This window comes from Hemitrygon akajei, chromosome 29 (assembly GCF_048418815.1).
Source record: "Hemitrygon akajei chromosome 29, sHemAka1.3, whole genome shotgun sequence".
Classification (NCBI taxonomy): domain Eukaryota; kingdom Metazoa; phylum Chordata; class Chondrichthyes; order Myliobatiformes; family Dasyatidae; genus Hemitrygon; species Hemitrygon akajei.
The window spans coordinates 1,135,654-1,207,742 of record NC_133152.1 but is presented as its reverse complement, the minus strand read 5'-3'; the positions used below and the strand labels follow the sequence as shown (position 1 = coordinate 1,207,742).

Here is a 72,089-nt window from a genome sequence, read left to right as displayed (position 1 = left end):
AGTGTCTATTTAATATTTTATACTCAGTTCCAACTGGGTCTCCTGAATGTGTTATCTCCCTTGATGCGGAGAAAGCATTTGACCGTATAGAGTGGAACTACCTTTTTGCAGTCTTAGAAAAATTTGACCTCGGCCAAAGTTTCATCTCTTGGATCCAATTGCTGTACCTGTGTCCTACTGCTTCTGTTCTAACCAATTTTCAGAAATCCCAAGTATTTAATCTCAAACGTGGCACCCATCAGGGATGCCCCTTAAGTCCCTTTCTCTTTGATTTGGCTATAGAACCTCTGGCGGTAGCAAGGGGGTGTTGAGCATAAAGTTTCTCTCTATGCTGATGACTTATTACTCTTTCTCTCAAATCCGTCTACATCCTTACCTCTAATGTTTTCACTTCTTGACCAGTTTAGCCAGATCTCTGGCTATAAACTCAACTTACATAAGAGTGAACTTTTCCCAATTAATAAAGAAGCACAAGAACTAATATTTCATGATCTCCCTTTTAAAGTAGTCCATAATCAATTTACTTATCTTGGAATTACAGTCACAAGGAAGTTTAAAGATCTCTTTTGTGAAAACTTTGTCAATCTTTCATATGCTATAAAACAGAGTCTGGTACAATGGTCACCTCTATCTATGTCCTTGGTAGGTCGTATTAATGTTGTTAAAATGTATGTTCTCCCCAAATTTTTATACTTATTTCAATCTATCCCAATTTTTATTCCTAAATCTTTTTTTGATTCCTTAGACTCTATTATTTTGTCATATCTGTGGCAGAATAAGCGCTCTAGAATTAATAAAATCCACCTCCAAAAATCTAAAAAAGAGGGTGGCATGGCTTTACCTAACTTTCGCTTATATTACTGGGCAGCTAATATACATTGTGCTGCCTTCTGGTCTTTCTTCCACGGTCAACCCGAGTGCCCTAACTGGGTGGCAATGGAGTTGAGCTCCACTAAAGAATTATCTATATCTGCACTTCTTGGCTCTGCACTCCCTAGCAGTCTGCCCAGATCAATAGCTAATCCTCTGGTTAGACACACTTTGCGTATATGGGCTCAGTTCAGGAAATGCTATGGTTTCCAGGGGTTTTCCGTTTCTAGCCCTGTCGCACATAATCACCTTTTTTTACCTACTACGTACGATTCAGCATTCCATGTTTGGTACAGGAAGGGCATTAGACATTTTGAAGATCTCTTCATTGATAATCGCTTCGCTTCTTTTCAGCAGCTCTCCGTTAAGTTCAACCTGCCTAACGCTCACTTTTTCAGATATCTCCAAATTCGACACTTTACTGCTCCTTTAATTCCTAACTTTCCTGAAATGCCTGCAAAAAATGCTATGGACCTATTTCTTTCCATTAATCCACTAGGTAAAGGTTTAATTTCAATTATCCGAGATAAACTACGGGCCCCTGTGGATAAAATTAAAATGGCCTGGGAGCAGGATTTAAGTATCTCCTTATCCGAGGAGAGCTGGGACTCAGTTCTCAAATCGGTTAACTCAACCTCCCTTTGTGCTCGCCATTGCCTCTTACAGTTTAAGATTGTTCATAGAGCCCATATGTCTAAATCTAAACTATCTCGATTCTACCCTGGCATTAGTCCGCTCTGTGATAAATGCAAGAGGGGCATGGCCTCTCTCATCCATATGTACTGGTTCTGTCCTAGCTTGGAGAAATTCTGGAAAGATGTCTTCACTACATTATCGGGTATTCTGAATCAGCACCTAGAACCTAACCCCTTAATTGCTCTGTTCGGTTTTTGGGGCGAGACAGATTTATGTCTGGGTCCGACCCAATGCCGAGTACTATCCTTTGCCTCTCTCCTGGCGAGACGCTTGATCCTCCTTAGATGGAGAGATGTTGCCCCGCCCACTCATGCGCAATGGCTTAACGACATTATGGCCTGCTTGGACCTCGAAAAAATTCATTATTCAGTTCTTAATTCGGATCTAAAGTTCCATAAGGTCTGGGGACCTTTTATCGAGTACTTTCATAACCTTCCTCTTGACTAGGGTTTTTTTTTTCTTTTTTTTTCTTCTTTTCGGTCCCTTGCTTTCAGCTCCCTTTTTTTTCTGGTAGCAGGCATTATTATCCTCTGTTGCTAAGTGTATTCACAGTCTGGGAGTTTGACTGTCCGGACTTATACTGTTTATACCGTGTGGTGGTTGGTCTGGAGTTGTTGTTGTTTTTTTCTTGTGTTGTGGGGCTTGGGGAGGACACTAAGCTCACTTGTCTTTAATTTAGGCGCTTTTTTGTTAAATTCTCTTCCTTTGTAGCATATTGTTATTGTATGCTTAATCTTGCACTGTATTAATGCTCCTCATTGGAATTTGGGGTTTTTAATTTTGTAAAATGTTTTGAAAAACTAATAAAAAAAATTTTAAAAAAAAAGAATGTCCTTCCTCTTTTTCCCGATGTCATTTGTGCTGACATCTACCACTTCCGGCTGTTCACCTTCACCCTTGAGGATTCCCTGCAATCGGTCCATGATGTCCTGGATCCTAGCACCAGGGAGGCAACACACCATCCTTAAATCTCGCCTGTTGCCGCAGAAACCCCTTTCCGTACCTCTTACTATGGAGTTCCCTACTACCACAGCTCTTCCTGATGTCTGACTCCTCGGCTCTGCTTCTGCACCAATTTTTGGCTCGCAGACCTGTCCGCCTCTCAAACTGGCAGTATCTTTTGTCCTGACAGCTTCCAAGAAGGTGAACCTGTTTACGAGAGGTACATCCCTTGGGGTCTCCTGTACTTCAAGCATCCTTTCCTTCCTCATCGTCGCCCCCTTTCTCTCTTCCGGTATCCTCGGTGTTACGACCTCACTGTAGGTCCTGTCCAGAAAACCCTCATTTTCGTGGATAAACCTGAGGTCATCCAGTTCTTTCTTCAGTGCTGCATCATGCTCCTTCAGAAGCTGAATCTGGACACACTTTCCACAGCTGTAGCAGCCGGGGGCACCATCAGTGTCCCTGACCTACCACATCATGCACGTAGCACACTGAATCAGCTTAGCGGTCATGTCTTCACCCTCTGCAATTGTGCCTAGCATAGTCTCCTCGCCGAAGACTCTCGAGCCAAAGACTAGCACTTTTCACACCAAGCATTTCCCTCGACCAAGCTGCTTCCCGACCGTCATGATACATGTTGGTACCAATGACATAGGCAGGAAAAGGGATGAGGTCCTGAAGTGTGACTTCTGGGAACTAGGCAGGAGACTGAAGAACAGGACCTCAAGGGTGGCTTTCTCAGGATTGCTGCCAGTGCTACGTGATAGTGATGGTAAGAATTGGAGGAGATGGCAGTTGAATGCATGGCTGAGGAGTTGCTGCAGGGGGCAGGGTTTTAGATTTTTGGATCATTGGGATTTCTTTTTGGGAAGGTGGGACCTGTACAGATTGGATGGGTTGCAGCTGAACTTGAGGGGGAGCAATATCCTTGCAGGTAGGTTTGCTTGCATGGTTTGGGAGGGTTTAAACTAATTTGCAAGGGGGATGGGACCCAGAGCGATAGAGCAGTGAAAGAAGTGCATGGAGTAAAGCCAGATCTAACATATAGAGAGGCTTTGAGGAAAGAGAAGCAGAATAAAGGGTGTAAAGGTAGTAAGGTAGAAGGGCTAAAGTGTGTGTACTTCAATGCAAGAAGCATCAGGAACAAAGGTGATGAACTGAGAGCTAGGATACATACATGGAATTATGATGTAGTGGCCATTACGGAGACTTGGCTGGCACCAGGGCAGGAATGGATTCTCAATATTCCTGGATTTCAGTGCTTTAAAAGGGATAGAGAGGGGGAAAAGGGGAGGAGGGGTGGCATTACTGGTCAGGGATACTATTACAGCCGCAGAAAGGGTGGGTAATGTAGCAGGATCCTCTTTTGAGTCAGTATGGGTGGAAGTCAGAACAGGAAGGGAGCAGTTACTCTACTGGGGGTATTTTATAGGCCCCCTGGTAGCAGCAGAGATACCGAAGAGCAGATCGGGAGGCAGATTTTGGAAAGGTGCAAAAATAAGAGGGTTGTTATCATGGGTGACTTTAACTTCCCTAATATTGATTGGCACTTGATTAGTTCCAAGGGTTTAGATGGGGCGGAGTTTGTTAAGTGTGTCCAGGATGGATTCCTGTCACAGTCTATTGACAGGCTGACTAGGGGGAATGCCATACTAGATCTAGCATTAGGTAACGAACCAGGTCAAGTCACAGATCTGTCAGTGGGTGAGCATCTGGGGGACAGTGATCACCGCTCCCTGACCTTTAGCATTATCATGGGAAAGGATAGAATCAGAGAGGACAGGTAAATTTTTAATTGGGGAAGGGCAAATTATGAGGCTATAAGGATAGAACTTGTGGGTGTGCATTGGGATGAGGTTTTTACAGGGAAATGTACTATGGACATGTGGTCAATATTTAAGGATCTTTTGCAGAATGTTAGGGATAAATTTGTCCAGGTGAGGAAGATAAAAAATGGTAGGGTGAAGTGGAAGAAGGCAGCATACATGAGGATTAGGAAGCAAGAATCAGATGGGTCTATTGAGGAATATAGGGTAACAAAGAAGGAGCTTAAGGGGCTGAGAAGAGCAAGAAGGGGGCATGAGAAGGCCTTGGTGAGTGGAGTAAAAGAAAACCCCAATGCATTCTTCAACTATGTGAAGAACAAAAGGATGACAGGAGTGAAGGTAGGACCAATTAGAGATAAAAGTGGGAAGAGATGCCTGCAGGCTGTGGAAGTGAGTGAGGTCCTCAATGAATACTTCTCTTCGGTATTCACCAATGAGAGGGAACTTGATGACAGTGAGGACAATATGAGTGAGGTTGATGTTCTGGAGCATATTGATATTAAGGGAGAGGAGGTGTTAGAGTTATTAAAATACATTAGGATGGATAAGTCCCCAGGGCCTGATGGAATATTCCCCAGGCTGCTCCACGAGGCGAGGGAAGAGATTGCTGAGCCTCTGGCTAGGATCTTTATGTCCTCGTTGTCCACGGGAATGGTACCGGAGGATTGGAGGGAGGCGAATGTTGTCCCCTTGTTCAAAAAAGGTAGTAGGGATAGTCCAGGTAATTAGAGACCAGTGAGCCTTACATCTATGGTGGGAAAGCTGTTGGAAAAGATTCTTAGAGATAGGATCTATGGGCATTTAGAGAATCATGGTCTGATCAGAGACAGTCAGCATGGCTTTGTGAAGGGCAGATCATGCCTAACAAGCCTGATAGAGTTCTTTGAGGAGGTGACCAGGCATATAGATGAGGGTAGTGCAGTGGATGTGATCTACATGGAATTTAGTAAGGCATTTGACAAGGTTCCACATGGTAGGCTTATTGAGAAAGTCAGAAGGCATGGGATCCAGGGAAGTTTGGCCAGGTGGATTCAGAATTGGCTTGACTGCAGAAGACAGAGGGTTGTGGTGGAGGGAGTACATTCAGATTGGAGGGTTGTGACTAGTGGTGTACACACAAGGATCTGTTCTGGGACCTCTACTTTTCATGATTTTTATTAACGACCTGGATGTGGGGGTAGAAGGGTGGGTTGGCAAGTTTGCAGACAACACAAAAGTTGGTGGTGTTGTGGATCATGATGAGGATTGTCGAAGGTTGCAGAGAAACATTGATAGGATACAGAAGTGGGCTGAGAAGTGGCAGATGGAGTTCAACCCGGAGAAGCGTGAGGTGGTACACTTTGGAAGGACAAACTCCAAGGCAGAGTACAAAGTAAATGGCAGGATACTTGGGTGTGTGGAGGTGCAGATGGATTTGGGGGTACATGTCCACAGATCCCTGAAAGTTGCCTCACAGGTAGATAGGGTAGTTACGAAAGCTTATGCAGTGTTACTTTCATAAGTCGAGGGATAGAGTTTAAGAGACGCGATGTAATGATGCAGCTGTATAAAACTATAGTTAGGCCACACTTGGAGTACTGTGTCCAGTTCTGGTCGCCTCACTATAGGAAGGATGTGGAAGCATTGGAAAGGGTACAGAGGAGATTTACCAGGATGCTGCCTGATTTAGAGGGTATGGATTATGATCAGAGATTAAGGGAGCTAGGGCTTTACTCTTTGGAGAGAAGGGGGATGAGAGGAGACATGATAGAGGTGTACAAGATATTAAGAGGAATAGAGAGAGTGGACAGCCAGCGCCTCTTCCCCAGGGCACCACTGCTCAGTACAAGAGGACATGGCTTTAAGGTAAGGGGTGGGAAGTTCAAGGGGGATTTTAGAGGAAGGTTTTTCACTCAGAGAGTGGTTGGCGTGTGGAATGCACTGCCTGAATCAGTGGTGGAGGCAGATACACTAGTGAAGTTTAAGAGATGACTAGACAGGTATATGGAGGAATTTAAGGTGGGGGGTTATATGGGAGGCAGGGTTTGAGGGTCAGCACAACATTGTGGGCTGAAGAGCCTGTAATGTGCTGTACTATTCTATTCTATTAAACTGGATGCTAGATTTAAGGACTGGACAGCTAAAGAAATAACAGTTATTTGCAATATAATGAAAGAAGGAACACTTCAGTTTTGAAATGCTTAAAGAGAAACACTTATTAGAAAAACAAGACTGTTATTGGTATTTACAGATGTGACATTACGTTATTAGGATGGTTAATACTGTAACCAAGGCAAGTACATATTTGATAGAGCTATTTCGAAAAGCATATAATTCAGATAATGGTAGTAGAATCATTTCAAGTGTGTATAAGTGTTTGTCAAATCTTAAAATACATTTGACTTCATACATTAAAAGAAAATGGGAGAAGGAGGGAGGGATACATATCTGAGGAAGAATGGACAATAATATGGAGGTATCAATGGAAATGTACCAGTTCACAAATTGGAGGGAGTTTGGATGGAAAAACTTGATAAGATATTTTATTACATCCTTTCAGAAATCCCATTATGATAGTAACCTCCCTGTTTGCTGGAGAAATTGTAGATATCAAAATGTAAACCATTATCATATTTTCTGGGAATGCCCCGTTGTCAAAGACTATTTGAGTGGGATACACAGAGCCCTACAAGACATCTTTAAATGTGAAATACCCTTAGAAAGTAAGACCATATATTTTGTGTATATACCTCAAGAATGGTTGAAAAGAGATAAATATTTAATGAATATACTGCTGATGGCTGGTTAGAAGACCCTTACTAGGAAATGGTTATCACTGGAGAGCCCAACCTTAAATGCATGGATGGAAATTACAATGGATATTTACAAAATGGAGAAGATAACAGCATCTGTTAATCATAAGTTGGAACAATTTGATTCATAGTGGGGAAAATGGTTTAACTACATAACACCTTATAGGCCTAATTTTATTCCCACATTTGAATGAATATGTTGTAAAAAATGATCACTTCCTACTTGTACATAGTTTTCTCCTTTCGCTTGTTCTTTCTTTCCTCTCTTTTCTATGCAGCTGTAATCCGTGGCCTTACTGCGTTTCATCTCACTTCTATGGACCATCTCCATCTCTGAGTAAATACAGATGCAAAAAATCCATTTAAGATCTCCCCCATCTCTTTCTGCTCTATGTATTGATAATGACTTTGATCTTCAAAGTTCAAAGTAAATTTATTATCCAAGTACATATATGTCACCAGATACTACTGAGATGCATTTTCTTGCTGGATTTCACAGTAGAGTAATGAAGTACAATATAATCAATGAAAAACTGCACGTTAACCAAGAGTGACAAGCAACCAACGTGCAAGACAAAACTCTGCTAATAAAAAAAACTAATAAAATAATAAATAAATATGTAAATTAATAATACTGAAAATATGAAGAGGAATAATTTTGTCCTTCACTCTCTCTTTGCTCTTAATTTTTCCACAGAAGCCCTTGAGATTCTCCTTTATGTAGTCTGTTAGAGCCCTCCTGTGACAGAGAGCACTTGGTAAACACACACACAAACTCTCCAAATTTCACTTTTGAAGACCTCCCAATTGCTGCACACACCTTTACCAGAAAACAACCTATCCCAATTCATCTGTGCTAAATCCTTTCTTGCAACATCAAAACTTGCCTTTCTCCAATTTAGAATCTTAGCCCAAGAACCAGACCTATCTTCTCCATAGTTATCTTGAAACTAATGGCATTCTAATCACTAGCTCCAAAATGTCCCCTATACACTCTTTTGTCTCCTGCCATGTCTTGTTCCCTAATAGAAAATCTAGTATTACATTCTCTTTGGTTGGACCTCTATATGTTGTTTAAGAAAACTTTCCTGAGCACATTTTACAAACTCTATCCCACCCTGCCCTTTTACAGTATGGGAGTTCCATATGTGTTCCATATTCCATTTTTCATATGTGGAAAGTTAAGATCACTTACTTCACAAGTGTTCTTCACAAACTTTATCAGTATATTTGATGGATCACTGGAAACACAGTCATTGGTGAGAAAGAAGGCAGGACACCCCTGTGGTGCACCAGTGCTAAATGAGTAGGAAGTAAGGAGATGTGCTTGCCTCCGTTTAATGTGATGAAGAGCACTTGATAAACACACTCCTTGCACGCGCACATGTACTGGCCTAAAGTGACGGAAAGCACTTGGTGAACACACTCGTTACAAGCACATGTGCTTGCTTAATGTGACGGAAAGCACTTGGAAAAAACACACTCCTTATACATGCACATTCACTCACACACAAATATCACCTTATCATTCTGCTGTTATTGTGGTGAATGTTACTTCAATGTCTTCTCCTGTATACAGTATTCTCAAAATGAACCCACTGATTTCTCTCAGCATTGCTACATACATTCATTTGGTCAGACAGCAAAGTTTAATTTAATTTTATTCTTTATTTGTACTTGAATATAAGTGTGTGATTGTGTTGTGAGTTCTGCTGTTTCACTGCTCAGTCCTATACCAAGCTGATGGGCTAGCATTGACTTTATGGTGCCTTTCCCACCATACATGGCAGAATATTCCATTTCTTTCGTAATCGAGACGTGTATATGTGTACGTATATGTTGTTTCAAATACTGTATTTAAGATAGATGCTTCTGCTGATTTTGTAAGACGATTGTAACTACATTGTGGAGTTTATCATATTCTAATTTTGTGCAGTCCTAAATTAACTTTGTGAATAATTAAGGATGGTATGTCCTGATGCCTAATAAATAGAGCTCTTCACCCTCAGTAGTGGGGAGAGATCAGGGCTGTCAGGAGTCCTCACTGGACAAGAATAAGTATGGAGCTATTACTAAGTATTCTTGAAGTAAATTCATTTTGTAAATATTAGCAGTTTTCTTTTCACTATTTTCACCAATTTCTGTAAGTTTTTGATGTACCTAATAAACACCCTTACACTAAAGTGCCAAATGACTCCAGCCATTTTCTGTTTGGTCATAATCCATGTATCTAACACATACTGCCTTCTATCGGAGAGGAAGTTTATGATGATCCACCAACAGATTGGAGCTAGTACATTAAGCTTGGAGAGCTTCTCTTGCAGAAGCTCAGGGATAATGGTATTGAAGACAGAGATGAAATTAATAAAGTACCCTGCCATATGTGGCAGGGGAGGCGAGTTGCTGTAATTTGAAATCAAAAGCAATATTAACTGCATCAACTACAGATTTGTTGGCTCTGTAAGCCATCTGCAGTGGATCTAGAAAATTTTGAGTTATGGATTTGAGAAATTACATGACCAGCCTTTCAAAAGCCTTCATTATGAGTGCAAAGGGTTTGTAATCATTGAGTCCAATGATCTTTGTTTTTTTCTGGGGACTGGAATAATGACAGATGTCTTAAGCCATGCAGGATCATGACATAGTCTTTGAAAATAGGTCATAGGCAAACAGAGTCAGGGCCAGCAACTTTCTTGATATTTAGCTTCCTTGTCTCATTTTCCTGCTGTCATCCCCGCCAGTATCCCCCTCCAATCTACCTGGGCAAGCTCAGCTCTCATGCCTCTGTAATTCCCTTTATTCTATTGCAATTCTGACAGATGTGACTTATACTTCTCCCTCTCAAATTGCAGCATGAATTCAATCATCTTATGATCACTATGTTCAGACACTTGTTCCACTGCCTTTGACATCCGCTCCTCTTCCTCACAGATCCGTACTTCTGCCTGTACCATGCCTCACCTGTTCCTCATGCTTGCGTTTCCCCACTGCTGGAAGTGAACTGAGCCGAGGCCTTGCCGCCCGACACGGGTTGCCGATGATATCTCACAGCTTCAGAGAACACACTGCCTGCTCTACTGCCTTCTTGGCTGCCCACTTGTGCCCAGATGTGGTTGTAACATCTGCTTGCTTTACCAGGTCGTCATTGGAATCTCTCAAGCTTAATAAGGCTCTGCATTTAGCCACTTTGAATTCCTCCACAACAGATGACAGGGGAAGCTGCAGTTGTCAGGATCGAAAATAGAGGCCCATTGAAGAGAATCTTGGGGGAACTCCTAACCATCTCCGCAGGTGCTTGTTGCTTTTCCTCTCGATGCCCTCTACAGTTGTCATGGGGAACTCGTAGAGTGTGAAGAGCCAGAGTCAACCTGCGCAGCTGCTTTGAGTGTCAGATGGACTTGGACCCCAAGATCCCTCAGATCCTCCCACACTGCCAAGAGTCTTACCATTAATACTATATTCTGCCATCATATTTGACCTACCAAAATGAACTACTTCACACTTCCCTGGGTTGAACTCCATCTGTCACTTCTCAGCCCAGTGTTGCATCCTATCAATGTCCCGCTGTCTCTGACAGCCCTCCACACTATCCACAACACCTCCAACCATTGTGTCATCAGCAAACTTACTAACCCATCCCTCCACTTCCTCATCCAGGTCATTTATAAAAATCACAAAGAGTAAGGGTCCCAGAACAGATCCCTGAGGCATTCCACTAGTCACTGACCTCCATGCAGAATATGACCCGTCTACAACCACTCTTTGCCTTCTGTGAGCAAGCCAGTTCTGGATCCACAAAGCAATATCACCTTGGATCCCATACCTCCTTACTTTCTCTATAAGCCTTGCATGGGGTACCTTATCAAATGCCTTGCTGAAATCCATGTACACTACATCTACTGCTCTTCCTTCATCAATGTGTTTAGTCACATCCTCAAAAGATCCAATCAGGCTCATAAGGCATGACTTGCCCTTGACAAAGCCATGCTGACTACTCCTAATCATATTATACCTCTCCAAATATACATAAATCCTACCTCTCAGGATCTTCTCCATCAACTTACCAACCACTGAGGTAAGACTCACTGGTATATAATTTCCTGGGCTATCTCTACTCCCTTTCTTGAATGAAGGAACACCATCCGCAACCCTCCAATCCTCCAGACCTTTCCCCATCCCTATTGATGATGCAAAGATCATCGCCAGAGGCTCAGCAATCTCCTCCCTTGCTTCCCACAGTAGCCTGGGGTACATTTTGTCCAGTCTTGGCAACTTATCCAACTTAATGCTTTCAAAACGCTCCAGCACATCCTCTTTCTTAATATCTACATGCTCAAGCTTTTCAGTCTGCTGCACGTCATCACTGCAATCACTAAGATCCTTTTGTATAGTGAATACTGAAGTAAAGTATTCATTAAGTACCTTTGCTATTTCCTCTGGTTCCATACGCACTTTCCCACTGTCACACTTGATAGGTCCTATACTTTCACGTCTTCTAGATGTCTAACATTACCTAGATCTCTGAACCTTTTGTAAGCTTTTCTTTTCTTCTTGACTAGATTTATTGCAGTCTTTGTACATCACAGTTCCTGTACCCTACCATAACTTCCCTGTCTCATTGGAACATACCTATACAGAACTCTACACAAATATCCCCTGAATATTTGTCACATTTCTTCCATACTTTTCCCTGAGAACATCTGTTTCCGATTTAAGCCTCCAATTTCCTGCCTGATAGCCTCATAATTCCCCTTACTCCAATTAAACGCTTTTCTGACTTGTTTGTACCTATCTCTCTCCAATGCTACTGTAAAGGAGATAGAATTATGATCACTGTCTCCAAAATGCTCACCCACTGAGAGATCTGACACCTGACCAGGTTCATTTCCCAATACCAAATCAAGTACTGCCTCTCCTCTTGTAGGCTTATCTACATACTGTGTCAAGAAACCTTCCTGAACACACCTAACAAACTCCACCCTATCTAAACCCCTTACTCTAGGAAGATGCCAGTCGATATTTGGGAAATTAAAATCTTCCATCTCGACAACTCTGTTATTATTACACCTTTCCAGGATCTATTTCCCTATCTGCTCCTCGATATCCCTGTTACTATTGGGCGGCCTATAAAAAACACCCAGTAAAGCTATTGACCCCTTCCTGTTCCTAACCTCCACCCACAGAGACTCCATAGACAATCCCTCCATGGCATCCACTTTTCTGCAGCCGTGACACTATCTCTGATCAACAGTGCCACGCCCCCATTTCTTTTGCCTCCTTCCCTATCCTTTCTGAAACATCTAAAATACGGCACTTGAAGTAACCGCTCCTGTCCCTAAGCCATCCAAGTTTCTGTAATGGCCACCATATCGTATCTCCAAGTACTGATCCATGCTCTAAGCTCATCCACTTTGTTCACAACACTCCTTGCATTAAAATAGACACATCTCAAATCTTTGGACCGAGTCCATCCCTTCTCTATCACCTGCTTATCCTCCCTCTCACACTGTCTATAAGCTTTCTCTATTTGTGAGCCAGCTGCTTCTTCCCCAGTCTCTTCAGTTCAGTTTCCACCCCCCAACAATTCTAGTTTAAACTCTCCCCAGTAGCCTTAGCAAATCTCCCCGCCAGGATATTGGTACCCCTGGGATTCAAGTACAACCCGTCCTTTTCGTACAGGTCACACCTGCCCCAAAAGAGGTCCCAATGATCCAGAAATCTAAATCCCTGCCCTCCGCTCCAATCCCTCAGCCACACATTTATCCTCTATCTCATTCTATTCCCATTCTCACTGTCGCATTGCACAGGCTGCAATCCCGAGATTACTACCTTTGCAGTCCTGCTTCTCAACTTCCTTCCTAACTCCCTGTACTCTTTTTTCAGGACCTCTTCCCTTTTCCTACCTCTGTCATTGGTACCAATATGTACCACGACCTCTGGCTGTTCTCCCTCCCACTGCAGGGTATCTTGGATGCGATCTGAAACATCCCGGACCCTGGCACCTGGGAGGCAAACTACCATCCGAGTTTCTTTCCTGCATCCACAGAATCGCCTGTCTGACCTCCTAACTATAGAGTCCACTATCATTACTGCCTTCTTCTTCCTTTCCCTACCCTTTTGAGCCACAGGGCCAGACTCTGTGCCAGAGACACAGCCACTGTTGCTTCCCCAGCTAGGTTGTCTCCCCCAACAGTACTCAAACAGAAGTACTTATTGTCAAGGGGTACAGCTACAGGGTACTCTCTAGTACCTGACTCTTCCCCTTCCCCCCCCTGACTGTGACCCACTTGTACATCTCCCGGTGTGACCACCTGCCTATAACTCCTCTCTATCGCCTCTTCGCTCTCCGACCAGGCGGAGGTCATTGAGCTGCATCTCCAGTTCCCTAACTCAGTCCCTCAGGAGCTACACGTCATAGGAAGTCATTCCAGCCTGTGGCCATCAAACTTCACAACTCCTCCCTCAGAGTGTCAGACACCCTGAGCCAATAGGCTGGTCCTGGACTTATTTCCACTTGTCATAATTTACTTATTATTATTTAATTATTTATGGTTTTATATTGCTATATTTCTACACTATTCTTGGTTGGTGCAACTGTAACGAAACCCAATTTCCCTCGGGATCAATAAAGTATGTCTGTCTGTCTGTACAGGCTGGGAGACTTCAGGAACCCCCACATCTGACACCGAGTGCAGAAAACTGGTCTCTCACACATACTACCTCCTTCCCGCAATTAACACAGTTAAACCTACGTCACCTCGTCCCATCACCGCCTAAACCCATTGAGCCAAAGCCCTACCACTCTGCTACCTCTCACTACACTGCGCGCTGGATAGGGCGGTCTTCATTTTAAACCTTTCGCGCTCAACTGGCTGACGTCACACACCTGTGCAGTCTCGCCTCTCTTTAACCCCGAGTAGTAAAATCTCCCTTCACTCCAAAAAATCAGCCATTTACTCACAGCCTTCTTACTCTGAATCAAAAATCGTTGAAGATTCCTTCCCTTTTTAAACCTTTCATGCTTAACTGTTTTCTTGCCATATCCTTTGATGCCCTGACCAATCAGGAAGCGATCAACTTCCGCCTTAAATATACGCACGAACTTGGCCTCCACTGCAGTCTGTGGCAGAGTATTCCACAGATTTACTATAAGGATGATTGGGAAGCTTATAAAATTCAACAAAAGACAAATAAAAAAGTTATAAGAAGGGAAAAGATAAAATATGAGGGCAAACTGTCCAATAATATAAAGCAGGATACTAAAAGTTTTTCCAGTTATTTAAAGAATAAAAGGGAGTGAGAGTTGATATTGGACCACTGGAAAATGAAGCTGGTGAGGTAGTAATGAGGGACAAAGAAATGGCAGCTGAACTTAATAAGTTCTTTGCTTCAGTCTTTACTGTGAAAGACACCAGCTGTATGCCAGACATCATTAGTGTCAGGGAGCAGGAGTGACAGCCATTGCTATTACAAAGGAAAAAGTGTCAGGCAAACTCAAAGGTCTTAAGGTGGATAGATGGACCAGATGGACAACATCCCAGAGTCCAGTTGCTGAAGAAGTAACGGATGCATTAGTCATGATCTTTCAAGAATCACTTGATTCTGGCATAGTCTGGAGAACTATAAAATTGCAAATGTCACTCCACTCCTTAAGAAGGGAGGCAGACAAATGAGACAAAATTATAGGCCAGTTAGTCTAACCTCAGTGGTTGGGAAAGTGTTGGAGTCCATAATTAAGATTGAAGTTTCAGGATACTTGGAGACTAATGATAAAATAAGTCAAAGTCAACATGAATTCTATAAAGGGAAATGTTGCCTGACAAATCTGTTAGAATTATTCAAGGAAGTAACAAGTAGGGTGGACAAAGGAGAGGCAGTAGATGTAATTTACTTTGATTTTCAGAAGGCATCTGATAAGGTCCCTCACATGAGGCTTCTAACAAGATAAAATCAATGGTGTTACAGGAAATATACTGGCATGGATAGAGGAACAGCTGGCAGGCAGTAGGCAGCGAGTGAGAATAAAGGGGACCTTTTCTGGTTGACTGCCAATGACTAGTGGTGTTCCTCCAGGGTCAGTATTGGGACCACTGCCAATCATTCAGATAGTAGATTTGTGGTAAAGTTTGTGGATGATCCGAAGATATGTGGAGGAGTAGGTAGAGCAATGCTATTGCTACAGGACTTGGACAAATTGGAAGAATAAGCATAAAAAGTGGCAGATGGAATACAGTGCTGGGACATGTATGATAATGCATTTTGGTAAAATGAACAATAGTGCAGACTAATATCTAAATGGAGAGAAAATTCAAACATCAGAGGTGCAAAGGGACTTAGAAGTGCTCATGCAAGTCTCCAGAAGGTTAATACACAGGTTGAGTCTGTGTTAAAGAAGGCAAATGCAAAGTTAGCATTTGTTTCAGGGGGAAGAGAATATAAAAACAAGGAAATAGTGCTGAAGCTTTAGTCAGGCCACACTTGGATTATTGTCAATAGTTTTGGGCCCTTATCTCAGAACGGGTGTATTGTCATTGGAGAGAGTTCAGAGGAGGTTCATGAGGAATATTCTGGGAACAAGGTGGGGGGGGGGGGGGGTGGGAATTCACATATGAGGAGTATTTGGCTGCTTTGGGCCTATACCCACTGAAATTTAGAAGAATGCACGGGGATCTCATTGAAACCTACCAAATGGTGGAAGGATTAGATAAAGTGGATGTGGAGGGGATGTTTGCTGTAGTGGGGGTATCCAGAACTAGAGGGAACAGCCTCAAAATTGAGGGGCATCCTTTTAGTACAGAAGTAAGGGAGAATTTTTTTTAGCCAAAGGGTAGTGAATCTGTGGAATGCTGGATGGATTAGCTGTAGAAACTTACAATTTATCTCACATAAGTCCATTTGAAAAATCAATATAGAACTTTGGAATTTTGGGGAGTAAATCGACTAGTGAAACATTTTGAACCCTTGCTATTTACATTTCCGGACAGTAGAATGTACTCAAAGGTGCTGCTTGCTTTTAATTACATGTGGTGTATTGTGTCTGAATAAAACTGTTTCATTTTCATCCTCATCGATTTTTATTTCAAAAGCAAAATATTAACCCCAGCCATGCTCTAGAAGCCATGATTGGGACACTTATAGCTGTAAATTAGAGTCAGGACTAATAAAGGTGAGACATATACACCAAATAGCACAACTTTATAAAACAATTGTTAAGCCACAGTGGAATACTGTTTGTACACTCTAAGGAGGTCATTGAATGGAGAGAGTGAAAAGTGATTCACTAGGACGTTTGTCAGGATGAAGCACTTCATTTCTAGGAAGAGATGGGAAAGGCTAGGTTTGTTTTCCTTGGAGCAGAGGAGGGTGAGTGAGGAAGGAGTGAACCATGTTCAGGTAAATGGCTTAGTGCAGGTGAATTGTCAGTGTTAGCATGAACATGATGAGCCAAAAGACCTGCTTCTGTGCTCTATGAGAGCTGGAAGAGTCGGGGTGATGGGTTGAGGGGAGTATTTCTATAACTGGAGCAAAGTGTAAGAGTATGCTATCTCCTTTGTTTACATGAAGATATTTGGGTGTTGAAATTTTTGAATATAATTGAGCAAATCTAAGGAGACATCTCTTTCTCCCTTACTAGGGAGAGAGAGAGAACCTGTGGTATGTCGAATGCCGGGTGAACTATGTAGTCTTCGGGCTAACTGCAAGTCTGTGTCTTTGCTGTTGCTTCATTCATGCTTGAGTGTTCGGTGGTGGGGGCTGATGCTTTTTTTTGCAGGAGGGGGAGGGGGGATTGTTGCTTTCTGCCCCTTACGCTCAGGAGGGAGGGGAGCTGGGGGTACTTTGAGGTTCTAACATTTAACTGTCATTCATTCTTCGGGGCACTCCTCTGTTTTCGTGGATAGTTGTGAAGAAAAAGCATTTCAGGATATATATTGTATACATTTCTCTGACATTGAATGTACCTTTGAAACCTTTGGATAGAATTAGCAATGCAGTTTTGAAATGGAAATGTGCAATTCTTATCCAAAATAATCTAGAAGTGGTTATTTTGCCAAAACTTTTAAATAAAAAGCACTGAACAAACAAAGGTGTTCATATTGTATGCTGCTTGTCCTCAATGTGCTTCCTCTTGTCACTTGCATAAAATAACAGTGACTTTGAGCACTGGATAATTCACAGAAGCAGGTGAGCAAATGACCAGTGTCATTCATCTGAAATGAAGCCTGTAGAGTAGATAAATCCTAATTCATGGAATGCATGCTCCTCCTTTCTGTGGGAATGAATGAAAGATTGATTTAACCTCTGTATTCCTTCATTGGGTTTGACAGGCTTAGGGCTGTTCAGCAGGACTTGAAGCCCTCACTGAAATGCAAATCTATTTTTGTGATTCATTTTTTGAGACATGCCCATGTTTGACTACATGAAAATAATTGGCTTCAGTTCATCAGTGCTTCACTTCTTCCCCATCAAAATAATCTAACATTATTAAGAGAAAAAGGCTAGACTTGATGGCTCATTTTGTATCTGGTGATTTGAAGCAGTTAAATATGTGAGCAGATTATTTAAATGAAAGGTTCATGTCTTCTGAATTTGTGGTCATCTATTCATCTGGAAAGAGAAGGAAGCCAGAAAAAACACTGCTAACCTCATCTGATCCAACAATGTTGTGGTAACCTGATTTTGTTTGGAGCCACACTTGATCATTTATATTCAGCTTCAGCACAGTCCCACCAGAATTCATCTGGTAGTTGGCCCTAGTATTGCTGCTTGCAGCGAGGTCACAGAATCCAGCTTCCTTTTTGTTATTTTTCATAATGTTTATGCAAAGCTTCTCTGTAGTAACTACATTGTATGTGAAGAAATACCAGCCTGCTTTACAAGTGAGGAATGTCCCAGAATTAAGTTGAAAACAACCTCCTTCATTGGTGATATTTCTGTTGAAAATCACACGGTGTTTTGGATTGTGTTGAGTAGCAATGGTTCTGACAACAGAGAAAGCCGGTCTGTCTACACCCACTAGACCGCTACCCCTCCCTGATTGTCCTTTCTGTCCTTTTGGCCCAGGAGGCCCTGGTTCACCCCTTGGTCCCATTCGACCAACATATCCTCTGGGGCCATGAGCTCCTGGCAGTCCTGGGTCTCCTGGTTGCCCCTTCTTTCTTGGTTCACCAAGAATGTGACTGGCCATTCCTGAGGGAAAGAAGAGTGAGAGATGAGCAACATTGTTTTACAAATGTCTCTATTTATCATAGAGAGTATTTAGATGAAGAAACACTGAAATAGCCTGACATAGAAGACAGAGTGTTAGGATTAACACTTGATGACTACCATGGGAACAGAGGGCTATCAAACAGAATGGCAGCAGCATGAACAGTACGCTTGAGCACCAGTTAAGTGCAATCAGAAGCATTTTCTTTTGTGACCACTCATATCAGTTAGAACTGCAGACGTTTTGCAAGTTTTACTGGAACTGAACTGGAGGCCAGGGCCACTGAGCTCTAGAGTTACTGCTCCTTTATACTTATGTATTCACAGCACAGTAAGGTGCTCAGCTTTGAGGAGTAGAATCAAATTCCTGCAGCAGGTGGAGATTATTTGGCAGTCTTTAAAGCCACACCTAGTCACCTCTCCCACAACTCCACCACCCTTCAGAGTGGTTTGGATGAAGTCTGGATCAGCACAGATAGACACAGAATGAATAAAGGCCATAAATTTTCAACAAACTAATATAATCAACCACTAAGGAAAATGCCTACAACATGTCACTCAGTCAAAATGAAGTACAAAGATGTTTTACGTTGATTTTTAAAAATTAGTCCAAGAGTTTGGGAAACACCTTGGTTTAGCTTCCTGTCTCAAAAGTCACTTAAGCAGTCTTGTCAACAAAGTACACAAGGGCAACGAGAGAGGAAACAACTTCTAACAAGTTGGAGCTATTTCAAGGATGCCAAGGTCAGGGTCAGCCTGCCTCTATAAGGGTGAGAGGCAAAGATGGAAATATTAGGGGATCCTGCTTAATAAAGAATGCTTAAGGCTTTTTTTCAGGGAGAAGAAGAAGTATATACCCTTTAGAAAGAGTTGTGATCAAGCAATTTACAGAACAGTTTATAGGAGAAAAGATAAGAAAGAAATTAGGGGAGTAAGAGGACCCATGTCATGATCTTGGCAAATAGGAATAAGGAGAATTCTAAAATGTTTTATGAAGTATATCAGCAGCAGGAAGGTAGGTAAGAAGGAATAGATCTCTTCAATGACCAGAGAGGAGTGCATGGAGCCATTGAAGCTGAACAAGATCTTGGAGTCCTAGAGCAGTACAACGTGGATTTATACCCTTTGGCCCAATCCACGTCAGCCATGGCTCTACTCATCTAGTCCCAATCTCTTGTATTTGGCCTATATCCCTCTACGAACCACCAATACATGTACCTTTCCAAGTGCTTCTTAATATTAGGATTCACCAGAACATGAAGAATGTGTTAGAAATATTGGAGCACATTATAAATTTATAGTAATTATAAAGCACTGGATAAATCCCCAATGCCCAATGGAGGAGATTTCTAAGGCTCTGACTGATATTTTTGCATTTTCATTAGCCATGAGTGATGTACAAAAGACTGGAGGATAATGTTGCCTTCTTGTAGCACTTGTAGGAAGGGTAGCAGCTGTGAGTCTGGGAACTATAGAATGCTACACCAAACTGCTTGTCTGCAGTACTACCCACACTTTTAAGCAGATGTACATCCATCACCATGGCTAGAAGTGAGGCAGTAAGATAGATAGATAGAATAGTACAGCACATTACAGGCCCTTCAGCCCACAATGTTGTGTCGACCCTCAAACTCTGCCTCCCATATAACCCCCCACACCTTAAATTCCTCCATATACCTGTCTAGTAGTCTCTTAAACTTCACTAGTGTATCTGCCTCCACCACTGACTCAGGCAGTGCATTCCATGCACCAACCACTCTCTGAGTGAAAAACCTTCCTCTAAAATCCCCCTTGAACTTCCTACCCCTTACCTTAAAGCCATGTCCTCTTGTACTGAGCAGTGGTGCCCTGGGGAAGAGGCGCTGGCTGTCCACTCTCTCTATTCCTCTTAATATCTTGTACACCTCTATCAGGTCTCCTCTCATCCTCCTTCTCTCCAAAGAAGCCCTAGCTCCCTTAATCTCTGATCATAATCCATACTCTCTAAATCAGGCAGCATCCTGGTAAATCTCCTCTGTACCCTTTCCAATGCTTCCACATCCTTCCTATAGTGAGGCGACCAGAACTGGACACAGTACTCCAAGTGTGGCCTAACTAGAGTTTTATAGAGCTGCATCATTGCATCGTGTCTCTTAAACTCTATCCCTCGACTTATGAAAGTAACACCCCATAAGTTTTCTTAACTACCCTATCTACCTGTGAGGCAACTTTCAGGGATCTGTGGACATATACCCCTGGATCCCTCTGCTCCTCTACACTCCCAAGTATCCTGCCATTTACTTTGTACTCTGCCTTGGAGTTTGTCCTTCCAAAGTGTACCACCTCACACTTCTCTGGGTTGAACTCCATCTATCACTTCTCAGCCCACTTCTGCATCCTATCAATGTCTCTCTGCAATCTTCGACAATCCTCTACACTATCTACAACACCACCAACCTTTGTGTCATCTGCAAACTTGCCAACCCACCCTTCTACCCCCACATCCAGGTCGTTAATAAAAATCATGAAAAGTAGAGGTCCCAGAACAGATCCTTGTGGGACACCACTAGTCACAAAACTCCAATCTGAATGTACTGCCTCCACCACGACCCTCTGCCTTCTGCAGGCAAGCCAATTCTGAATCCACCTGGCCAAACTTCCCTGGATCCCATGCCTTCTGATTTTCTGAATAAGCCTACCATGTGGAACCTTGTCAAATGCTTTACTAAAATCCATGTAGATCATATCCACTGCACTACCCTCATCTATATGCCTGGTCACCTCCTCAAAGAACTCTATCAGGCTTGTTAGACACGATCTGCCCTTCACAAAGCCATGCTGACTGTCCCTGATCAGATCCTATCTCTGATCCTACCACAGACATAAGGCTCACTGGTCTATAATTACCCGGACTATCCCTACTACCTTTTTTGAACAAGGGGACAACATTTGCCTCCCTCCAATCCTCCAGTACCATTCCCGCAGACAATGAGGACATAAAGATCCTAGCCAGAGGCTCAGCAATCTCTTCCCTCGCCTCGTGGAGCAGCCTGGGGAATATTCCGTCAGGCCTTGGGGACTTATCCATCCTAATCTATTTTAACAACTCCAACACCTCCTCTCCCTTAATATCAACATGCTCCAGAACATCAACCTCACTCATTTTGTCCTCACCATCATCAAGTTCCCTCTCATTGGTGAATACCGAAGAGAAGTATTCATTGAGGACCTCATTCACTTCCATAGCCTGCAGGCACATCTTCCCACTTTTATGTCTAATCAGTCCTTCCTTCACTCCTGTCATCCTTTTGTTCTTCACATAATTGAAGAATGCCTTGGGGTTTTCCTTTACCCTACTCACCAAGGCCTTCTCATGCCCCCTTCTTGCTCTTCTCAGCCCCTTCTTAAGCTCCTTTCTTGCTAACCTATATTCCTCAATAGACCCATCTGACCCTTGCTTCCTAAACCTCATGTATGCTGCCTTCTTCCACCTGACTAGATTTTCCACCTCACTCATCAACCATGGTTCCTTCACCCTACCATTCTTTATCTTCCTCACCGGGACAAATTTATCCCTAACATCCTGCAAGAGATCCTTAAACATCGACCATCATGTCCATAGTACATTTCCCTGCAAAAACATCATCCCAATTCACACCCACAAGTTCTAGCCTTATAGCCTCATAATTTGCCCTTCCCCAATTAAAAATTTTCCTGTCCTCTCTGATTCTATCCTTTTCCATGATAATGCTAAAGGCCAGGGAGTGGTGATCACTGTCCCCCAGATGCTCACCCACTGACAGATCTGTGACCTGACCAGGTTCGTTACCTAATACTAGATCTAGTATGGATGCTGTCCAAGTTGCATGCCATCTTGGACAATGACTCCCATCCACTCCATAATGTACTGGTTAGGCACAGGAATACATTCAGCCAGAGACTCATTTCACCGAGATGCAACACTGAGCATCATAGGAAGTCATTCCTGCCTGTGGCCATCAAACTTGGCATGATTAGCTTATTATTATTTAATTATTTATGGTTTTATATTGCTATATTTCTTCACTATTCTTGGTTGGTGCGGCTGTAACAAAACCCAATTTCCCTCGGGATCAATAAAGTATGTCTGTCTGTCTGAAATTCCCATACTAGATTCCCGTACTCCAAGCCAGACTGAAATGCAGAAGGATGTGAACCCCTCTTACCAGCATTTTGTTAGCAAATGTGCAGTCGCTGTAGAACAAAATTGAGGATCTGATGGCAAGATTGCTGTATTGAAGGGAAATGAGAAATTGTTGTGTTCTATGTTTGAACGAGATGTGGCTAACTCCTTGCTCACCAGATACAGCAATCAGACCCAAGGCTTCTCATTTAACAGAATGGACCAAACTGCTGAATTGGAAAAGGTAAAAAGTGGAGGTGTGTGTTTAATAACAAATTCTCAGTGGTGTTCTGATGCAGCAGTTTTATCGAACTCATGTTCCCTGACCTTAAAAACATAATGGTAAAATGCCAACTGTTCTTTGTACCTAGGGAGTCTCCATAATCCAGTTTACGTACCACCAGCAGCTGACTATAATCAAGTAGTTGAGATTCTGCATGATGTCTGCAAGCAAGAAATAGTCCATCCCAAAACATTTCAAATTACAATCGGGGACTTCCACCAGGCTTGGTTGAAGAAAACTCTGCCTAATTATTATCAGCATATAATCTGTAGCACCAGACCACTTCTACTAAAACAAGGAATGCCTACTGTTCAATGTCCAGACCACATTTTGGTAAATCTGATCACTTGGCTGACCTTCTTCTACCTGCATGTAGGCAAAGGCTAAAGAGATGAGGACAACAAAGAGGTGGTCACAGGAGGCAGGGGAGCAACTTCAGTCAGTGGACTGGGCCGTCTTCAAGGACTCATTTGTGAATACACCGTGTTTGTCACAGACTTTATTAAAACAGCTGTAGATGAGTGTATCCTCACAAACTCTTTCACTCTTCCACAACCAGAAGCCCCATATGAACTGTAAGATCTACAATCTCCTGAAAGAGCATTCAAGTCTGGTGACCAAGAAAGTTACAAGATTTCCATGTATGAACTCCACAAAGCCAACTCATGGGTGAACAGGCAAATCCAGACTAAACAAATTAATGAAGGATGATCGGCAACTGTGGCAGAGCTTGAATACTATCACCTCTTATAAAAATAAATGAGATGACATAGGTGATAGCAGGGCTTTGCTTCCAGGTGAGCTCAATGCATTCTATGCTCGCTTTGACCATCGTAACATGGTCAAACTCCCATAACACCCGATGATCCTGTGGTTTCAGTCTCTGAGCTGGTGTGCGAGTAACCTTAGGTGGGTGAATCAGCAAGAAGCATCTTGCCTAGATGGTGTACCTGGCCTATTGCTAAAAACCTGTGCTGAACAACTGGCTGGAGTATTCACAGACATCTTTAATCTCTCGGTTCAGCAGTCTGAGATACTCACCTACTTCAAGCAACTTCAATTATACTGGTGCCTAAGAAGAATATGATAACCTGCCTCAATGTCTATCGTCCAGTTGCACTTACATCCACAATGATTAAGTGTTTTGTGAGGTTAGTAATGAAACATATCAACTCCTGCCTGAGAATTGACTTGGATCTGCTACAAATTGCCTACAGGTCCACAGCTGACACCATCTCAGTGGCTCTTCACTCAACCCTGGAACATCTGCACAGCAAAGATGCATACATCAGGATGCTCTTTATCGACTACAGTTTGGCATTCAACACCAACATTCCTTCGAAACTTATCAATAAGTTTCAAGACCTTGGCTTCAGTGCTTTCTTCTGCAATTGGATCCTCGATTTCCTCCCTTGAAGACCCCAGTCAGTTCAGATTGGCAACATCTTCTCCATGATCTCCATCAGCACAGGTGCACAACAAGACTATGTGCTTGCTCTACTCACTTTACACTTACGACTGTGTGGTTAAGCACAGCTCCAATGCCATATTCAAATTTGCTGATGACACTACTGGCATAGGCCAAATCAAAGCTGGTGACAAATCAGCAGAAAGGAGGGTGTTTGAAAGTGATGTTATAACAACAACCTCTGACTCAATGTCAGCAAGACCAAGGAGCTGATAATTGACATCAGGAGAAGGAAACCTGAGCCTGTCCTCATTGGAGAATCAGAGGTGGAGAGGGTCAGCAACTTTAAGTTCCTCATTGTTATTTCAGAGGACGTATCCTGACCCCAACACATAAGTGCAATTATGAAGAAAGCATGGCAATGCCTCTGCATCCTTGGGAGTTGGCATAGATTTGGCATTGCATCTAAAATTTCAGCAAACTTCTATAGATGTGTGATGCAGAATATATTGACTAGTTGCATCACAGCTTGGTATGGAAACACCAATGAAAAATGTTACAAAAAGTGGTGGGTATGGCACAGTCCACTATGGGTAAAGCCCTCGCCACCATTGAGCACATCAACACAAAGCATCATTCATCATCAAGGACCACCACCACTGCTCTCTTCTCACTGCAGCCATCAGGAAGAAGATACAGGAAGCTCAGGACTCACACCACTAGGTTCAGGAACAGTTGTCGCTTCTCAACCATTAGGCTCTTGAACCAAAGGGGGATAACTTCATTCAACTTCATTTGCTCCATATTGAAATGTTCCCACAATCTATGGACTCACTTTCAAGGACTCTTCATCTCATGTTCTTGATATTGATGGCATATATATTTTTGTTCTATTTCCTTCTTTTTGTATTTGTACAGTTTGTTGTCTTTTACACACTGATTGAGCACCTATATTTGTGTGATCTTTCATTAATTCTATTATGGTTATTATTCAAAGAGGATTTATTAAGTATGCCCAGAAGAAAATGATGAGTGCCTTGTGCAGGCAGATTAAACACATATGGACAGGCATCACAGTCAGCATGGACACCGTGACTGAAAGGGCCTGTTTCTATGCTGCACATTTCTGTGATTCGATTTGCCTTGATGAGCCAACATCTGTTCTGTGATTATAGTTATATCTCTAATTTCAGGCTTGTACAAAAGAGAAAGCTGCACTCCATCTAAAGTCTAAAACTTCAAACGCCTCAAAACCTCTCCTGTATATTTCTATGTATTCTGTACTTTGAAAGAAAATTCTATAATACTTTGCATCTACTTCCATGTACATCTGCGTGTGACATTTGTGAAACACTCAATTTCCTGGTAAAATCAAGAACAGCCTTTTTCAGCCCTGTCTTTTTGTAATCAATAGCTGGGAAATCCATCACATTGCCCCAAGGCTGAACAGTCCTCACTGCTGTGAATTTGCTTACATCTAAATGTTACCTGTTCCAAACTGCATTCAACACTTCTGCCTCCTGATGCACAGAAGCTGAGCAATGCCCAGGGTTCCACATTCAAAAGATGATGTCAGATGAGACATTGATGCACCATCAATAACTCACGCTGAGACGTAGGAAGCGTGGTATCGGCTTTTATTGACTGGAAGAATGAACAACACTACATCCTGGGGAATGAGGCAGAGCAACAGGCCACAGTCGCCTTTATACAGGGGTCTGTGGAAGGAGCCACAGGAGCAGTCAGCAGGGGTCTGTGGGAGGAGCCACAGGAGCAGTCCAGACAGGTATATCTAGTTCACTACATTCACCCCCCCCCCTTTGTTTTAAAAGAGTCCCCAAGTATATTTACAGGTTAAGTCTATCAGGTGGTTGAATCTTTCGCTGCGATCTACGTAGCTCCGGCTGCAATTGCACAGGTGCCGGAGGTAGTGATGGCACCGGAGACGGAGAGTGGGCTGGTTCTGTCCCAACTGCAGGTGTCAGGGATCCCTCGCGTGTGTGCGAGGCCCCCGGAATAGACGCGTACGAGATGCCCAGTACATGAGCGTCGTGAGGAGTCTGGGTGTGGCTCAGTGTGCGCGGTGTCACCTCGGGTACAGGGTTCATAGTTACCGTGGAGTGTACGGGGTAGTGGTCTGCTGCTCCGGCGGGCGCCAGGTCACGGACAGAGACCGTGTCCTCCCGCCCATCAGGCAAGACCACGTAGGCATACTGGGGATTAGCATGCAGGAGGTGAACCCTCTCGACCAGCGGGGAGTATTTATTACTCCTTGCATGTTTACGTAGCAGCACTGGCCCCGGGGACATCAGCCAAACTGGTAGGGTGGTCCCAGTGACAGACTTCCTAGGAAATGAGAATAGGTGTTCGTGAGGGGTGGCATTAGTGGACGTACACAACAGGGAGCGGATAGAGTGGAGTGCCTCAGGGAGGACCTCCTGCCATCGGGAGACCGGCAACCCTTTTGACTTAAGGGCTAAAAGTGTGGCCTTCCACACTGTGGCATTCTCCCTCTCCACCTGTCCATTCCCCCGGGGATTATAACTCGTGGTTCGACTAGTAGCAATGCCCCTAGCTAGCAGGAACCGGCGCAACTCGTCACTCATAAAGGAGGACCCTCTATCACTGTGGATATAGCAGGGATATCCGAACAGAGTGAAGAGCTGGCGCAGGGCTTTTATGACGGACGTGGTAGTAGTGTCGGGGCAGGGAATGGCAAAGGGGAATCGCGAGTACTCGTCAATAATACTGAGAAAATAGACATTGCGGTCGGTGGAGGGAAGGGGGCCCTTAAAGTCAACACTCAGTCGCTCAAAACGGCGGGTGGCCTTGACAAGCTGCACAGTGTCAGGACGGTAGAAGTGCGGTTTGCACTCAGCGCAGATCTGGCAGTCCCTGGTCATCGACCTGATGTCCTCCAGGGAGTACGGCAGGTTCCGGGCCTTAACGAAATGCTAAAATCGGGTGACCCCCGGATGGCAAAGATGTGAATGAAGGGCATACAGCTGGTCGAGCTGTGCACTAGCACACGTTCCCCGGGATAGGGCATCAGAGGGTTCATTGAGTCTGCCAGGTCGGTACAGGATATCATAATTGTAGGTGGAGAGTTCTATTCTCCACCGCAAAATTTTATCATTTTTGATTTTGCCCTGCTGTTGGTTGCTGAACATGAACGCAACCGAGCGCTGGTCGGTCAGCAAGGTGAACCTTTTGCCGGCGAGATAGTGCCTCCAGTGCCTAATAGCTTCCACTATGGCCTGGGCTTCTTTCTCCACCGCGGAGTGCCGAAGTTCAGAGTCTTGAAGGGTACGAGAAAAAAATGCCACTGGTCTGCCTTCCTGATTGAGGGTAGCAGCCAGCGCGAAGTCAGAGGCGTCACTCTCTACTTGGAAGGGAATGGTCTCGTCCACCGCATGCATCGTTGCTTTGGCAATGTCCCCTTTAATGCAGCTGAAGGCCGCGCAGGCCTCGGCAGAGAGGGGAAAAGTGGTAGACTTGACCAGGGGGCGGGCCTTGTCTGCGTAATGGGGGACCCATTGGGCGTAATAGGAAAAAAAACCCAGGCACCGCCGGAGGGCCTTGAGAGTGGTGGGAAGAGGGAGTTCTAACAGGGGGCGCATACGGTCGGGATCAGAGCCAATGACCCCGTTCTCCACAACATACCCAAGGATAGCGAGTCGGGTGGTTCTGAACACACACTTGTCCCTGTTATAAGTAAGGTTCAAAGCTTAGGCCACTTGGAAAAATCGTTGTAGGTTGGCGTCGTGATCCGACCAGTCGCGACCACAGATGGTGATGTTATCTAGATAGGGAAATGTGGCCTTCAGTTTGTACTGGTCCACCATCCGGTCCATCTCCCTCTGGAAGACTGAGACACCATTTGTGACACCAAATGGGACGCACAGGAAGTGATAGAGCCTGCCACCCGCCTCGAAGGCGGTGTAGGGGCGGTCCTCTGGGCGGATGGGGAGCTGGTGATAAGCAGATTTCAGATCTATCGTCGAGTACACCTTGTACTGAGCTATCTGGTTGACCATATCCGCGATGCGGGGTAGGGGGTACGCGTCAAGCTGCGTGAACCTATTGATGGTCTGACTATAGTCCACAACCATCCTACTTTTCTGCCCAGTCCGAACAACAACCACCTGGGACCGCCAAGGGCTTGTGCTTGGCTCAATGATCCCCTCCCTGAGCAGCAGCTGCACCTCTGACTGAATGAAGGCCCTGTCCCCTGCGCTGTACCTCCTGCTTTTAGTCACCACCGGTTTACAGTCGGGGGTCAGGTTGGTGAACAGCGATGGGGGAGGGATCTTGAGGGTGGAGAGGCTGCAAGTAGTGTCAGTAGCACAGCTATCGGCATGGTGCTGGGCGGGATGTGTGGTTCGGTGTGTATGTGCGTGTGGTAACGGAGTATATGTCGAAGTCCCACCAAACTGAGGATTCCTGACAGTGAGTGGTGGGAGGGGCCCGTCATATGCCATAGTCACACTTTCGAGATGGCTCTGGAAGTCCAGGCCCAATAGCACAGGTGCGCACAGTCGAGGCATGACCAGGAACTCAAAGTTCCGATATTCTGTGCCCTGCACCACCAATGTCGCTACACAACCCCCCCGGATGTCTGTGGAATGCAACCCAGAAGCCAAGGTGATCTTCTGACGTGCCGGCCGTGTCACGAGTCCACAGCGTTGCACTGTGGCCGGGTCAATAAAACTCTCAGTGCTGCCTGTGTCAAACAGGCAGCTAGTCCTGTGTCCCTCCACCAGGATGTCCATCATCGACCTTGCGAGCTGGTGCGGAGCGCTTTGCTCGAGGGTTACGGTGGCCAGAGTTGAACAGGGTGAGTCGGGGGCGGGGCATGGTGACGCCAGCAAAGATGGCTGCTCATATCCGGGCATGCAAGATGGCGGCCCCCAGGTCGCACACGGGTAGGTAGGGGCGGGGCATGGTGACACCGGCAAAGATGGTTGTTCACATCCGGGCATGCAAGATGGCGGCCCCCAGGTCTCAGATGCAGCGCTGCTCGACCCCGCGCGCGGTTTAGACTTACAGACCTTGGCAAAATGGCCCTTTTTCCTGCAGCTGGAGCAGGTCACTTCGCGAGCTGGACAACTGTTTCTAGAATGTTTCCAAAGCCCACAAAAGTAACAAAGTTTACTGCCTGACGAGGTCGGGGAGTTCGTGATACCGCAACTGGCAGCGGCGTTGGCGAATTCGCTCGCAGGAACCGGGGAATCGCGCGGCTTGACCGCAGCGGCATAGAGCTGAGCAGCCTCCAGCGTATCAGTCGTCTCGATTGCTGAGCGTAAGGTCAGATCAGCTTTTTCCAGCAGCCGCTGGCGCACATACACTGACCTGATTCCGGTCACAAAGGCGTCTCGGACCAAGAGTTCCGCATGCTGTTCCGCTGTGAGTGTTTTGCAGTCACAAGTCTGCACGAGTGCCTGTAGAGCTCAGAGAAATTCAACAGTCGACTCCGTAGGCCGCTGTTTTCGGGTGGCCAAGCGATGTCTGGCATAGACGGCGTTCACCGGCCGCAGGTACTGTCTTTTGAGGGCGTCAAGCGCCCCTTCGTAGGTCGAGAGGTCTCTGATGAATGAATAAACTTTTGGGGCGACTCGCGAGAGGAGAAGTCTGTGCCTAACAGCGGGGTCAGTTGCACGAACCTCCTCCAAGTATGATTGGAAGCATGCAAGCCAGAGTTCAAAGGCAAGAGCTGCTTCAGGGTCCTGGGGGTCCAAATCCAAACGTTCCGGGCGTAAAACTGTTTCCATGCTTTAACTTCCAGTCAATAAAATTGATGCACCATCAATAACTCACGCTGAGACGTAGGAAGCGAGGTATCGGCTTTTATTGACTGGAAGAATGAACATCACTACATCCTGGGGAATGAGGCAGAGCAACAGGCCACAGTCGCCTTTATACAGGGGTCTGTGGGAGGAGCCACAGGAGCAGTCAGCAGGGGGTCTGTGGGAGGAGCCACAGGAGCAGTCAGCAGGGGGTCTGTGGGAGGAGCCACAGGAGCAGTCAGCAGGGGTCTGTGGGAGGAGCCACAGGAGCAGTCAGCGGGGGTCTGTGGGAGGAGCCACAGGAGCAATCAGCAGGGGTCTGTGGGAGGAGCCACAGGAGCAGTCCAGACAGGTATATCTAGTTCACCACAGACATGGGAACTGAGCATGGGTTCATGGTGCAGAAGGAAAAGAGGAAGAAGAGGGGAGAGGTAGTAATAAGGACTCAGTAATCAGGAAACAGACAGGACATACTGTGGACATGAACAGAACACACGAATAGTATGGTGTCTCCCAGTTACCAGGGTCAGGGACATCTCAGATCATGTTCACAGCATTTTGGAGAGGGAGGGAGAGCAGCCAGATGCCTTGTTACGTATCGGTATCAATGACATAGGAACAAAAAGCAAAGAGCTCCTGAAAAGAGAATTTAGAGAGCTAGGTGAAAGGCTGAGAAGCAGGATCTCCTGGATAGTAATTTCTGGATTGTTGCCTGTGCCATGTGGCAATGAGGGAAGAAACAGCATGATTTGGCAGATCAATGTGTGACTGAGAAGCTGGTGCAGGAGGCATAGCTTCAGACTCTTGGATCATTGGGATCTTTTATCGGGGAGGTAAGACCTGTTCAAAAGTGACAGGTTGCACCTGAACCTGAGGGGGACCAATATTCTCGTGGGCAGGTTTGTTAGAGCTGTTGGGAAGGATTTAAACTAATTTGGCAGGGGGTGGGACTCAGGATAGGATGGATGGTAAAAAAGTAAAGATAGCCTGCAGTCAGACTGACAGGAAAGGCAGGCAGGTAATGGGGGGGGTTTAGTTGTATCCAGCAAGCTGACTCTCAAATCATTAGCGATGCAGTATCAGAAAGGACAACAAATACGGTACTCAAGGTGTTGTATCTAAATCCGCGTAACGTGAGAAATAAAGTGAATAATCTTGTTGCAATATTACAGATTGCCGGGTATGATGTTGTGGCCGACACTGAATCGTGTCTGAAGGGTGGTTGTAGTTGGGAGCTGAATGTCCAACGTTATGCATTGTATCGGAGGGATAAGAAGGTAGACAGAGGGGGTGGCGTGGCTCTGCTAGTAAAGAATAGCATCAAATCAGTCAAAGTATGTGACATGGGATCAGAAGATACTGAAACCCTGTGGGTTAAGTTAAAAAACTGCAAAGTAAAAGGACCCTGATGACCGTTATATACAGTAGCTAAGATGTGGACCACAGATTACAACAGGAAATAGAAAAAGCATGTCAAAAGAGCAAACACGAGGAAATCTGCAGATGCTGGAAATTCAAACAACAACACACACAAAATGCTGCTGGAACACAGCAGGCCAGGCAGCATCAATAGGGAGAAGCACTGTCGACGTTTCGGGCCAAGACCCTTCGTCAGGACTAACCGAAAGGAAAGATAGCAAGAGATTTGAAAGTAGTGGAGGGAGGGGGAAATGCGAAATGATAGGAGAAGACCGGAGGGGGTGGGATGAAGCTAAGAGCTGGAAAGGTGATTGGCGAAAGTCATACAGAGCTGGAGAAGGGAAAGGATCATGGGATGGGAGGCCCCAGGAGAAAGAAAGGGGGGGGGGGGACACCAGAGGGAGATGGAGAACAGGCAAACAACTAAATATGTCAGGGATGGGGTAAGAAGGGGAGGAGGGGCATTAACGGAAGTTAGAGAAGTCAATGTTGATGCCATCAGATTGGAGGCTACCCAGCCGGTATATAAGGTGTTGTTCCTCCAACCTGAGTTTGGATTCATTTTGACAGCAGAGGAGGCCATGGATAGACATATCAGAATGGGAATGGGACGTGGAATTAAAATGTGTGACCACTGGGAGATCCTGCTTTTTCTGGCGGACCGAGCGTAGGTGTTCAGCGAAACGGTCTCCCAGTCTGCGTCGGGTCTCACCAATATATAAAAGGCCACACCAGGAGCACTGGACACAGTATACCACACCAGCTGACTCACAGGTGAAGTGTCGCCTTACCTGGAAGGACTGTCTGGGGCCCTGAATGGTGGTGAGGGAGGAAGTGTAAGGGCAGGTGTAGCACTTGTTCCGTTTACAAGGATAAGTGCCAGGAGGGAGATCGGTGGGAAGGGATGGGGGGGGACGAGTGGACAAGGGAGTCGTGTAGGGAGTGATCCCTGTGAAAAGCAGGAAGAGTGGGGGAGGGAAAAATGTGTTTGGTAGTGGGATCCCATTGGAGGTGGCAGAAGTTACGGAGAATTATATGTTGGACCTGGAGGCTGGTGGGGTGGTAGGTGAGGACAAGGGGAACCCTATCCCGAGTGCGGTGGCGGGTGGATGAGGTGAGGGCAGATGTGCGGGAAATGGGAGAGATGCGTTTGAGAGCAGAGTTGATGGTGGACGAAGGGAAGCCCCTTTGTTTAAAAAAGGAAGACATCTCCTTTGTCCTGGAATGAAAAGCCTCAACCTGAGAGCAGATGCAGCGGAGAGGGAGGAACTGTGAGAAGGGGATAGCCTTTTTGCAAGAGACAGGGTGGGAAGAGGAATAGTCCAGGTAGCTGTGAGAGTCTGTAGGCTTATAGTAGATATCAGTAGATAGGCCGTCTCCAGAGATGGAGACAGAAAGATCAAGAAAGGGGAGGGAGGTGTCAGAAATGGACCAGGTAAATTTGAGGGCAGGGTGAAAGTTGGAGGCAAAGTTAATGAAGTCGACGAGCTCAGCATGCGTGCAAGAGGCAGTGCCAATGCAGTCGTCAATGTAGCGAAGGAAAAGAGGGGGATGGATACTGGTATAGACTTGGAACACGGACTGTTCTACAAAGCCAACAAAAAGGCAGGCATAACTGGGACCCATACGGGTGCCCATGGCTACACCCTTGGTTTGGAGGAAGTGGGAGGAGCCAAAGGAGAAATTATTGAGAGTAAGAACTAATTCTGCTAGATAGAGGAGAGTGGTGGTAGAGGGGAATTGGTTAGGTCTGAAATCCAAAAAAGAGCGAAGAGCTTCAAGACCATCTCGGTGGGGAATGGAGGTATATAGGGACTGGACGTCCATGGTGAAAATAAGACGGTGGGGGCCAGGGAACTTAAAATCATTGAAAAAATTCAAAGCATGAGAAGTGTCATGAACATAGGTGGGAAGAGATTGAACAAGGGGGGATAAGACAGTGTCAAGGTTTGCAGAAATGAGTTCAGTGGGGCAGGAGCAAGCTGAGACAATAGGTCTACCTGGACAGGCAGGTTTGTGGATCTTGGGTAGGAGGTAGAAACGGGAAGTGTGGGGTGTGGAACTATGAGGTTGGTGGCAGTGGATGGGAGATCCCCAAAGCTGATAAGGTTGGTGATGGTATAGGAGACAATGGCCTGGTGCTCCTTAGCTTTTTCAAATATGTAAAAAAACAAAAGAGATGAGAGTGGATATGGAACTGCTAGAAAATGAGACAATTACAAGGGAGAAGGGTGCTCAAAAAACTGAAAAGCCAAAGGTACACAAGTCACCCAGACCATATGAACTGCACCCTTTGATTCTGAAAGAGATCGCAGTAGAGATTGTGGAGGCATTATAATAACTTTTCAAAAATCATTGAACTTTGGCATGGTGCCAGAGGAATGGAAAACTGCAAATGTCTTTAAGAAAGGAGGAAAGCAGCAGAAATGAAATTATAGACCAGTTACCCTGACCTCAATGGTTGGGAAGATGTTGGAGTCAATTGTTAAGGATGAGGTTACGGAGTACTTGGTGACACAGGACAAGATAAGACAAAGTCGCAATGGTTTCCTTAAGGGAAAATCTTACCTGATGAACATGTTGGAATTCTTTGAGGAGGTTACAAGTAGAATAGATAAAAGGGACATAGTGGATGTTGTATATTTGGACTTTCAGAAGGCCGTTGACAAGGTGCCACACATGAAATTGCTTACCAAATTAAGAGCCCATGGTATTTGAGGAAAGTTACTGGCATTGGCTGATTGGTAGGAGTCAGCAAGTGAGAATAAAATGATCCTTTTCAGGTTGGCTGCCAGTGACTAGGTGGTGTTCGCAGGGGTCGATGTTGGGACTTCTTTTTATGCTGAACATCAATAATTTAGATGATGGAATAGATGGCTTTGTTGCCAATAGACAATAGGCAATAGGTGCAGGAGTAGGCAATTTGGCCCTTCAAGCCAGCACCACCATTCACTGAGATCATGGCTGATCATCCACAATCAGTACCCCGTTCCTGCTTTCTCCCCATATCCCTTGACTCTACTATCTTTAAGAGCCCTATCTAACTCTTTCTTGAAAGCATCCAGAGAACTGGCCTCCACTGCCTTCTGAGGCAGAGCGTTCCACAGATCTACAGCTCTCTGGGTGAAAAAGTTTTTCCTCAATTCCGTTCTAAATGGCCTACCCCTTATTCTTAAACTGTGGCCTCTGGTTCTGGACTCCCCCAACATCAGGAACATGTTTCCTGCCTCTGGTGTGTCCAATCCCTTAATAATCTAATATGTTTCAAACAGATCCCCTCTCATCCTTCTAAATTCCAGTGTATACAAGCCCAATCGCACCAATCTTTCAACATATGACAGTCCTGCCATCCTGGGAATTAACCTCGTGAACCTACGCTGCACTCCCTCAATAGCAAGAATGTCCTTCCTCAAATTTGAAGACCAAAACTGCACACAATACTCCAGGTGTGGTCTCAGCAGAGCCCTGTACAACTGCAGAAGGACCTCTTTGCTCCTATACTCAATTCCTCTTGTTATGAAGGCCAACATGCCATTAGCTTTCTTCACTGCCTGCTGTACCTGCATGCTTACTTTCAGTGACTGATGAACGAGGACACCCAGATCTCGTACTTTCCCTTTTCCTAACTTGACACTATTCAGATAGTAATCTGCCCTCCTGTTCTTGCCACCACACATTTATCTACATTAAACTGCATCTGCCCACTCACCCAACCTGTCCAAGTCACCCTGCATTCTCATAACATCCTCCTCACATTTCACACTGCCACCCAGCTTTGTGTCATCTGCAAATTTGCTAATATTACTTTTAATCCCTTCATCTAAATCATTAATGTATATTGTAAATAGATGCGGTCCCAGCACAGAGCCTTGCGGTACCCCACTAGTCACTGCCTGCCATTCTGAAAGGGACCTGTTAACCCCTACTCTTTGTTTCCTATCTGCCAACAAATTTTCTATCCATGCCAGTACCCTAACCCCAATAATCTCCTATGTGGGATCTTTCTGAAAGTCCAGGTACACTACATCTACTGGCTCTCCCTTGTCCATTTTCATAGTTACATCCTCAAAAAATTCCAGAAGTAGTCAAGCATGATTTCCCCTTCATAAATCCATGCTGATTCGGACCGATCCTGTTACTGCTATCCAAATGTGCCGCTGTTTCATCTTTTATAATTGACTCCAGCATCTTCCCCACCACTGAGGTCAGGCTAACTGGTCTATAATTCCCTGCTTTAAAAAGTGGGATAACATTAGCTACCCTCCAATCGTCAGGAACTGATCCAGAATCTATAGAACATTGGAAAATGATTACCAATGCGTCCACTATTTCTAGAGCCACCTCCTTAAGTACCCTGGGATGCAGACCATCAGGCCCTGAGAATTTATCAGCCTTCAGTCCCATCAGTCTACCCAACACCATTTTCTGCCTAATGTGAATTTACTTCAGTTCCTCCATTACCCTGGGTCCTCTGGTCACTATTACATCTGGGAGATTGTCCGTGTCTTCCCTAGTGAAGACAGATCCAAAGCACCTGTTCAACTCGTCTGCCATTTCCTTGTTCCCCATAATAAATTCACCCATTTCTGCCTTCAAGAAACTTTGGTCTTAACTAATTTTTTCCTCTTCACATACTTAAAGAAGCTTTTACTATCCTCCTTTATATTCTTGACTAGCTTACCTTCGTACCTCATCTTTTCTCCCCGTATTGCCTTTTTAGTTATCTTCTGTTGCTCTTTAAAAGTTTCCCAATCCTCTGGCTTCCTGCTCATCTTTGCTATGTTATACTTCTCTTTTATTTTTATACTGTCCTTGACTTCCCTTGTCAGCCACGATTGCCCCTTACTCCCCTTAGAATCTTTCTTCCTCTTTGGAATGAACTGATCCTGCACCTTCTGTATTATTCCCAGAAATACCTGCCATTGTTCCACTGTCATCCCTGCTAGGGTATCTTTCCAGTCAACTTTGGCCAGCTCCTCCCTCATGGCTCCGTAGTCCCTTTGTTCAACAGTAATACTGACACTTATGATTTTCCCTTCTCCCTCTCAAATTGTAGATTAAAACTTAACATATTATAGTCACTACCTCCTAATGGATCCTTTACCTCAAGTTCCCTTATCAAATCCGGTTCATTACACAAAACTAAATCCAGAATTGCTTTCTGCCTGGTAGGCTCCAGTACAAGCTGCTCTAAGAATCCATCTCAGAGGCACTCCACAAACTCTCTTCCTTGGGGTCCAGTACCAACCTGATTTTCCTAGTCTACCTGAATGTTGAAATCTCCCATAACAACCGTAGTAATGCTTTGTGACATGCCAATTTTAATTCTTGATTCAACTTGCACCCTATATCCAGGCTACTGTTTGGGGGCCTGTAGATAACTCCCATAGGGTTTTTTTGCCCTTACAATTTCTCAGTTCTATCCAACCTGACTCAACATCTCCTGATTCTATGTCAAGTTTGCAGATGATACAAAGATTGGTGGAGGGGCAGGTAGTGTTGAGGAAAAAGGAAGGCTGCAGAAGGACTTAAACAGATTAGAAGAATGGGAACTGGTGAGGCCTCACCTTGAATATTGTGAACAATTTTGGGCTCCTCATCGAAGAAAAGATGTGCTGGCATTGGAGAGGATTCAGAGGAGGTTCACAAGGATGATTCCGGGAACAAAGGGGTTATCATATGAGGAATGTTTGAGAGCTCTGGGTCTGTACTCACTGGAATTTAGAAGGATGGAAGGGGGGGAATCTCATTGAAACCTTTCAAATGTTGAAAGGCCTAGACAGAGTAGATGTGGAAAGGATGTTTCCCATTGTGGGGAGTCTAGGACAAGAGGGCACAGCCTCAGGATAGAGGGGCATCCATTTCAAACAGAGATGTGGAGGAATTTCTTTAGCTAAAGGGTGGTGAATTTGTGGAATTTATTACCACAGGCAGCTGTTGAGGCTAGATCTTTGGGTGTATTTAAGGCAGAGCTTGATAAGTTCTTGATTGGACATGGCATCAAAAGGAATGGGGAGAAGGCCAGGGAGTGGGGCTGAGGAGGAGAAAAAAGGATCAGCCATGACTGAATGGTGGAGCAGACTCAATGGACTGAATGACCTAATTCTGTTCCTATGTCTTATGGTTTTATGGTAACAGTTAGTGTATCGCTATTACATCCTTGCTGTGTGATGTGTGTATTTTGTAACTGAAGCTGCATGTTACCTGGATCGCCTGTGTCACCTTTCTCTCCACGTCTGCCATCTCTGCCAGGTGGGCCTTGGTTGCCAGGTTTACCATCCTGGCCATCAGGTGCACGGCACTCAATGGTATCAGCAGCAGCAGTTTCTGCCATCAGCAGGAACAGCACCAGTCCAACACACTGCATTGTACCTGCACACAACAGAAAAACACACAGCATCACAGAAAAGTTAGTGTTCATAGTCTTGCAGATAAACATACCTGCTTGGAACATACATATTGACATCTCCATATAAGCAAGCATTGCACTGAAGCAATTGCTGCCCTTTCTGAAGTGAATCAACAGCTCACCCACAGCAGTCTATATCTTCAAATCTTGGAATTGTATGGAGTGTTGGTGCTGTTGTGTTGTGGTATAATTCAGAAAATGGAGACAGAACTTGTGCCCAAAAGCAAGTATCCCTTTGAAAGGAAGGAGGATTTTTGATTGTGTGAGACAGAATATTAAACCTGAGTGGATCACAAAAAGAACAACGGATGCATGGGAAGTGAGTTTCTGAACTTGACTGTCATCTTTTAATTTCTGATTTGATCATCTGAGAAACAGTTGGTTTAAGGATGTGGAGGGCTGGTGGGAAAAGAATAGCATCCTTTCACACACACATAAGACATAGGAGCAGAATTAGGCCATTCAGCCTATCGAATCTGCTCCACTATTCCATCATGTCTGATCTTGGATCCTACTCAGCCCCAGGAAACTGTCAACTTCTGACTGAAGTATACCCACGGGCTTGGCCTTCACCTCAGTCTGGAAAGGGGACATGGGCAGAATCATTTCCCTAGGTGGAAGTATCAAAAACAAGAAGGCATAGATATAAGGTGAGAGGAAGGAGAATTAAAGGGATTTGAGGGGAAAGTTTTGAGGGACCTACATCACAAACTGGTTCATCCTGTCCATCAGCAGAGAATTTAGCAGGCCCTGTGTTGGTCTCATTGGTACTCCATGCTCACAAAAATGTTATCTGATCCCAATGAACAGCCTAAGATGAAAAACATTAACAATATACTACCTGTTTGTTATTTTGTTATATGATGGAACAAAAGTTCTCTTGTTATTCCTGCACATGGCTACAGAGGTGTGGGAAGTTATCCATGCTCTCCAAGCTTTCCTCATCAATACTAAATGTCTCTGTGCGGTATGCATTGGGTCATTGAATTGTAGAGTACAAAAAGAGATTCTCTGATCCACCATGAACATGCTCACCATTCTGTCCATCTATACTAATCCATTTGCCCACTTTCGGTGCATATCCTCCCAAACTTTGCCAATTCAAGTACAGATTCCATACCTATAATTCTTGGGCAACACCTGAAAAATGCTGGAGGAACTCAGAAACTTTTGAAGGGAAATAAACAGCAGATATTCCAGGCGAAGGCCATTGGACTGTTTATTTTCCTCCTGATTTGCTTCTCCAGGTCAAGATTTCCAGCATCTTCACAACCTCTTATGCATTTGCATCTTTTTTTCTAATTAGCATAGAAATCATAGAAACATACACCATTTCCATGGGAATCCAAAAAGAACAGAAAATATTAGAAATCTGAAATAAAAATACTAGGAAGTTGAACAGGTTAGCATTGTAAAAAAGCTGGATGAGCTTAGAGCATTGACTGATACCTGGAAATATGATGTTGTAGCTATTAGTGAAACATGGTTGCAGGAGGGGTGTGATTGGCAACTAAATATTCCTGGATTTCGTTGATTCAGGTGTGATAAAATTGGAGGGACCAGAGGGGGAGATGTTGCATAGCTAGTAAGAGAAAATATTACAGCGGTGCTCTGGCAGGATAGAACAAGCTCTGGCTTGTTAGGGAGACTGTTTGGGTGGAATTGAGGAATGGAAAAGGTGTAGTAACACTTATAGGGGTGTATTATAGACCACCTAATGGGGAGTGAGAATTGGAGGAGCAAATTTGTAAGGAGATAGCAGATATTTGTAGTAAGCACAGGGTTGTGATTGTGGGAGATTTTAATTTTCCACACATAGACTGGGAAGCCCATACTGTAAAAGGACTGGATGGTTAGGAGTTTGTAAAATGTGTGCAGGATAGTTTTTTGCAGCAATACATTGAGGTACCAACTAGAGAAGGAGCAGTGTTGGATCTCCTGTTAGGGAATGAGATAGGTCAGGTGACAGAGTATGTGTTGGGGAGCACTTTCGGTACAGTAATCACAATGCCATTAGTTTCAATATAATTATGGAGAAGGGTAGGACTGGACCCAGGGTTGAGATTTTTGATTAGAGAAAGGCTAACTTTGAGGAGATGCGAAAGGATTTAGAAGGAGTGGATTGGGACAATTTGTTTTATGGGAAGGATGTAATAGAGAAATGGATATCATTTAAAGGTGAAATTTTGAGGTACAGAATCTTTATGTTTCTGTTAGGTTGAAAGGAAAGATTAAAAGTTTGAGAGAGCAATGATTTTCAAGGGATATTGGAAACTTGGTTTGGAAAAAGAGGGAGATCTACAATAAATATAGGCAGGATGGAGTAAATGAGGTGCTCGAGGAATATAAAGAATGTAAAAAGAATCTTAAGAAAGAAATTAGAAAAGCTAAAAGAAGATGCGAGGTTGCTTTGGCAAGTAAGGTGAAAATAAATCCAAAAGGTTTCTATAGTTATATTAATAGCAAAAGGATAGTAAGGGATAAAATTGGTCCCTTAAAGAATCAGAGTGGACAGCTATGTGTGGAGCCAAAAGAGATGGGGGAGATTTTGAACAATTTCTTTTCTCCGGTATTCACTAAGGAGAAGGATATTGAATTGTGTAAGGTAAGGGAAACAAGTAGGGAAATTATGGAAACTATGACGATTAAAGAGGAGGAAGTACTGGCGCTTTTAAGGAATATAAAAGTGGATAAATCTCCGGATCCTGACAGGATATTCCCTAGGACCTTGAGGGAAGTTAGTGTAGAAATAGCAGGGGCTTGGACAGAAATATTTCAATTGTCATTAGAAAAATTGGCACATTGCTCACATTGTTCCATTGTTTAAAAAGGGTTCTAACAGTAAACTTAGCAATTATAGGCCTGTAAGTTTGACATCAGTGGTGGGTAAATTGATGGAAAGTATTCTTAGAGATGGTATATATAATTATCTGGATAGACAGGGTCTGACTAGGAACAGACAACATGGATTTGCATGGAAGGTCATGTTTGACAAATCTTATTGAATTTTTCTTTCTTTTTCAATCTTTTTATTAGTATTAAAAATATTATGAACAAAATACAGTTAATATATTAATAAAGGGATTACAAACATACAAATTCCCATTACACATGAAGGAATACATAAGCAATGAATACAGTATAAATAAGTTTTCCCAAAACATGAACCATATAGTATATATATGAACAAAGTAAATCTAGATATTTCATAATATATAATATATTAAAAAAAGAAGAAAAAAAATATATGCAAAGTTACTAACCTACTAATCTAATATCTAAGGGGAAAAAAAAGAAAGCAAAAAAAGAAAAAAAAACTAAAAAAAAGAGAGAAAAAAAAGGGCTGTTTATAGTATCTCACAAGAATACATAAACATCAATGTCGTCAACTCCAATCCTCTCAACATACATACGATTAAAGCTGAAAAAACCAATAAGCTTGGCACAGGGCCATATTACATCATATGAAAATATTGAATAAATGGTCTCCATATCTTTTCAAATTTAATATAAGTATCAAATACAGCACTTCTAATTTTTTCTAAATTTAGACATAACATAGTTTGAGAAAGCCAATGAAATACCATGGGAGGATTAATTTCCTTCCAATTCAACAAAATAGATCTTCTAGCCATCAAAGTGAGAAAAGCAATCATTCGACAGGCGGAAGGAGATAAATGGAGTGAGTCCATCATCGGTAAACCAAAAATTGCGGTAATAGGATGGGGTTGTAAATCGATGTTCAGTACCGCAGAGATAATATCAAAAATATCTTTCCAATATTTTTTCAAAAGCGGACATGACCAAAACATATGAGTTAAAGACGCGATTTCTAATTGACATCTGTCACAAATAGGGTTTATATAAGAATAAAAATGAGCTAATTTATCCTTGGACATATGGGCCCTATGTACAACCTTAAATTGTATTAATGAATGTTTGGCACATATAGATGATATATTAACTAATTGAAGAATTCTATCCCAATTCTCAATAGGAATAATAAGATTGAGCTCTCTTTCCCAATCATTTTTGGTCTTATCAAAGAGCACTGAACGTATCTTCATAATTATATTATAAAGTTTTGATATAAGCCCTTTTTGAAAAGGGTTTAATTCAAACAAACTCTCCAAAATATCTGAAGACACAAAATTTGGAAACGTAGGAAGTACCATACTTAAAAAATGCCTAACCTGTAAGTATCTAAAAAAATGAAATCTAGGCAAATTATATTTATTAGATAATTGCTCAAAAGACATAAAACAGTTGTCCAAAAATAAGTCAGAAAATCTTAATAAACCCTTAGTTTTCCAAGCCAAAAAAGCTTGATCTATAATTGAGGGGTGGAAAAAACAATTAGATACAATAGGACTATTTAAAACGAATTGAGTCAACCCGAAAAATTTCCGAAATTGAAACCATATACGTAAGGTATATTTAACTATCGGGTTGTCAATTCGTTTCGGCAATTTAGAAAGAGCAAAAGGGAGAGATGTCCCTAAAATAGAACCCAGAGCATAACCTGGTACTGATTTAGTTTCCAAACTCACCCAATGAGGGCCAAAAGGACCATCCCATTCTTTCAACCAACATAACAAATATCTAATATTAACTGCCCAATAATAAAATCTGAAATTGCGTAATGCCAACCCACCTTCCTTCTTTGTCTTCTGTAAGTATGTTTTACCTAACCTGGGATTTTTATTCTGCCATATATATGAGGAAATTTTTGAATCAACATTAGTAAAAAAGGATTTCGGAATAAAAATTGGTACCGCTTGAAAAATATATAAAAATTTAGGTAAAATAACCATCTTAATAGCATTAATCCTACCTATCAGAGATAAAGATAATGGTGACCACTTAGTAAACAAGCCTTTAATCTGATCAATTAAGGGTAGAAAATTAAACCTAAATAATTCTTTATGGTTTTTTGTGATTTTAATCCCTAAGTAAGTAAAAGAATCATTAACTAATTTAAAAGGTAAAATACCATAGTTTGGGACCTGTCTATTCAAAGGAAATAACTTATTAATATCTTAACTCTTATTAAGATTAAACTTATACCCAGAAAACTCACTAAATTGACCAACAATGATAAGACTGCTGGAATAGATTTCTCAGGGTTAGAGATGAATAATAATAAATCATCTGCATACAAAGATACCTTATGAATATCTGTTCCACGATTAATACCCAAAATATCCTGTGATTCTCTGATGGCAATTGCCAAAGGTTCTAAAGCGATGTTAAATAGTAATGGACTATTGTCTAGTGCCCAGAAATAAACGAAAAAAGGGAGATCTTTGATTATTAGTAAACACCGAGGCTACTGGAGTTTGATAAATCAGTTTAATCCAAGAAATAAAGGTCGGACTGAAATTAAACTTCTCCAGCACATAAAATAAGTAAGGCCATTCAACTCTATCAAATGCTTTCTCCGCATCTAATGAAATAACACATTCTGAAGTGTTATGTGAAGGAGTATAAACAATATTCAGTAATCTCCTAACATTGAAAAAAGAATAGCGATTTTTAATAAAACCGGTTTGGTCTTCCGAAATAATTTGGGGTAATACCTTCTCCAACCTGGAAGCCAGTAACTTGGAAAAGATCTTAGAATCCACATTCAATAAAGATATTGGTCTATAACATGCACAGTCAGTAGGGTCTTTATCTTTCTTCAGTATTAAGGAAATGGAAGCTCTATAAAAAGATTGTGGCAAATTCCCCAATCTAATTGCTTCTTCAAAAACCTTGCATAGCCAAGGAGAGAGAGTAGCAGAAAAACATTTAAAAAATTCTACTGTATACCCATCTGGACCTGGTGCTTTCCCAGAATTCATTGAGGAAATAACCCCTTTAATTTCTGCATCCGTGAACGGAGTATCTAATACTGAAAGATCATCGGATGATAATTTTGGAAAATTCAATTTCCCAAGAAAATCACACATGGTATTATGATCCTGAGGGAATTCAGATTGATACAGGGAGGTATAAAAGTCTTGAAAAGACTTATTTATCTCATCATGGTTAACTGTCAAATCCCCATTCTGCTGATGAACCTTAGTGATTTGACGTTTAACCCAAACATTCTTCAGCTGACTAGCTAACAGTTTTCCCGATGTATCACTATGTATATAGAAATCAGATCTGGTTTTCATTAATTGATTTTCAATCGGAGATGTAAGTAATAAACTATGTTCCATTTGAAGTTCAACCCTCTGTTTGTAAAGCTCCCTACTAAGAGTAGTCGAATATTTCTTGTCAATCTCTTTAATTTTATCAACCAATAAAAGAGTTTCCTTCCTAATGCGTTTTCTCAGACCAACAGAGTAAGAGATAATCTGTCCACGTATATACGCTTTAAAGGTGTCCCAAAGTATTCCGCAAGAAATATCTTCCGTGGAATTAGTTGAAAAGAAGAAATCGATCTGCTCCTTCATAAATTTAATAAAGTCCGGCTCTTGCAATAAGGTAGAGTCAAATCGCCATTGTCTAGCACTTAAAGCTGTATCCGTAAAATTAATAGAAAGTTTTAATGGAGCATGGTCAGAAATAGCTATAATATCATAATTACAACCAATTACCGATGGAATAAAACAAGAGTCAATAAAAAAATAATCAATTCTCGAATAGGAGTGATAAACATGTGAGAAAAAAGAAAATTCTTTATCATTAGGATGACGAAATCTCCAGATATCAAAAACTCCATTATCAGTCAAAAAGGAGCTAATACAAGTGGCCGACTTATTGGGTAAAATCTGAATAGATGTAGATTTGTCCATCAAAGGATTTAGACAACAATTAAAGTCACCACCCATTATTAACTTATATTCATTTAAATTAGGTAAAGAAGTAAATAAGGACTTAAAAAAGTCAGGACAATCCACATTTGGAGCATAAACATTAACCATAGCAACCTTTTTATTACAGAGTAAACCCGTAATTAACAAAAATCTACCATTCAGATCCGAAAGGATATCATGTTGAACAAATGCAATAGAGGAGTCAATAAAAATTGAAACTCCCTTAACTTTGGCATTCGAATTCGAATGATACTGTTGACCCCACCAAGACCTAAAAAAGCAATATTTGTCCTCCTTCCTCACATGAGTTTCTTGTACAAAAATCTTATTGAATTTTTGAAGAGGTTACTAGGAAAGTTGACGAGGGTAAAGCAGTGGATGTATGGACTTCAATAAGGCCTTTGACAAAGTTCCACACGTAAGGTTAGTTAGGAAGTATCAATCATTAGGTATTAATATTGAAGTTGTAAAATGGATTCAACAGTGGCTGGATGGGAGATACCAGAGAGTAGTGGTTGATAACTGTTTGTCAGGTTGGAGGTCGGTGACGAGTGGTGTGCCTCAGGGATCTGTACTGAGTCCAATGTTGTTTCTCATATACATTAATGATCTGGATGATGGGGTGGTAAATTGGATTAGTAAGTATGCAGATGAAACTAAGATAGGTGGCGTTGTGGATAATGAAGTAGGTTTTCAAAGCTTGCAGAGAGATTTAGGCCAGTTAGAAGAGTGGGCTGAATGATGGCAGATGGAGTTTAATGCTGATAAGTGTGAGGTGCTACATTTTGGTAGGAATAATCAAAATAGGACATACATGGTAAATTGTAGGGCATTGAAGAATGCAGTAGAACAGAGTGATCTAGGAATAATGGTGCATAGTTCCCTGAAGGTGGAGTCTCATGCGGATAGGGTGGTGAAGAAAGCTTTTGGTATGCTGGCCTTTATAAATCAGAGCATTAAGTATAGAAGTTGGGATGTAATGTTAAAATTGTACAAGGCATTGGTAAGGCCAAATTTGGAGTATTGTGTGCAGTTCTGGTCACCGAATTATAGGAAAGATGTCAACAAAATTGAGAGAGTACGGAGAAGATTTTCTAGAATGTTACCTGGGTTTCAGCACCTAAGTTACAGAGAAAGGTTGAACAACGTAGAACATAGAATAGTACAGCACATTACAGGCCCTTTGGCCCACCATGTTGTGCCGACCCTCAAACCCTGCCTCCCATATAACCCCCCACACCTTAAATTCCTCCATATACCTGTCTAGTATACTTCTTAAACTTCACTAGTGTATCTGCCTCCAGCACTGACTCAGGCAGTGCATTCCACGCACCAACCACTCTCTGAGCGAAAAACCTTCCTCTAATATCCCCCTTGAACTTCCTTCCCCTTAGCTTAAAGCCATGTCCTCTTGTACTGAGCAGTGGTGCCCTGGGGAAGAGGCACTGGCTGTCCACTCTGTCTATTCCTCTTAATATCTTGTACACCTCTATCATGTCTCTGGTCATCCTCCTTCTCTCCAAAGAATAAAGCCCTAGCTCCCTTAATCTTTGATCATAATCCATACTCTCTAAATCAGGCAGTATCCTGGTAAATCTTCTCTGTACCCTTTCCAATGTTTCCACATCCTTCCTATAGTGAGTCGACCAGAACTGGACACAGTACTCCAAGCGTGGCCTAACTAGAGTTTTATAGAGCTGCATCATTACCTCGCGTCTTTTAAATGCTGTCCCTCGATTTATGAAAGCTAACACCCCATTAGCTTTCTTAACTACCCTATCTACCTGTGAGGCAACTTCCAGGGATCTGTGGACATGTACCCCCAGATCCCTCTGCTCCTCCACACTACCAAGTATCCTGCCATTTACTTTGTACTCTGCCTTGGAGTTTGTCCTTCCAAAGTGTACCACCTCACACTTCTCCGGGTTGATCTCCATCTGCCACTTCTCACCCCACTTCTGCATCCTATCAATGTCTCTCTGCAATCTTCGACAATCATCTACACTATCTACAACACCACCAACCTTTGCGTTGTCTGCAAACTTGCCATCCCACCCTTCTACCCCCACATCCAGGTCGTTAATAAAAATCACAGAAAGTAGAAGTCCCAGAACAGATCCTTGTGGGACACCACTAGTCACAACCCTTCAATTTGAATGTACTCCCTCCACCACGACCCTCTGCCTTCTGCAGGCAATCTAATTCTGAATCCACATGGCCAAACTTCCCTGGATCCCATGCCTTCTGACTTTCTGAATAAGCCATATTGTCCTCACCATCATCAAGTTCCCTCTCAGTGGTGAATACCAAAGAGAAGTATTCATTGAGGACCTTGCTCACTTCCACAGCCTCCAGGCACATCTTCCCACTTTTATCTCTAATCAGTCCTACCTTCACTCCTGTCATCCTTTTGTTCTTCACATAATTGAAGAATGCCTTGGGGTTTTCCTTTACCCTACTCACCAAGGCCTTCTCATGCCCCCTTCTTGCTCTTCTCAGCCCCTTCTTAAGCTCCTTTCTTGCTACCCTATATTCCTCAATAGACCCATCTGATCCTTGCTTCCTAAACCTCATGTATGCTGCCTTCTTCCACCTGACTAGATTTTCCACTTCACTTGTCACCCATGGTTCCTTCACCCTACCATTCTTTATCTTCCTCACCTGTACATTTATCCCTAACATCCTGCACGAGATCCTTAAACATCGACCACATGTCCATAGTACATTTCCCTGCAAAAACATCATCCCAATTCACACCCGCAAGTTCTAGCCTTATAGCCTCATAATTTGCCCTTCCCCGATTAAAATTTTTCCTGTTCTCTCTGATTCTATCCTTTCCCATGATAATGCTAAAGGCCAGGGAGCAGTGGTCACTGTCCCCCAGATGCTTACCCACTGACAGATCTGTGACCTGACCCGATTCATTACTTAATACTAGATCTAGTATGGCACTCCCCCTAGTCAGCCTGTCAACATACTGTGACAGGAATCCATCCTGGACACACTTAACAAACTCTGCCCCATCTAAACCCTTGGAACTAATCAAGTGTCAATCAATATTAGGGAAGTTAAAGTCACCCATGATAACAACCCTCTTATTTTTGCACCTTTCCAAAATCTGCCTCCCAGTCTGCTCCTTGGTATCTCTGCTGCTACCAGAGGGCCTATAGAATATCCCCAGTAGAGTAACAGCTCCCTTCCTGTTCCTGACTTCCACCCATACTGACTCAAAAGAGGGTCCTGCTACATTACCCACCTTTTCTGCAGCTGTAATAGTATCCCTGACCAGTAATGCCACCCCTCCTCCCCTTTATCCCCCCTCTCTATCCCTTTTAAAGCACTGAAATCCAGGAATATTGAGAATCCATTCCTGCCCTGGTGCCAGCCAAGTCTCCGTAATGGCCACTACATCATAATTCCATGTATGTATCCAAGCTCTCAGTTCATCACCTTTGTTCCTGATGCTTCTTGCATTGAAGTACACACACTTTAGCCCTTCTACCTTACTACCTTTAAACCCTTTATTCTGCTGCTCTTTCCTCAAAGCCTCTCTATATGTTAGATCTGGCTTTACTCCATGTACTTCTTTCACTGCTCTATCGCTCCAGGTCCCATCCCCCTTGAAAATTAGTTTAAACCCTCCCAAACCATGCTAGCAAACCTACCAGCAAGGATGTTGCTCCCCCTCATGTTCAGGTGCAACCCATCCAATCTGTACAGGTCCCACCTTCCCCAGAAGAGATCTCAATGGTCCAAAAATCTGAAACCCTGCCCCCTGAACCAACTCCTCAGTCATGCATTCAACTGCCATCTCCTCCAAATTCTTACCATCACTATCACGTAGCACTGGCAGCAATCCTGAGAATGCCACCCTTGAGGTCCTGTTCTTCAGCCTTCTGCCTAGTTCCCGAAACTCACACTTCAGGACCTCATCCCTCTTCTTGCCTATGTCGTTGGTCCCAACATGTATCACGACTTCTGGTTGCTTTCCCTCTCGTACCAGGATGTCATGCACCCGGTCAGAGACATCCCGGATCCTGGCACCCGGGAGGCAACAAACCATGCGGGTTTCCTCCTCATGTCCACAGAATCTCCTGTCTGCTCCCCTGACTACAGAGTCTCCAATGACAACAGCTCTCCTCTTCACCGTCCCATCCTTCTGCACCACAAGGTCAGACTCAGTGCCAGAGGCCCTGCCACCATGGCTCACACCTGGTCAGTCGTCCTCACCAACAGCATCCAGGATGGTAAACTTATTATTCAGGGGAATGGCTACAGGGGTGCTCTGCACTACCTGTCTACTCTCCTTCGCTTTCCCCCCTCGGACTGTCACCCAACGACCTGCTTCCGGCAGCCTAGGTGTGACTACCTCCCTGTAGCTCTCATCTATGACTGCCTCATTCTCCCTTATGAGTCGAAGGTCATCCAGCTGCTGCTCCAGATTCCTCACACGGTCTTCCAGATCACCCAGCTGCAAGCACTTCTGGCAGATGTGACTCTGTGGGAGAGGGGAGTTCCCCCAAGACTGCCACATCTCACAGTAGAGGCACATCACCGTCTCAGGAGGCATTGTAAAGACTAACTGGGAACAAGCTCGTCCTCCGCCTCTTCTCGTCAAAGCCTCAAATCTCCACTCCCTCACTGGCCGCTTTCCACAAGCCACTCCGCTTGAGGTAACCCTCTATTTATTTGTTTGAGCTTTTCAAACTGCTTGGTCACCTGACCTCGATTGCCCAGTCAGCTGCTTTCTGCTGAGTCTGAGCTATTCATCAAGCTAGGTCTTTATTCTTTGGAGCGTAGAAGGTTGAGGGGGGACGATAGAGGTATTTAAAATTATGAGGGGGATAGATAGAGTTGACATGGATAGGCTTTTTCCATTGAGACTAGGGGAGATTCAAACAAGAGGACATGAGTTGAGAGTTAGTGGGCAAAAATTTAGGGGTAACACGAGGGGGAATTTCTTTACTCAGAGAGTGGTAGCTGTGTGGAACGAGTTTCCAGTAGAAGTGGTAGAGGCAGGTTAGATATTGTCATTTAAAGTAAAATTGGATAGGTATATGGACAGGAAAGGAACAGAGGGTTATGGGCTGAGTGCAGGTGGGTGGGACTAGGTGAGAGTAAGTGTTCGGCATGGACTAGAAGGGCCGAGATAGCCTGTTTCTGTGCTGTAATTGTTATATGGTTTTAGGCAGCATCTGGGTAAAGAGATCACGCTAAAATCTGTACAGGGCATGACAGAGTGGATGTAGGAGTGATATTTTTCCTGTCAAAACCAGAAGATCACATCTCAGAATATGGGACTGGCTGACTGCAATAGGAAAGAAAATCTTCTCTCACAGGGTGATGGATCTCTTGAAACTATCCAAAAGGGTGTTGAAGATCTTTTGCAGTTCATATTCAAGGCACAGATGAATAGAAGGCTCTGGAGGAACCGACATGAGTTTTAAAACGAGAGTGAGAGAGATCAACAGATTTTTGGTTACTAAGGGACTGAAGGAATCTAGAGTAGTTCAGGAAGATCACACTGATAAAAACTCCGCCCCTAGTATGAAAAGGCATGGAACGGCCTTTCCAGCATCTGGTTCCGATATTCCACTATTGATCATGGTTGTTTCAAGTGATTCCACTCCGAACAGAAATGGAAAACAAATAGTGACGATGGACAGCTGTCTCTATCGACTTCAGTGGACTGAACGTCATGCAGCCCTGCCCAAGAGTCACTTCATTCCATAGAGTTTTCACATATCTAGTCAGACTACTGGCATTTCACATCAGATTTTTAACTATCCCTTTACATCAACTCGAACAGTTTAAAAGGAGTTAAAAGCTACATAAGCAAAACGTGAATAGAACTTCAGATAACAGTTTTCAAAGCCAGTTCAAAATTGACATTATCTGTAAGTACTTAATCATTAATACTTCATTAAAATATATCACATTATATTCATTCCACTTTCAATAGTGATTCATGGCATGCTGAATTATATAATTTCATTATTAAGAGATGCTTTCATGCCAGGTCCACCATTATTGTATTTTTTATTGTTATTGTGTACTTTATCTTTATTGTGGTTTTATGTGCTGCATTGAATCCAGAGTAACAATTATTTTGTCTGCTTACACTTGTGTACTGGAAATGACATTAAATAACCTTGAATCTTGAAACTTGAAAAAGTGAGAGTACAGAAGTGGACCAAAGTTTGAACAGACTGCTGAAGCTAGATCCTTTGTAACACTACTCTCTTAAATTCTTTGGGTGGTTTCTAACTTACAAGAAATGAAGCAAAACAGTCTAAATTCAGAGATTCTGTTCACATATCTGCACATTTCTTACAATATAACTGCATATATTTTCCAATGAACTGTTCTTGGAAAGATCAGAACTTACCTTAAGGAGAAGTCCTTGCTGTAAAGAAAACAGAAGTGGAAGCATTCATGACAACTTCTGCTGAGAGGGAGGGGGGTGGTGACTCATTTGTTGCACAACTTGATCCAGAATTCCCATCAACATGAAGGCAAAGCTGAGCCAAGTAGTTGTTGATGAACATTGGTTGCCAAGTCATCCCACAAGGAGGCTGGTTAAGTAAATGAAGTTATTGACTTTATAAGATTTGGACTAAATATTTCTCCTATAATTTGCGGCCTGTACTTTATTCTGAATCCTTAAATGTTGATTACCATTTGGAAAAACCTCGAATACCATTTGGAAAAATGTCCCCATCAACAGCAGACTGACTGGTGAATGTCCTCAGATCACTTTGTCATTCTCCATCACTGTCACTCCCTGGACCCAGGACTGGTCCCCACCTTTATATTTCTCCCATCAGTCACCATTTACTTCTAATGTGGATGTAACATTTCCTGACATTCCCTTTAAGGAGTTGGATGCATTCTTGGAACTCTTGACCCTGCCCTCTAACTCAATGTCAAAATGGTCACCACCGACTGGAGGCAGGAGAAAGACTGAATGCTGAGGAACGAACTGGAAACTTATCTGCTGAAGTTACTCTACAAGGTCCTGGGTTCCAAGTTCTGTGTACATCACAGTACAGGTGCTGTCCTTCAGCTTTCATTCCTACAGTATAAGAGGCTGAAGTCAGGGGAAGTGAGACAGAGGGTGCTGGAAGGTAAATGTTGATCTTACAAACTGAAGAAAGTGTTAGCGTAATTGAGTCTAAGCAGCGGCAATGTGGAGATATGTCTCTGCCAAAAGAGGTGTAAGTCACTCCTTCTTTTCGTTAATCTGCAGGTCATCCTTGGACAAGGTGTAGCACTTGCTTAGCCCCTGATCAGGGTCACTAGTAGCCATGGAAAAATAAAAACATAGAAAATCTACAGCACAATACAGGCCCTTCTGCCCACAAAGTTGTGCTGAACATGTCCCTACCTTAGAAATTACTAGGGTTACCCATAGCCCTCTATTTTTCTAAGCTCCATGTACCTATTCAAAAGTCTCTTAAAAGACCCTATCGTATCTGCCTCCACCACCATTGCCAGCAGCCCATTCCACGCACTCACCACTCTCTGCATAAAAAACTTACCCCTGACATCTCCTCTGTACCTACTCCCAAGAACCTTAAACCTGTGTCTTCCTGTGGCAACCATTTGAGCCCTGGGAAAAAGCCTCTGACTATCCACATGATCAATGCCTCCCATCATCTTATACACCTCTATCAGGTCACCTCTTATCCTCTATCACTCCAAGGAGAAAAGGCCGAGTTCACTCAACCTGTTTTCATAATGCATGCTCCCTAATCCAGGCTACATCCTTGTAAATCTGCTCTGCACCCTTTCTATGGTTTCCACATCCTTCCTGTAGCAAGGCAACCAGAACCGAGCACAGTACTCCAAGTCGGGTCTGACCAGGGTCCTATATAGCTGCAACATTACCTCTTGGCTCCAAAATTCAATTCCATGATTGATGAAGGCCGGTACACCATACGCCTTCTTAACCACAGGGTCAACCTGCGCAGCTGCTTTGAGCATCCTATGGACTCAGACCCCAAGATCCCTCTCATCCTTCCACACTGCCAAGAGTCTTACCATTAATACTATATTCTGCCATCATATTTGATCTACCAAAATGAACCACTTCACACTTACCTGGGTTGAACTCCATCTGCCATTTCTCAGCCCAGTTTTGCATCCTATCAATGTCCCACTGTAACCTCTGATAGGCCTCCATACTGTCCACAACACCTCCAACCTTTGTGTCATCAGCAAACTTACTAACCCATCCCTCCACTTCCTCATCCAGGTCATTTACAAAAATCACGAAGAGTAAGGGTCCCAGAAGAGATCCCTGAGGCACTCCACTGGTGAGCGACTTCCATGCAGAATATGATCCATCTACAATGACTCTTTGCCTTCTGTGGGCAAGCCAGTTCTGGATCCACAAAGCAATGTCCTCTTGGATCCCATGCTTCCTTACTTTCTCAATAAGCCTTGCATGGGGCACCTTATCAAATGCATTGCTGAAATCCATATACACTACATCTACTACTCTTCCTTCATCAATGTGTTTAGTCACATCCTCATAAAATTCAATCAGGCTCGTAAGGTACGACCTGCCCTTTTGTATAGGCATCCATTAGTCTCGAGAGACCATGGATTTGCGCCTTGGAAAGTTTCCAGGGCACAGGCCTGGGCAGGGTTGTATGGGAGACTGGCAGTTGCCCAAGCTGCAAGTCTCCCCACTCCATGCCACCAATGTTGTTGAAGGGAAAGGCAAGGGCCAATACAGCTTGGCACCAGTGTCACTGCAGAGCAATGTGTGGTTAAGTGCCTTGCTCAAGGACACAACACACTGCTTTAGCTGAGGCTCGAACTAGCGACCTTCAGATCACTAGGCCAATGCCTAGTGAGGTAAGACTCACTGGTCTATAGTTTCCTGGGCTATCTCTACTCCCTTTCTTGAACAAAGGAACAACATCCGCAACCCTCCAATCCTCTGGAACCTCTCCCATCCCCATTGATGATGCAAAGATCATTGCCAGAGGCTCAGCAATCTCCTCCCTCACCTCCCACAGTAGCCTGGGGTACATCTCATCTGGTCCCGGCGACTTATCCAACTTGATGCTTTCCAAAAGCTCCAGCACATCCTCTTTCTTAATATCTATATGCTCAAGCTTTTCAGTCTGCTGCATGTCATCACGACAATCACCAAGATCCTTTTCAATAGTGAATACTGAAGTAAAGTATTCATTAAGTACCTCTGCTGTTTCCCCCAGTTCCATACATACTTTCCAACTGTCACACTTGATTGGTCCTATTCTTTCACGTCTTATCCTCTTGCTCTTCACATACTTGTAGAATGCCTTGGGGTTTTCCTTAATCTTGCCCGCCAAGGCCTTCTCATGGCCCCTTCTGGCTCTCCTAATTTCCTTCTTAAGCTCCTTCATAGTAGCCTTATAATTTTCAAGATCTCTAACATTGCCTAGCTCTCTGAACCTTTTTTAAAAATTTTCTTTTCTTCTTGACTAGATTTATTACAGCGTCCCTTCTCTATCACTTGCCTATCCTCCCTCTCGCACTGTCTACAAACTTTCTCTATTTGTGAGCCAACCTCCTCTTCCCCAGTCTCTTCTGTTTGGTACCCACCCCCCAACAATTCTAGTTTAAACTCTCCCCAGTAGCCTTAGTAAACCTCCCCGCCAGGATATTGGTCCCCCTGGGATTCAAGTGCAACCCATCCTTTTTGTACAGGATATACCTGCCCCAAAAGAGGTCCCAATGATCCAGAAATCTGAATCCCTGCCCCCTGCTCTAATCCCTCAGCCATGCACTTATCCTCCAACTCATTCTATTCCTATTCCCACTGTCACGTGACACAGGCAGTAATCCCGAGATTACTACCTTTGCGGTTCTGCTTCTCAACTTCCTTCCTAACTCTCTGTACTCATTTTTCAGGAACTCTTCCCTTTTCCTACCAATATGTACCACAACCTCTGGCTGATCTCCCTCCCACTGCAAGAAAACTTGGACGCAATCTGAAACATCCCGGACCCTGGCATCTGGGAGGCAAGCTACCATCTGTTTCTTTCCTGTGTCCACAGAATTGCCTGTCTGACCCCATAACTATAGGGTCCCCAATCACTACTACCTTCCTCTTCCTTTCCCTACTTTTCTGAGCCATAGGGTCAGACTCCCACCTCTGATCTTAAACTGATGCTCTCTTGTTTTTATCACCTCTTCCAACAAAAATCCCTGGAATATGCAATGAATAAACTGTTACTGCGCAGAAATGAAGGAAAGAAACGTTATCATTGTGGGAACAGTTCAAATTATCCTGATGGTTGTTGGTTTAAAGACAAAGAATGCCAAAACTGTGGCAAACAGGGTCACACTGGCAGAGTATGCAAAGCTAAACAGCAGAAAAAGGGCAAAATACAGAGAAACAAGAAACCCCAGAAAGGAAAATACAACAATGTGCACAAAATGAAAGAAAGCAATTCTGATGAAAATGACTCAGATAAAAGTGTTGTCCGCCACTTCACAGCGTGGAGGAGAGAGATGATCGAAGAGTAATATGGATCACTCCACAAGTGGCAGACTTGAGACTGAAAACGGAATTGGACACAGGATTAGCTTTAACAGTGATCTCTTTACACAACTACAAATGACTGTTTCCTCACATACCTCTGAAATGAACTAAACTACCGCTAAAGACTTACACAGGACAGAAAGTGCGGCCCGAAGGCAAAATTAAAGTGTCAGTGACCCACGGAGGTAAAACGCAGCAGCTGAACCTCTATGTACTGAGAAATGGAGGACCACCGTTGCTGGGACGTGAATGGCTCAGGAAAGTCCAGTTGGATTGGCACACCATCAAAGCACTAGATGTGTCAGCAAAGGAGGGCAGCAAGGCTTCATCTGAGTGACTGTCATAAATACTTGCTGACTCTGAGGAAGTGTTCATGAAAGGAATAGGAACACTTCAGGGCATGAAAGCAAAGATTAAGATTGAGGTAAATGCATGTCCAAAATTTCACAAAGCCAGGTCAGTACCATATGCAATCCGTCCTACAGTAGAGGCAGACTGGAGGACACTGGGGTACTGTCAAAGGTGGATTAGAGTGAATGGGCCACACCTGTTGTTCTAGTGGTGAAGAAAACCTCCAGCATAAAACCAGGAAAACCAAGCAAGGTGTGCATATGTGGAGACTTTAAAGTGACTGTTAACCCAGTCCTCCGCACTGTACAGTATCCTCTACTTTGTATTGAGGACATTAGTTCGGGTTGCATAAGTAAAGAACCCCTGTTAACTTAGCTCCAGTCTCTAGTGTTTTTATTTATAGTTTTGTTATGTAACCGGTCACATATGCAACACTAGTCTACATAAACTCTCACAATAACTCATGCCCCCAAGTCCAGGCAACATCGTAGTAAATCTTTACTGTACTCTCTCTGGTTAGTAACATTTTTATAAATGGGTAACCAAAGCTATTTGCAATATTCCAAGTGAGGTCTCACTAACATCATACAGTATATAACTGCCACATAAGTTCCCAACTACCATACTGACTGCCCTGATTGATGAATGCCAGTATGCTGTACACCTTCACTACTTGTAGACCCTCTTTCATCAAACTATTTGTTTGTATTCCTAGGTCTTTCTATTGCATCACCCTACCCAGGGCATTAATTGTACATTCAGGTTGGATTTATATCACTGAGCTAATTATGGATCTAATCCCTATCTCAAAGAGAGATATTATTTCACTGGCTTTCCATTCTTCCCTGAACCACCAGGACAACTGGAATCAAAGATGGTGACAAATCGGCATATAGGAAGAGATTGAAAATTTAGCTGAGTGGTGCCACAACAACATCTCACTCAATGTCAGTGAAACCTAGGAACTAATTATTGACTTCAGGAGGAGGAAGTCAGAGGGCCTTGAGCTAGTCTTTATTGCAGGATCAGAGGTGGAGAGGGTTAGCAACTTGGGCCCAGCACATAAGTACAATTATAAAGAAAGTACGGCAGTACTTCTGCTTCCACAGATGTTTACGAAGATTTGGCATGACACCTACAACTTTGACAAACTTCTATAGATGAGTCATAGAACAATACAGCACAGTACAGGCCCTTCCGCCCACAATGTTGTGCCGACCCTTGAACCCTGCCTCCCATATAACCCTCCACCTTAAATTCCTCCATATACGTGGAGAGTATATTGACTGACTGCATCACAGCTTAGTATGGAAGCACCACTGCCCTTGAATGGAAGATCCTATGAAAAATAGTGGATATGGCCCAGTCTATCATGGGTAAATCACTCCCCACCAATGAGCACACATACATGGAGGGTAGTTGCAGGAAATCAACATCCATCATCAGCGACCCCTACCACCCACGTCTGTTCTCCTTGCTCTGCTCTCTTCTCACTGCTGCCACCAGGAAGAAGGTACAGGAGCCTCAGGATTCACACTATCAGGCTTACAAACAGTTATCACTCCTCAACCATCAGGGTCTTGAACCAATGGGATACTTCACTCATCTTCATGTGCCCCATCTCTGAACTGTCCCACAACCTATGACTAACTTTCAAGACTCTTCATCTCATATTCTTGATACTTGTTGCTTATTTATTTTTCCTTTTGTATTTGCACAGTTTGTTGTTGTTTGCACACTGGTTAATTGTCCATCCTGTTGCGTGCGGTCCTTCAGTGTTTTTATTGGATTTACTGAGTATGCCTGCAAGAAACCAAATACATGGTGACATATATACTTTGATAATAAATTTACTTTGAACTCTGACTGGCTGTTTTTATTGATTACAGCTCAGTGATGAACACTATCATTCCCCAAATTACATTAACAAACTCCGGTATCTGGTCCTCTACATCTCATTCCATAATTGGATCCTCAACTTTCACAATTTGTATGGATCAGAACCTCATCTCCTCCTCAATGACCGTCAACACCGACCTGCCTCAGGGTTGCATGCGCAGCCCCTGCTCTACACCATCTGTACCTATGACTATGAGGCTAAGCATATTTACCGCTGACACCACTATTGTTAGCAGAATTATAGATGGTGACAAGGTGGTGTACATGAGTGAGATAGGTCAACTGGTTGAGTGGGATCATAACAACAATCCCTCACTCTATGTCAGCAAAATCAAATAGCTGATTTGGAACTTTAGAAAGAAGAAATCAGGCAAACAGGCACCAATCTTTATTAAGGGCTGCAATAGAAAGGGTGAGGAGGTTCAAGTTCCTGGGATTGGAGGATCCATCCTGAGGCCAGGACACAGATGCATCCTGAAGAAGAAACTGAATGAAGAAGGCTTATCACATCCTTAGAAGTTTTAGGGGATTCAGCCTGGCATCAAAAACTCTGACAAATTTCAAAAGTGCAAACCATTCTGGCTGGTTGTACCAAGCCTGATATGACAACTCAAATTCACAGGAATGCAAGAGACTAAGAGTGGTAGACTTACAAATGTTTGTAGCTATGACGACAACTTTCCCCATCACTAAGGACACCTACAAGAGGTGATGTGTTCAGAAGGTGACACAATCATCAGGTACACCCACCCATTATGCCAGGACTAGAAAATTTCAAATCCACTCTGCTCTTTAAGAAAGAAGACAGGAATTTATTGGCCAGTTAACCTGACTTCAATGGTTGGTAAGATGTTTGAGTCCATTAAGTATGAGGTTTCAAGGTACTTAAAAGTATATGTTAAAATAGACTGAAGTCAGCATGGGAAATTTTTGCCTGACAAATCTGTTGGATTTTTTTGAGGAAGTAACAGGCAGGATAGAAAAAGGAGAGTCTGTGGGTATCATTTACTTGAATTTTCAAAAGGCCTTTGACAAGGTGCCGCGTTATATATATCATATTAGGTGACAGAATTAATGGTTTTGTGGCCAAGTTTGCAGACAATATACAGATAAGATGGAGGGACAGGTAGTGGTGAGGAAATAGGGAGCCTGTAAAAGGACTTACACAGATTAGAAGAATGGGGAGAGAAGTTTCAGATAGAATATAGTGTAGGGAAGTGTATGGTCATGTACTTTGGAAGAAGGAATAAAGACATAGTCTATTTTCTAAACAAGGAGCAAATTCAGAAATCAGAGGTGCAAAGGGTTGTGAAAGTTGTCGTGCAAGATTCCCTAAAGGTTAACTTACAGGTTGTATTCTTGGAAAGGAATGGAACTGTAATGTTAGCATTCATTTCCAGAGGTCAAGAATATAAAAGCAAGGATGTAAGACTGATGTTTATAAGGCATTGGTCAGACTGCATGGAGTATTATGAGCAGTCTTGGGCCCCTTATATCAGAAACATTGGAGAAGATCCAGAGAAGGTTCATAAGAATGTTCCTGGGAATGTAAGGGTTAACACATGGGGAGCATTTGATGACTCTGGACCTGTACACTCTGGAGTTTAGAAGAATGAAGGGGGATCACATTGAAAGACCTAGATAAAGTGGACATGGAGACGGTGTTTCCTGTAGTGGTTGAGTCTAGAACCAGAGTGTACAGACTCCGAATACAACGATGCTCCTTTAGAACAGAGATGAGGAGGAATTTATTTAGCCAGAGGGTGGTGAATCTGGGACACAGACAGCTGTAGAGGCCAAAGTAATTGGGTATATTTGAAGCAGAGGTTGATAGACTCTTGATCAAAAAGGGTATCAAAGGTTGTGGGGAGAGGCAGGAGAATGTGGTTGAGAGGGATAATAAATCAGCCATGATGGAATGACAGATCAGACTCAATGGGCTGAATGGTCTAATTCAGCTCCTATGTCTAATAGTCTTATAGTCTATACCCTGTTCACAATGTCTGAAGGTTCAGGAGCCTAAAAAACTGCAATTCAAAGTTCAACATCAGCTTTTTACCCACTGCTGTTAGATTCTCAAACAAACTTCTACACTACCCTATTCTATTTTTTCCATTTTTCTCTCACTCAGTCTTGCACTATTATTGTTATCACAAACAAGAGAAAATCTGCAGATGCTGGAAATCCAAGAAACACACACAGAATGCTGGAGGAACTCAGCAGGCCAGGCAGCATCTATGCAAAAGAGTACACAGGATGTATTGGGACAAGACCCTTCATCAGGATGCAGTAAAACATTAATCATCTTCACATTTATACAACAATTTGACTTCTGATTCTAAAAATATCATCCTTACAACTTTCCTACAAAACACCACAAGGGTTTTGTATATTTCAGTGAAATAATTTCTCATTCTTCTAAATTTCGTGTGGATAGTCAGAGGCTTTTACCCAGGGCTGAAATGGGTAGCATGAGAGGGCATAGTTTTAAGGTGCTTGGAAACAGGTACAAAGGAGATGTTAGGGGTAGGTTTTTCACACAGAATGTGGTGAGTGCATGGAATGGGTGGTGGAGGCAGAAATGATAGGGTCTTTTAAGGGACTCCTGGATGGCTACATGGAGTTTAGAAAAATAGAGAACTATGGGTAAAGCCTATGTAGTTCCAAGGTAGGGACATGTTCAGCACAGCTTTGTGGGCCAAAGGGTATGTATTGTGTTGTAGGTTTTCTATGTTTCTCTGTTTCAGAGAAATATCGAGCAACTTTAAATGTAGACTTTTCAGTTTCTTCTCTTATGGCAGTCCTGCCTTCAGGAGGCAATCTGGTGAACATCTGCCACTCCCCATCTGTAACATATATCCTCCTGATGCAGAGAAGCAGACCGATGCACAATTGTCCCACACAGTATCAGAGCTCAAGAATATACCTGGGTTGCAGTTGACTCTTGTTCAGAGGCTAAATCCCTTTGAGAGCTTATTTGAATTAGTGCAGAAAACTCATATTGTGGAGAAGACTGGAGTATTCACGGCAAGAAAACCAGCCACAAATCCAGCAGCATCTAATTCTAGTATCATGGCTGTGCTTGTTGCATTGTGCTAATCCAGTCCTTCCTGTACATATCTTCAGTGACACTTCATAGGTATGGCATGATAGTGTTTCAATTATCACTGTTTTGGACACGAGCCTTGACTTGGGAATTATGGCTCAAATAAACATGTCTATACCAGGATCATAAACTGTTCACTTAATCACAAATACGCGCACAGCAAAATCAAAGAGTGTTTAAACTCTCAAAGAGACCAGTAACTTCCATTTCCTGCAAATAGCTTTAAGATGGAGATTTTACTTGGCTTATTCTGCCACCTACAGGTGCAGTGAGGAAATCTGAGGAATGTACTCTTTCACAGGGTATTCCGTGTTTTCGTATTGTGATTTGTTGACCTTTGGAATTCTGTTATCAGTTTCTATTGGGAAAAAGCTGGAAACTACAGACATTTCAGATGTCTAATCATGGCATCTTTGGGATGAGGAGAGCTAAAGGGTTCTTTGAATCAGAATCAGAATCAGGTTTATTATCACTGACACGTGTTCAAAGTTCAAAGTATATTTATTATCTAAGTATATATACTATGTACGAACTTGAGATTTGTCTTCTTACAGGCAGCCACAAAACAAAAAAACCAAATAGACTTGAATTTAAAAAAGACTGTCAAACTTTCAATGTGCAGAAAAAAATCCAAACAATAAAGGTAAGCAAATAACATTCAGAACTGAAGTTCACGAAAGTGAGTCCACAGCCACAAACCCAGTCATCACTGCTGCCAATTCAGGAGCCCACTTTAGCACACTAAGACAAGCAAACCTTGTGAATCAGCGAACTGAACCAGTCCATTCCTCATCTCTATCCCCTTCACCTTGACCTTTTCAATCAGCCCCACCCAGCACTTAGATCATCCATAGCTTGGGTCATTCCACACTTTCGGACCAGGACACTGCTGCTTCAATACTCACTCGAGCCCTAGCCCCACGGCCTTGATTTGGCCTGTACTTAACCCTAACCTTTCCAATCAACCCGTGCTTAAATCAATCAAACCTCGGTTATTTCTTTGCTTTGGGGGCCAAGTCTGGGCCCCAGTGCCTGAACTCTGCCTTGCTTCCACTCGCTTCACCTCGGTTCAGCCACATTGAATCTCCTCCAAGTCTGCTCTAGTAATGGCCAAACATTAGCTCAATCCCCGCTCTTGGGTCCGGGCCCCATTGCCTCGATTTGACCAATATATGTCACACCACAACTATCCTGCACCTTTGAGACTTCCGTTCACATCGCAGAAATGCCAGGTTATACAAACAGTTCAAAAGCTCGACTCTGAAAGGGAAGATACATACTATTGATTGAAATGATTATATCTGATTAAAAAGGGTGATTAATACAGTAATTTATAGTTTTGTTTGCTACCAGTAAGCAGACACTGTGCTTCACCAGTGCCATCTTAAAGGGAAAATCTGTTGTCTTGCAGCAGTAGCACAGTGCTAGATTGTCGCTATGAGACCACACGACTAATTAATCTACCTCACTCCTGTACACCAACTTGTTGCCATGTGAAATTCTTTTTTTAAAAATTTTTATTAGTTTTTCAAAACATTTTACAAAATTAAAAACCCCAAATCCCAATGAGGAGCATTAATACAGTGCAAAATTAAGCATACAATAACAATATGCTACAAAGGAAGAGAATTTAACAAAAAAGCACCTAAATTAAAGACAAGTGAGCTTAGTGTCCTCCCCAAGCCCCACAACACAAGAAAAAAACATCAACTCCAGACCAACCACCACACAGTATAAACAGTATAAGTCAGGACAGTCAAACTCCCAGACTGTGAATACACTTAGCAACAGAGGATAATAATGCCTACTACCAGAAAAAAAAGGGAGCTGAAAGCAAGGGACCGAAAAGAAGAAAAAAGAAGAAAAAAAAACCCTAGTCAGGAGGAAGGTTATGAAAGTACTCGATAAAAGGTCCCCAGACCTTATGGAACTTTAGATCCGAATTAAGAACTGAATAATGTATTTTTTCGAGGTCCAAGCAGGCCATAATGTCGTTAAGCCATTGCGCATGAGTGGGCGGGGCAACATCTCTCCATCTAAGGAGGATCAAGCGTCTCGCCAGGAGAGAGGCAAAGGATAGTATTCGGCATTGGGTCGGACCCAGACATAAATCTGTCTCGCCCCAAAAACCGAACAGAGCAATTAAGGGGTTAGGTTCTAGGTGCTGATTCAGAATACCCGATAATGTAGTGAAGACATCTTTCCAGAATTTCTCCAAGCTAGGACAGAACCAGTACATATGGATGAGAGAGGCCACGCCCCTCTTGCATTTATCACAGAGCGGACTAATGCCAGAGTAGAATCGAGATAGTTTAGATTTAGACATATGGGCTCTATGAACAATCTTAAACTGTAAAAGGCAATGGCAAGCACAAAGGGAGGTTGAGTTAACCGATTTAAGAACTGAGTCCCAGCTCTCCTCGGATAAGGAGATATTTAAATCCTGCTCCCAGGCCATTTTAATTTTATCCACAGGGGCCCATCATAAGGCTGCTAGTTTATCTTGGATAATTGATATTAAACCTTTACCTAGTGGATTAATGGAAAGAAATAGGTCCATAGCATTTTTCGCAGGCATTTCAGGAAAGTTAGGAATTAAAGGAGCAGTAAAGTGTCGGATTTGGAGATATCTGAAAAAGTGAGCGTTAGGCAGGTTGAACTTAACAGAGAGCTGCTGAAAAGAAGCGAAGCAATTATCAATGAAGAGATCTTCAAAATGTCTAATGCCCTTCCTGTACCAAACATGGAATGCTGAATCGTACGTAGTAGGTAAAAAAAAGGTGATTATGTGCGACAGGGCTAGAAACGGAAAACCCCTGGAAACCATAGCATTTCCTGAACTGAGCCCATATACGCAAAGTGTGTCTAACAAGAGGATTAGCTATTGATCTGGGCAGACTGCTAGGGAGTGCAGAGCCAAGAAGTGCAGATATAGATAATTCTTTAGTGGAGCTCAACTCCATTGCCACCCAGTTAGGGCACTCGGGTTGACCGTGGAAGAAAGACCAGAAGGCAGCACAATGTATATTAGCTGCCCAGTAATATAATCGAAAGTTAGGTAAAGCCATGCCACCCTCTTTTTTAGATTTTTGGAGGTGGATTTTATTAATTCTAGAGTGCTTATTCTGCCACAGATATGACAAAATAATAGAGTCTAAGGAATCAAAAAAAGATTTAGGAATAAAAATTGGGATAGATTGAAACAAGTATAAAAATTTGGGGAGAACATACATTTTAACAACATTAATACGACCTACCAAGGACATAGATAGAGGTGACCATTGTACCAGACTCTGTTTAATAGCATATGAAAGATTGACAAAGTTTTCACGAAAGAGATCTTTAAACTTCCTTGTGACTGTAATTCCAAGATAAGCAAATTGATTATGGACTACTTTAAAAGGGAGATCACGAAATATTAGTTCTTGTGCTTCGTTATTAATTGGGAAAAGTTCACTCTTATGTAAGTTGAGTTTATAGCCAGAGATCTGGCTAAACTGGTCAAGAAGTGAAAACATTAGAGGTAAGGATGTAGACGGATTTGAGAGAAAGAGTAATAAGTCATCAGCATAGAGAGAAACTTTATGCTCAACACCCCCTCTCCAAATCCCGGTCAATTCAGGACAATTTCGAAATGTTATCGCCAGAGGTTCTATAGCCAAATCAAAGAGAAAGGGACTTAAGGGGCATCCCTGATGGGTGCCACGTTTGAGATTAAATACTTGGGATTTCTGAAAATTGGTTAGAACAGAAGCAGTAGGACACAGGTACAGCAATTGGATCCAAGAGATGAAACTTTGGCCGAGGTCAAATTTTTCTAAGACTGCAAAAAGGTAGTTCCACTCTATACGATCAAATGCTTTCTCCGCATCAAGGGAGATAACATATTCAGGAGTCCCAGTTGGAGCTGAGTATAAAATATTAAATGGACACCGAATGTTAAAAAAAGGGAGACAGTTTTTAATAAAGCCTGTTTGTTCATCAGAGATAATGGAGGGAATAACGGTTTCTAATCTATGAACCAATACTTCTGCTAAGATCTTTACATCAACATTGAGCAGAGAGATCGGCCTGTACGAGGAACACTCTGTTGGGTCTTTGCCCTTTTTTAAAAGAAGAATAATAGATGCCTCATTGAAAGAGGGTGGCAATTTGCCGTAATTAAACGAGTCAGATAATACTGAAAGTAACTGAGGAGAAGGAAGTGAAGAGAATGATTTATAAAATTCTACAGGGAACCCATCAGGTCCAGGAGATTTCCCTGAGGACAGTGCAGAAATTGCAAAAGATATTTCTTCTGGTGATATAGGCGCATTGAGTTTGGCTTTGAAATCGGATGAAAGTGTGGGGATATTCAGTTTCTGTAAAAATTGATCCACAGAGATATTGCCATTCAGAGATTCAGAGGAATAAAGCCGAGAATAAAAAATTTTAAATGCGTCATTAATTTCTAAATGATCCGATGTAAAGTCTCCGTTCTCCTTCCGGATCTTTGTAATATGTTGTTTGGCTTTGGAACGCCTCAGCTGATTGGCTAGGAATTTACCAGACTTATCCCCATGAATGTAAAAGCGACTCTTGCTTTCGAGAAGTTGGCGTTCGACAGGTTGAGTGGACAGAAGGTTAAATTTAGTTTGGAGTTCAACGTGCTTCTTGTATAATTCAGGGTTCTTAGTTTGGGCATATATTTGATCCAAATCTTTAATCTGGTTAATGAAGTCTGCTCGATCTGCACGGGATCTTCTATTGAGATTTGCTGTGTAAGAGATTATTTGACCCCTCAGATATGCTTTCATGGCATCCCAGACAATCTGGGATGGCACTTCAGGTGATGTATTAGTGTTAAAATAAAAGGTTATCTGATCCTTATTAAATTTTATGAAATCATCATCCGATAATAAAGTTGAATCGAACCGCCAGTATTTATTCCTCTGAGGGAGACCAGGAAAGTTCAGAGAGAGGGTAATTGGGGCATGGTGAGAAATCAGTATACTCTGATAGTCACAAGAGTGGACAAATGGGATAAGTTGGTTATCGAGTAAGAAATAGTCAATTCTAGTGAAGGTATGGTGAACATGTGAGAAAAAAGAATAATCTCTCTCCGTAGGATGGAGGAAACGCCATATATCAGAGATACCAAAATTAGAGAGAAACGATTGAATAGCTAAGGCAGATTTAGTAGGTGATCTGGTAACAGAGGATGATCTGTCCAGTTTAGGATCCAACCAACAGTTGAAGTCACCACCCAGTATAAGAGAGTATGAGTTTAAGTCTGGTAGTGAGGAAAAAAACCGTTCAAAAAAGTTAACATCAAAGTTGGGGGCATACAGGTTTGCTAGTGCAACTTTAGTGTTATATAGTTTACCAGAAACAATAATAAAACGGCCATTTGTATCAGATATTTTATTATGGAGTTCAAAAGGAATATTTGAGTTAATAAGAATGGAGACTCCCCTAGCTTTAGCGGCAAAGGATGAATGAAAATGCTGACCCACCCACTTTGACAGAAGCCGGGAGTTATCAAAACAACGAATATGAGTTTCTTGGAGGAAAGCAATGTCAGCTTTGAGTTGTTTGATATGTGAGAATACCTTCCTCCTTTTAACAGGGTGGTTCAATCCCTTTACATTCCAGCTCACGAATTTAAGTGCACTAGCCATTATCAATTACTAATGCATAAAAGGCAGCAGGCATATAAAAAGTCAAGCAGTACAATAGCAGTCTGGGAGCAGAGATGTAAACATAGATTCATAAAGTCAAAATATAAACATGTCCTGAGCAATAAAGAGAAACAATAAATACAGTGAGTGATGTTGGAACTGGAAAATCCATCCCACCCATACAACCCAAAACTAGACGGCTACAAAAACAAGTAGCTAGCTCTACCAAAAAAATTAACCCAAATACAACTTCCAGATCTGTGTCATTAACAACAGTTCTGTATAAATACTATAGCAAATAGTAACTAGTTTATGCACTAGAAAACATAACTACAGATTAGAACACCTTCTGCAGAAATACAAAACTTAATACAGAGAAAATCGGAAGAAGACCAAAACTAACCTACCCGCGAAAAATTATAGAAGAGTAAAGAGAAAGGGAAAAAAAAGGTAAGAAAGAAAAAGAAAAAAGAAGAGGAAGGGGAAAATTATAAATTCAAGATGAGTATTTATCAACCATTTACAGAGGAGGGAGAAAAAAATTCAGAGATTAGAAAAAAGGGGTGAAGAAAAAAAAAGATAAAATAAATAAGTATTAAAAAAAAGGAAAAATAAATCAGCAATCAAACTGTGAACCACAAACAGGGAGGCCTTCACTAAAGACTTCGAACCTCCAAAACAAGTTAGAGTTAGTTGTAGAACTCTGTAGGTAAAGTTATACAAGAATAAAAATAGATTACACACACACCAAATCCCGGGAGAGATTGTCAACAGCCCTTAAAGTTTCAATGAATAATGTCAGAGTGATTCAAGTGAAGTCTGAGTCCAGAAAAAGTAATTTTACTACGAGTAGTACTTATCCACCATTTTAGGAGGTCCGATCAGATTCCGAAGATGACTGGATAGCCGGAAGACTTGCCACAAACGCTTCAGCTTCCTTCACTGATTTGAACCACTTGTATTTCCCGGTATTAAGCTTGATTCGTAGATCGGCAAGATTGCAAAGAGAAGGTTTGAAACCACGATCGAAAAGCACTTTCATTGGGCCTTTAAACTCAGCGCGCATCTTTAAGGTCTGGGGTGCAAAATCTTCCACAAAGCGAATGGTTGTATCCTGGAAAGGAAAAGACCCCCTGCGACGCGCCTCTACAATCAGACTGTGTTTTACCTGGTATTGATGGAAACACAAGACTACTGGTCGCGGACGGGAGCCCAGAATTCCGGGGGGGACGTAAACTCTGTGTGCCCGTTCGAGCTCGGGCGGCTTCGGAAGCAAATCTTTCCCGAATATCTTACAGAGAATCTCGGTGAAAAACTTTACGGTTGATCCCTGTTCGGTCGCCTCTGGCAATCCAAGAATTCTGAGGTTGCATCGCCTGCTGCGATTTTCGAGATCCACCATTTTGGAAAGAAGTTTGTTAGATTTTTCCTCTAAGCTGGAACAGAGAGTCTCCAGGTATCGAACACGGCTTTCTAAATCTTCAGAAGTCGAATCGATGCGAGATAAGTGTTCAGCATGTTTGTCCACTTTATCGTTGATCCGATCTAGTTTGTCTTCTAACTGTTTGAAAGCGGTTTTAAATTCCTTTAAGATTTCATCTCGGAGCTTTCCGAGCACAACCAGAGTCTCGTCCGAAGGGGTCATAGCTTCTTTTCTCCCGGATTTAGAACTCTTGCTAGACATTGTAAGTTAGATATATTAACAGGCAAGTAAGAGATACCGAAATAATTCCTAACTAAGGTTTAAAAAATGGAGACATTTAGCGCAAAGATAGCGACAGTAACAGAACAAAAGTTCAGAGCAGCTAAACAATCGCCATCTTACCGGAAGTCCACATGTGAAATTCTGCCAACAAAAGTAGCAACATCGGTAAATTTATAAATAGCATTTAGGCTGTGCCCAGCCACACAGATGTAAGTGCAGAGAGAGTAGGCTAAACACACATACTTGAAGTGCGCCTATGTTTAATATTAGTGATGAGAAGATGCTGTTACCGGTCTCCAAATAAAGAAATTGAGTGTATAGTTGCAGAGGGATCTTCAGTATTGCAGCTTATTGATTAGAAGTGAGGGGGTGACGGTGTTGAATGCAGAGTTGCAATCCATAAACAGCAGCTGAATATATATTTTACCATTGTCTAGGTGCTCCAGAACAGAGTAAAGAGCCAGTGAAATTGCATCTGCTGTAGATCTGTTGTGGCAGTGCTCAAATTTCAGCGTGTCCAGATCCTTGTTCTCATCATAAAATCCCATCATATAAATATAATTGCAAAGAAAGCACAGCAGTGCATTTATTTCCTCAGGAGTCTGTGAAGATTTGGCATCATCAAAAACTTTGGTAAATTTCTATAGATGTATGGTGGAAGATGTGCTGACTGGCTGCATTACGGTCTGGTAAGGGAGTAGCAATGCCTTTGAGTGGAAAATCCTACAAAAGGTAGTGGATTCAGCCCAATACATAATGGGTAAAACCCTTCCAACCATTGAGTGGATCTACATGAAAAGCAACATCCATCATCAAAGATCTTCACCACCCAGGCCATGCTCTTTTCTCATTGCTGTCATCAAGAACTGTTACAACCCCTCAGCCATCAGGCTGTTGAACAAAAGGGGATAACTACACTCATTTGTGGATTCTTTTATCTTGTTATTTCATGCTAGTTATTTATTGCTATTTATTTATATCTGCATTTGCACAGTTTGTTTACAGTTTACAGATCATATTTGCTGTTATTCTATAGATTTGCTAAGTATGCCCACAGAAAAAGAATCTCAGTGTTGTATGTGGTGACATGTATGTACTCTGATAATAAATTTTATTTTAAACTTTGAACTTGTTCAGGCAGGGGTTAATTCTAGCCGTGAACAACCTCTCAAATTTTTTCATCACAGTAGGTGTGGCTCCCACCAAGCAATAACTGTTAAGGCAGTTCCTGCTGCTCTAAACTGTAAGATATAGGAGCAGAGTTAGGCCATCTGCCACTTTGTTACCCATTCTCCTAATCTGTTTTGGTCCTTCTGTAGCCTCTCTACTTCCTCAAAACTACCTGCCCCTCCACTTATCTTCATATCATCTGCAAACTTTGCATCAAAGCTATCAATTTCATCAACCAAATTGTTGACCTATAAGACAAAAAAAGCAGTCTCAACACAGACCCCTTAGGAACACCACTAGTCACTGAGGGCCAACTAGAAAGGGCTCCCTTTATTCCCACTCTTTGCCTCCTGCCAATCAGCTTGTAGCGATGTACTAAATACAGAGCTAGAGACACGACACGCAGTCGGTAAGTCGTTTTGAGACTAGTTTATTCAAACTTCGCTGCGCTGGCATTTAATCCCTAGCACCTGCCCTCTCGGGGCGGATATGACGTCAGAGGTGCAGTACCAAAGTCTCTCCTCGCGTGCTGGCTATTTGTGAGCCGGTTCGCCTGAGCAAAAAGTGGGTCACCACATAACCCCGCCCCAGAACCGGTGATACACCCCCCAATGTCCACAGTCTGGATCAGCCTCTGTTTGGGAGGTCTGCCTCTGCGCAGCGGTGCCTGAACCTCAACCGGCTCCGCCAAGTCCACATGGGCTGGTTTGAGTCAGTCCACCGTGAAAACCTCCTCTCTCCCCGCAATGTCCAGAACGTACGTGGACCCGTTGTTGCTGATCACCTTAACCTCGTACGGCTGCTGTAGCTGTGCCCGGTGTCCGCCCCTTCGTACAAACACAAACTTACAGTTCTGCAGGTCTTTGGGTACATGGGTCGGGGTCCGTCTGTGCTGTGAAGTCGGTACGAGGGCCAGGTTGCCGAGCCTTTCGCATAGTCTGTCCAGGACTGCTGCGGGTTCTACCTCTTGCTCCCTTGGGGCTGGTATGAACTCTCCTGGGATGGCCAGGGGTGTGCCGTACACCAACTCGGCCGACGAGGCGTGCAGATCCTCTTTGGGTGCTGTGCGAATTCCAAGCAGGACCCAGGGAAGCTCGTCCACCCAGTTAGGTCCTCTCAGGCGGGCCATGAGAGCTGACTTCAAGTGACAGTGAAAGCATTCCACTAGTCCGTTCGACTGTGGGTGGTAGGCAGTAGTGTGGTGTAGCTGCGTTCCCAACAGGCTGGCCTCAGCCGACCACAGGCTGGAGGTGAACTGGGCGCCTCTGTCAGAGGTAATGTGGGCCGGTACCCCGAAGCGTGCTACCCAGGTTGCAATCAGAGCTCGGGCGCAGGAATCAGCAGATGTGTCGGTGAGCGGGACCGCCTCTGGCCACCTCGTGAACCGGTCTACCATAGTTAGGAGGTACCGCGCTCCTCGGAACACTGGTAGGGGGCCCACGATATCCACGTGAATGTGGCCGAACCTCCAGTGGGTGGGTTCCAACTGCACCTTGGCTGTTTGGCACTGCGCGCACGTTCTGGCCCATTCACTGACCTACTTGCGAAGTCCGTGACACGCAAACTTGCTGGAGACCAGCCAGACGGTTGTCCTGATAGATGGGTGCGCCAAACCATGTATGGAGTCGAAAACTCGCCGCCTCCAGGCTGCCGGGACTATGGGACGAGGTTGGCCGGTAGCCACGTCGCACAGGAGGTCCTATCGCCTGGGCCTACGAGAAAGTCTTGCAGCTGCAAACCCGAGACTGCAGTCCTGTAGCTGGGCATCTCGTCATCTGCCTGCTGTGCCTCCGCCAGTGCTGCATAGTCCAGCCCCCAGGGACAGGGCTGGTCTGGAGAGTGCGTCCGCCACGACGTTGTCCTTTCCCGAGACATGCTGGATGTCCGTTGTGTACTCGGAAATGTAGGACAGATGTCACTGCTGGCGAGCCGACCAAAGATCAGACACCTTCGTGAATGCGAAGGTCAACGGTTTGTGGTCCGTGAACGCGGTGAACGGCCTGCCTTCTAAGAAGTACTTGAAATGTCGGATTGCCAGATAAAGTGCCAACAGCTCCTGGTCGAAAGCACTGTACTTGAGTTCGGGTGGTTGTAGGTGCTTGCTGAAGAACGCCAGAGGTTGCCAGCGCCCCTTGATGAGCTGCTCCAGCGCCCCACCGACTGCTGTGTCGGATGCGTCCATATCTTGCTGCTGTTTGCGGCCCTCAGGGTGGGTCCTGGCTTCCTGTTGCGGGTGTCGTACCCCGTCAGGGGCAAGACGCTGATCTCCACTCCGGTGTCGACCAAGAAGCGGCGTCTCGATTGTTTGTCCCAGACGTAGAAGAGGCTGTCCTGGTGGCCAGCTACCATAGTCATTAGCGGCAGCTGGCCCTTGCAGGGCAGGCGACAACGGCGGGCTTTTGTGTCCCACCGCTGGTGGTAGAAACACCACTGCTCACTGCCCTCCTCACTCCTGCCTCTGTGTTGTGTGCACCCCCCTGCCGGGCCTGGTCTGGTCTGCTGTTGGGTGTGTGGCCTGGTAATCTGACGGACGGACACCATGCTCTCTCTCTTGGCTTTCCACAGCACGTCTTCCCGCACCGCCACCTTCCGGGGGTCACTGAAATCTGCGTCGGCCAGCAGCAGATGTATGTCCTCAGACAGTTGCTCTAGGAACGCTTGCTCGAACATGAGGCAGGGCTTGTGTCCGTCAGCCAGGGACAGCATCTGGTTCATCAATGCTGACGGCAGCCTGTCTCCTAAACCATCCAGGTGAAGCAGGCGGGCACCCCGCTCACGCCGTGAGAGGCCAAAGGTCTCAATGAGCAGCGCTTTGAATGTTTCATATTTGCCTTCTCCCGGGGGCGACTGTATGAAATCCGCAACCTGGGCGGCCGTCTCCTGGTCAAGGGCGCTCACCACATGGTAGTAACGCGTGGAATCAGAGGATATCTGCCGAATATGGAACTGGGCTTCTGCTTGGCTAAACCACACGCGTGGTCGCAGCATCCAGAAAGTCGGCAGTTGTAGCGAAACTGCGTGAACAGATGAAGAGTCGGTCATCTTTGGTCCAAATCCCGTTTGGACCGT

At 43.4% G+C, this 72,089-nt stretch overlaps 1 protein-coding gene across 1 annotated transcript; it reads right to left on the bottom strand.

The window, feature by feature from the left end:
• Positions 1–16,176: 16,176 nt before the first annotated feature.
• On the bottom strand, positions 16,177–51,070 carry LOC140718196 (complement C1q subcomponent subunit A-like). Its single transcript, XM_073031638.1, has 3 exons — positions 50,975–51,070; positions 37,573–37,740; positions 16,177–18,313 (listed from the first exon to the last, which is right to left on the bottom strand). Exons 2-3 carry the CDS (start codon positions 37,733–37,735, stop codon positions 17,724–17,726), a joined length of 753 nt encoding a protein of 250 aa, XP_072887739.1. The 5' UTR covers positions 37,736–37,740; positions 50,975–51,070; the 3' UTR covers positions 16,177–17,723.
• Between the last annotated feature and the right edge of the window lie 21,019 nt (positions 51,071–72,089).

Excerpts from the sequence above, each read along its gene's own strand:
- LOC140718196 (XM_073031638.1), bottom strand. The coding sequence starts at position 37,735 with ATGCAGTGTGTTGGACTGGTGCTGTTCCTGCTGATGGCAGAAACTGCT. Across the intron at positions 18,314-37,572 it reads AGGTGACACAGGCGATCCAG|GAATGGCCAGTCACATTCTT; the intron begins GTAACATGCAGC and ends TCTTTCCCTCAG.